This window comes from Diadema setosum, chromosome 9 (assembly GCF_964275005.1).
Source record: "Diadema setosum chromosome 9, eeDiaSeto1, whole genome shotgun sequence".
In the NCBI taxonomy this organism is placed as follows: Eukaryota; Metazoa; Echinodermata; class Echinoidea; order Diadematoida; family Diadematidae; genus Diadema; species Diadema setosum.
The window spans coordinates 17,778,310-17,850,398 of record NC_092693.1 but is presented as its reverse complement, the minus strand read 5'-3'; the positions used below and the strand labels follow the sequence as shown (position 1 = coordinate 17,850,398).

At 39.1% G+C, this 72,089-nt stretch overlaps 4 protein-coding genes across 4 annotated transcripts in view; 1 reads left to right on the top strand and 3 right to left on the bottom strand.

Moving 5' to 3' along the window:
* LOC140233008 (twisted gastrulation protein homolog 1-A-like) overlaps window positions 1-24,196 on the bottom strand; it is a 31,066-nt gene extending 6,870 nt beyond the window's left edge. The window contains exon 1 of the mRNA XM_072313114.1: window positions 23,685-24,196. The gene's annotated coding sequence lies outside the window, so the exon portion shown is untranslated. The remainder of the gene's footprint in view (window positions 1-23,684) is intronic.
* A 3,672-nt stretch (window positions 24,197-27,868) lies between these two features.
* Window positions 27,869-43,881, top strand: LOC140232992 (ankyrin and armadillo repeat-containing protein-like). The gene is made up of 8 exons (XM_072313097.1): window positions 27,869-27,943; window positions 31,724-33,357; window positions 33,949-34,193; window positions 35,418-35,574; window positions 37,077-37,224; window positions 37,706-37,825; window positions 38,710-38,780; window positions 43,153-43,881. The coding sequence occupies exons 2-8, from the start codon at window positions 31,776-31,778 to the stop codon at window positions 43,452-43,454; spliced, it is 2,625 nt and encodes an 874-aa protein (XP_072169198.1). The 5' UTR covers window positions 27,869-27,943; window positions 31,724-31,775; the 3' UTR covers window positions 43,455-43,881.
* A 5,441-nt stretch (window positions 43,882-49,322) lies between these two features.
* LOC140232497 (pyruvate dehydrogenase [acetyl-transferring]-phosphatase 1, mitochondrial-like) lies at window positions 49,323-54,355 on the bottom strand. The gene has a single exon (XM_072312591.1). It carries the CDS (start codon window positions 54,216-54,218, stop codon window positions 52,590-52,592), a length of 1,629 nt encoding a protein of 542 aa, XP_072168692.1. The 5' UTR covers window positions 54,219-54,355; the 3' UTR covers window positions 49,323-52,589.
* A 2,882-nt stretch (window positions 54,356-57,237) lies between these two features.
* On the bottom strand, window positions 57,238-68,410 carry LOC140233553 (GPI ethanolamine phosphate transferase 3-like). The gene is made up of 7 exons (XM_072313677.1): window positions 67,562-68,410; window positions 66,474-66,639; window positions 65,463-65,678; window positions 62,606-64,226; window positions 61,788-61,984; window positions 60,821-61,009; window positions 57,238-60,092 (listed from the first exon to the last, which is right to left on the bottom strand). Exons 1-7 carry the CDS (start codon window positions 68,344-68,346, stop codon window positions 59,901-59,903), a joined length of 3,366 nt encoding a protein of 1,121 aa, XP_072169778.1. The 5' UTR covers window positions 68,347-68,410; the 3' UTR covers window positions 57,238-59,900.
* Between the last annotated feature and the right edge of the window lie 3,679 nt (window positions 68,411-72,089).

The following is a 72,089-nucleotide window of genomic DNA, read 5'->3' as shown; positions in this document are numbered from 1 at the left end:
TGTGAGTGTATGCAGTACGTGCAGACAGGGGTGGGAGCACCTTGCAGAGGGCATCAGAGTAAACGTCAGAGTTCCTTTTGTGGAGTTTGAACAAAGTATTTCAAAAACCAGATAGCAAAACCAGAAAATACAACATTTTCCTCTAGATCAATTCAACAAACTCAGGATAATTTGACCCTTCATTTTTTTTCTTTCTGTTTTTTGGTTTTTACCGTAACTTTAGTAGTGCATCATAGCTAGATACAATTGTGTACTACCAACTGTAACTATCCCTTAGGCCTACTGATCAGTTGGTGTCCCTTGTAATTCTCACTGTGACGTGTGGAATAAAATCAGCTTGCTACATTTAGTCCTTGCCCTACAGATCCAAGAGAAGAGCAAAAACATGCGCCAAACCAATAACCAAGTAATGAGAATAATTTCTGCAAGTCAGCATCCAGAAAAATCTGTCAACAGATTTGACTGCAGGGTAGTAAATTCTCCATCTTTTAAAATTATTGGAAGAACAAAGTCACAGAACAGGATGAGTAAGTGATTGTCTCATTAACCCCCCCCCCCCCCCACACACACACACACACACTTTCTCAACAGAACAGCAGCAAATCTCCACGCCAAATTCTCTCTCTCATCACCCATTTTTCCCCGAAAGGAAACCCACAATTATAATCCGAAGAATGGACTGAAAACGAACGAAATGTCGGGGGGGGGGGGGTGGGGACGGAGGGGGACATGGAGGCAAGAAAGGTGAGTCAGAGAATTAGGAAGCTGTCGTAGCCAATAACATGCATGCGTTTCCGCAGTTATGATAGCGGGACAAATTAGATCAATGGTGGCACCCGTCCCTTTCCTAATACACAGGTGTGGTCCCATAGCCTCGTTTTATTTAATAATAGTTAGTCAAGATAGGAAAAAAAAGAAGTGGTACTTGGAGATATATTGGCAGAATTACTGACTCACTGCTATAGAGGTAGAGGTCCAGCCATGCCACAGAGTGGAACAGCCTTATACGCGTTATCGTATAGATTAGCTAGTAGCCGCCACAGCTGCCAAGGAAAAGTATATTTTTGAAAAGTATGGCTGGCAGAGACTGTATGATACATGTAGCATACTTTGCATTTTACAAAGGTGTGTCTCATCTGAAGTCCACGCACAATTTTTTTTTATAACACACTTTATTTCTTCATAGATCATAAAAGCACATTCTAATAACATATCATGATTCTAAAGATATATATCAAGAATCTATTCCGATCTGCAAAAAGGATTAACATCTGATGTCGAACCATGCAGAAGCAAGGAATATCCATTCAAAGGATTTATCATATCAAATGTACAGATGACTGGGCTCCACAGGAAACCTGCTCATTTTCTGTGTTAAGACTCGAGTGTGAAAAAGCAAGTATAATGGAACTGTTCACTACACACGTGTGTGTTTGTTTGACTTAGGCCGTGTTTATGCTTCCCCTTTTCGGGCCAGAATCAGCGTTTTGAAACGTGATAAGTGCAAAACGCTGTTGCGTTCATGCTCACTTCGATAGAAACGCTGATTCAAAACGCCGATCCAAAACGCACAAAAAGGTGCGTTTACAATCGGCGTTTCTGACTAATCACGTTTGACGGGGAAGCATAAATGCAACAGTGTTTCTAAACGCTGACGTCATCTAAACGCCTTTCCTGTTCACGTGAAAAAGCGCGGCCTGACCAGCCAGCTACCCTTGCCTGTGCAGTTTTCCCATGTACTGTGCATACGCATGTCTTTCCCAGCTGCTCTCCCAGGCCAGGCCACCGATCGCAGTGCGCGCCCCAATTTGACCTGCCTCTGCTGAGGTCAGCAAAGCAATCGCAAACGCTCATTCCAAGACTCGAAGAAAGTGAGCATAATCAGTGCTCCCGTGAACGGCGTTTTGAGTCAGCATTTTGCATCAGTGTTTCAAAACGCTGATTCTGCCTTCGCAAATTGAGCGTAAACACACCCTTACACTGATGACCTCACAGAAATTACCCTTCAAAACAAGAAAGCTATTGCATCAATATGAATTACATGTATTGGACCAATTGTAGAATTTGAAGGCAAAAACAGATATCTATGTCATTTTCAAAATTTCATAAGTATGGTCACCATCAAATAGAGAAAAATATATCTCTTCAATGATACTGCACTTGTTACATAACAAGACGTATTTTGAAGACATTAAAATTACCTCATACATTGTATATTTGATCTTTTCTTTTTTGAGCAGCTTTAATCTCACAATCTGTTTTTGCATTTAAACTCTTCAATTATACAAGGGATAAACTCTACTGCCCTCCACAGTGAAATAATTTCTGCTATGTAATAAATATGTAATAAGCAAATCAGCACTGAAAAACAACAACAACAACCACCCAACAACAGAACATGACAGGAGAAATTACATTTAATGTATGTTCCACTATGTTGTAAAAGAAATTGATGTGAATGACAAAAACAAATCTTTCTTAAGTTTAAATTTTCATGCAGTAATCCAATACCACTCCCCTCCCTCCAGCACACATACAGGTAGGCCTACATGTATACATTTGACTGTCATTCCTTTCAAAATGATTAAGAAAACCAATCAATTTAATTGAACACAATGTAAAGGACTTTTTTTTTTCCTGCAGATGCTTCAAAAATTTTTGCATGCATGCTTGAAAGATATCTGATATAAACTGCAATCCCTCTAACAATGGCCATTTGCCCCTACAGCTCTTTTGGCAATCTAACTTAACTTTTTTTTTTTATATTGGCAGCATGAAATATGGCTGTGGTTGACAATACTGGCAGGGTGACACCCATAGCTGTGATTTCAAACAATATTTTCGATCTCATATTTCGGCTGTTTTCCACCGCTCACACATTCCTCGCTGCAATCGGCACTACAGCTGCATTAAAGGTACACTTCAGCTTTCATACAGTCTGTTTCATTACAAAATGTACTCTACCACTATAAAAACTACACTGTCACTTTTGAGGGGACAAAATAAACTCTGAATTACCCATTTTATGCAACAAGAATACGGCTGTCAAGAGAAAAGATAACATCATTTGTCAAATGTATCATTTTCGTTTGCTTATTATATTCTAATTTTACCAAAACTGGTGTGAAACAATATATCTAAAAGATTTCATTCAAGGAAGGCATTTGCTGTGAGAACTACAAAAATGTGTACTTAACTAATCTTTCTGACTTTAACCAGAAGTACATGTCATAAACATTCCCTGAATGCTCTTTTCATTTCATTCCTATTTATGCTTGTGGGATCTCTCCGCCATCAGAGGAGGCACAGGTCTTCCTGTGCAGTCAAATCTTTGGCCCCCGACAGAAAGAGTATAATGGCTTGCTATTAATGTCTTCTTGCTTGACACTTGTCATCTGGAATCCACTCAGTACATGTATTTCTACATTGCAAATAAGGTTTTCTACATGTAAAGCACAAATGAGGGACACTGTAATTCTACAATGACCATGACGACTTCACAAATGCTTTAATATAATATTTCAGTTTGTATCCCTCATTTGAATTTTTATGCACTGATATATTACATCAATCAAGGAGAAAGGAGTTTTATCCTAGGCCCTGCAAGTGATGTACATATATTTCTGGTTCACTCCTAATGATATCCTGCCAATTGTAGGCAAATTAGTTAATTTATTTCCACAAATGACTATGCAGTATGAATATTGTTGGTTTAAAAAATTTAAATGAACAAAATGAGAGAAAAAAAAACATGACAGAACAAAACATGATCCAAATCATTACAAGGTTATCTTGTCCTCTTAGACCAGCATGACATCATGAGCATTAATCGATAAATTCCTGCAAACCACCTTTCTCACTGGACAACAATTGAGGATTACTTTAAATGGTTCTTGTAAAAATTCAAGCATATTTCATGCTGCACATTAATGCTGACAGTTTAATATTTTCCAATATCAAAAAAATAGGAAAATGCTATACTGTTATTTGGAGCACATCAGCAATGAAATCCCTGGAAACTATCAACGATACATGAAATGTGGGCTGTTTCTCTTGCCACAACCTCTATGAAACATTCAATTTTCATCCAGGAAATTGGATCGCATCCCAGTATTGCCGGATACCCTGATTCCTTCTAAATCGATGCTACAGTGCGTCAAAAAACATCCCAGAGCACATTATTCACAGTGCACGTGCATGTTGCGCACAGCCCAGCCCCCGTTTGCAAACACACTTGTGTCTGCTCTAACTACCGTTATAATCTACCCACAACTAATGACATGCCGGCACATTCCAAAAAGTACGCCCAGCCTCGAACGTCTCTCTCTCTCAAGGGAGACCAGGCCCAAAAAGTCAGAAAGAGACTGAACACAGGAGCGAGATGGAGAGATTGATACAAGCAATTACAGACTGGAAAAAAAAAATCTCTCCCCCGCGGAGAAAGAAGAAGGATTTCATAGCTGTAGCCAATGCTGAGTACGGATGGCGAGCCAGTCTCCTGCTGCGACCAAGTCCTACACTAGAGCCCCTTTGCTCGCTTTGAACAAGAATCTCTTTCCATTCTCTTTCATGTGAACTCATACGTCTCTATATTTCTCACTCTCACACACATACACACACCTTTTTTTAACCTCTCTATGTCTGGTCTTGGAGTTATTGGAAGAATGTCTTGACAAGTACAGCAATGCACCTTTATCAACGAAGCACTGAATTCTCGGGCGGGAGAGAATGTGTCACGCCATACTTCAGACATTTTGCGGAAAAAGTTTAAAGACTCGGTAGCATGGGGATATACTATGGATCTTTGAGAATCCCTGTAACAAATTTTGTCCAGCTTTATAACTAATCTCTATTTTGAAAATAGGCCTACTGTATCATACATGGCTGAAAAATCCCAACTGTAGGCGACTGTTATCCATGAGCATATCCACACTTTGTTGTACACACAACACGTGTACTTGCTGACTGGTGCTATTCATTAGGGTTTTTAATAATATGACTTCTAATCTATCATCACCAACAAAACTGAAACACTGCCTCTCTTAATGTCAATTCTTTAAAAGAGTAGGCCTAATTCCCAAACTTTTTTTTTTTTTTTGCAAACAGAATGCAAACATAATTTAGCTTTCTGTGACAAGACCAGTTCCATCTCCCTGCAAGACCATTGGTCACACAGCACTGAATTTACATCAGCTGCATCTATATGTACTGTAAAACATGATATTTTCGCGGCATGAATTTTTCGCGAATTGGAGCCGACGGCCTTTGTAGCGGCATGAAATTTTCGCGAACTGGAACTGGTATTCAATGCATATAGTGTAGAAAAGAACTTTCGCGTGCATTTTAATTTCGCGAATCTTCGCGCTCGCGAAATTCGCGAAATTAAAATGCACGCGAACATTTCTAGTTTTACAGTATACTGTACTCAGACAAATGACTGGCCGGTCCCCGGATTGTACCCTGCATCCCAACACAAACACACTGTGGTCATACACTTCAATCTGGGGACCAGTTATATTTCAGTATGCGAATAGAGTAGACACACAAACAGACCCCTCTTGCTCACTGATCCCATTTCAGCTTCGAGTGAATTATTGCAATCCTAACTGGCTACTTTACGGCAGTGTACAAATGGCCCTGTTTTGCCATAAAACCAGTCATAAACATAACCCTCGACAAGAAATCAATGGTCCTCAATCATACATGTGCATGAAGTGAGCTGCACGGAGGCTTTGAGACAGATCTAGTGGTGAAATGTTGTAAGGAGGCAGTTTGAAAGACAAAAACAAAAGAAAATACTCAGTGCCTCCTAACTTGGTTGTAATAACTTCCTCCAGTTGAAAAGGCAAATGACCCCAAAAAACCTTTGGCATCATGCTGTGAAGATGGAAACCAATATTAGCTCTTTGACATCCTGTGTAAAAACAAAAACAAAAACAAAAACAATTTAAAACAAAACAAAACTTTCAGATAAAGCGCATCCATTAATGGGTGGGATAGAAGCCATAAAAATTTGCTGTCAACCAGTATGAAGTGCCCTCAGAAGACACAGCTACACTGTCGGGGTGACCACTGATTTTAACAGAAGAATTACGAAGTTGCAGGAAATATATCCTTCCAAAAAGAATGTGCTGGGATTGATAGGGAATGGGGGAAGAGAGGGGTTAGTTTAACCCCCCCCCCCCAATCTCCGTGATTTAAAGGGGAAATCCAGTCCAAATATAAGTAAGTCTGAGAAGAAAGAGTAAAATATTGTTTAACGGTTTAAATTTGATCGAAATCGGACGAAAAATAAGGAAATATGACATTTTGAAGTTTCACTATTTTGAGGGGAAACAGTTCTTGAACGGTCAATATGAATATGCATATGACAAAGTAAGCATGTCATTTCCTCACAACTTACCATACAGTTTGTACATAATGCACTTGTCAATGTAATGACGCACCCCACTACCCCCGGACATGGGTGCGTCATGGTCATTTTTTGACTGACCACACGGGGTTTTTGACGGACACCACAGTCACTTTTTTGACGGACAAAACGCTGCAAGTGACGAACACCACAGTCACTTTTTTGACGGACAACACGTTGAAAGTGACGAACACCAAAGTCACTTTTTTGACGGACATCCTCGGTACATTTGACGCACCCCCGAAAATACTGAAACGATTTTTGCATACTTTTATTCAAGCAATTTCATTTTCTTTTGGTTCGTAAACATAATTTGTCAAAGTTTCGGCAAGTTTCCCTTACCCTGGCCCTGTAAGCACCGTACCGTCATTCACCGTACATCACGCTGCATGCTACGATACTAGTATTCCGTACATTTGTAGTGTGTATTCTGTGCATGCAATCCATACATGACAATCACATGTGTGCAGATGCGCTGTGTGTGCGCGGCCATTGCTAGTCCGGTGGATACATACTGCAGCGCAGTGTCGCGCGTCTCGTCGGGCTAATCCCGCGAGCAGAAAATGGCATGCGGCAGGCAGTTTCTTCTGCTGCCGCTTCTTTTACTGTCAAAAATTCGCCTTTGTCACCACAGAACATTATTTAGAAAATGTGAGGAGAAAGGGTGGCTTTTAAATTATTTGTTTGCCAGATTCTGGCAAGCATTTTCCCCTCTTATTCCAAAACGCTTCCCGACTTTCACTTGCCGCGGGAAAACGCTCACTGTAATTTCACTCGCGGTACTATACGGTACTGGTAGCGTGCAAAAATGCGTGCAGTTTTCCATAGCAAGTGACGCACCCCTCGGTTCAGAATAATGCGTGTTATTTTCCATAGCCAAGTGACGTACCATGACGCATCCCTCGGTCAAAAATTTGACCAACAATGATGGGATTTTGACGCACCCCTCGGTCAAAAATTTGACGGACAAAGCTGGTAAAATGACGAACATCTGGGTCACAAATTTGACGGACCAAACGAGGAAATGACGCACCCATGTCCGGGGGTAGTGGGGTGAGTCATTACATTGACAAGTGCATAAGACTTTGAAATTTCCAGTTTTTCATTTAAACGCAATTATGCCCGAGGCTCAAATCCTCGTATAACTGATCACTATTCTGAAGTAATTCAACCAGGAATAACGTCATGTTTCAGTCTTCAGGGACAGAAACATTGAATTTTCGTCATTTTTTGTACACAATCACTGGAGAATTGTGAGGGTATGAGGGTATGACATGGTTAGCTCACTTATTTGCATATTCATACTCACTGTACAAGAACTGTTTTGGAGAAATTATCAAAACTTCAAAATTTCATAACTTCCTTATTTTTCATCCAATTTCAATCAAATTCTTACCATTGAACTCGTAAAATTTTACTCTTTTTTATCAGACTAACTTATATTTGGACTGGATTTCCCCTTTAAATTACCTCCAAGGAAATGACATGAGAATCCTGTGACAGCAGGGTATTGTCTTCTGTTACAACGGAGGCAGGATGTCAAGGAAAAGAATTCAACTTCTGCTCTTTTCTCATGCTTCCATCATTTCTAGTCCATTCACTGAAGTCAGCAAGGTTCATCGGTAACAGATGATAACTCAAAATTAATTCAAAATTGCAAATTCCTCTGGGTATATTCACAGTCAAACCTGTCTATAGCAGCCACCCAAGGGAGACGAAAAAAACTGACTATTATAGACAGGTGGCTGCTATAGACAGGTTTATTTACATGCTTTTTCTCTCGGAGGGAATTGTTTATAGAGGTCATATACTGCAGGTGGCCACTATAGACAGGAGGTCACTAAGACAGGTTTGACTTCAATGTTGCTCCATGAAATGTACAGTGTTGTGTTCTCTGCGTTTCTCGGGGGGAGGGGGGGGGGGATTCTTAAGGCAGGTGTTTGTTTCCAATCACTAAATGACTCTATGCCTTTTGACATTTGTATGCATGTATTTGACATGAAATCATTGAATGTAATGAAGATATCTATCCCTTTGCTATTGACATTACCAAAAGGAAGAAAACAAAAAGATAGGCCTATTTCTTTGTTTTGAGGAGTAATGAGCTGAAAGTAACCTTATCAACTGTTACTGGCAAGCTTTCTCAACAATCATAAGATGCTGAATCTGATTTTATTGACATAGACAGATGATGAATCCTTGTCTTCAAGCTTGCTCTAGGCCTATACAAGGGAGAGAAAGATAAGAGTCACCAAATTGAACAAAAATAGATGTACTGGCTGGTATGAAATGGAATATTTGTTTTCTTAACAAAGGTTTTGCACTTGAACCACAAGGTGAAAACACTCCCACAGACCACAAAAATTCCACCAGGTCGCCATCTTGTTTTTGTTCCATCTCCTTTGTGTTGTGCAGTGTGATTTCGTTTTTCCTATATATTGATATTAAAGTATGATTTATCAAATTCAGAGGATAAATGACAGGACCAGCATTCATTTTCCTTGCCTCTGTGGGTTCATCCATGCCACCACAAACCACAGTAACATACCGGGGCCAAATGCTACCCGAACATTACTAATTTTGTAGTGTTCACTGCAAAAGTTTGCAAATGATCCGTCTTTCTTTGTAATTTTCCTAGAAACCAGCAGTGGCAGTCAGTCAGATCAAGGATGAAAGAGCCGGTTGGGTGAAGGCAGGGGCCAACTGTTCCCGTGGTTGGCGCCCTGCTCGGGGATGTTAGGATCTATTTCCACCTCCACTGGCACACCGAAAATATCCATGACTCGCACACAAAGAGACTTCTTTGTCGTGCCGAATCAGGATAAATGGAATTTCTCAGCAGAACCGGAGTAGGCCTATATCTAGACAAGTGTGATTAATCTACTGTATACCAACTGTGGGGGGGGGGGGGGGGGGGAAGGGGAGGGGTTAAACAGGTTTCTCAAATCCATCTATGTGATGCAGAAATCAAAGAACACTTTTGTTTTGTGTTTTTACTTGAATTAGGGGTGGTACAGTCACTGGCAGACTGGCTGAGTATTGGTAATACATGCTCCAGCTGTATATGTACATTGTTTACACTACAGTAATGCACTTCATAAAGGTCCAAAAGTTCTAAAAGGCAACATATTCTTTGGTAAGAGACCAGGAGAGACCAGTGGTTATGTTACCATAAATCTGCTATGGTGAGAGATGGATATCCACCCATAACAAACATACAAGTACTGCATTCTCTTGAAAATGCACAAACAAAAGCAATTAAAAAAATGTTCTGGGAAATTCTAATGGAATATGAAAAAATCAAGATATAGGCCTACTGCAAACTTTCTCATGTCAGAAAGAGAGGTAAAGTGCATAGTATCATCCATCCAACAGGCACGTCTTAATACATGTAGCTGGTGTCATGTGATTTGTAACATCTTTCATATCCATACCTTTTTTTTTTTTTTGTGGAAATTGATGAGTAACAAATGTTGATATATCTCAACAGAATGATTTTCTCTTCTAATCTTTATGAACCAAGAAACCAAATCAACTTTCATGAGGGTGCATAATTCATGCCAAAGATATAGTACTACACAGGTAAACTTCTCTCAATTACTCTTAGGGCGTCCTGAAGATCTTTTTTGAGCACTGAAAGAAAATTATCAATAATTCAAACTTGTAACCCCCTCCCCCCCCCAAAAAAAAAAAAATAAATAAATAAATAAATAAATAAATTAAAAAATAATAAATAAATAAATAAATAAACAAATAAATTGTCTTATGCCTATGCCTGTCTGTAGCTGAAGGGCTTATATTGGACAAATACCATGCTGTTGATTCTAAGTGCAACATTCAGACAAAATCCAAAGGAAAATCCCCCCCCCCCCCCAAAAAAAAAGGAAGAAAAAAATGCACAAATGGCAGCGATTCTACCTCAACAGTGAGAAAGCCACTACAAATGGTCAACATATTTTGAAAAAAAAAAAAAAGGGGGGTGGAAGGAGGATGGGGAGGATTTGAGAAAGGTGAGTAATACTCGCTGACAAGATGGATTGTGTTTCTTTGTACCCCTGACTCCAACACATATTTTGTACATGGGGGGGGGGGGGGGGCTTTGTCACCTGCTTTAATACTGTGGTATGTATAGACTGTGGTTTGGGGATAGGGTGTCGGGGACAGGCGTGATGGTAGCCCCGAAAGTACAAATTTAACCAATCCAGGGGGTGATAAGGAATACTGCAGGATTACAGGATGTGGCAGCAGTAACTCCCATCATAGTCTCCAGCGTCCAGTGATAAAAGTCAAACTTCGAAAATGGCACACTGGTGACTAAATCATATTGGCGGCAAAAAAAAAAGGGGGGGGGGTCTCAAGCTTCAAGAATCTTGTTAGAAGTTGCTGGGCAACCTGCCATATGTTCCATGAAAATCACAAAAACCCAAGGCTTTTCTGCCATGTGGAAATGACGGATCTAAACACCCAGTTTGTTTGTTTGTTTGTCTATTCAATAAGAGTGTTTTCATCAGTTTAACTGGCCTTGTGACGGTGAATAAGTGGGACACAACAAATGTTACAGTGCAATGCCACAGCAAATTCAAGTCTACAAAGCTCTCAGAGGAGAGTACCAGATTTTAAAGGCAGAGTAAAATCACATCATATTGGATTGGATGTTCAACATGAAAGACAAGGTATTTCAGATTTCACATGTTTTCACAAAATATTGATACCTGTGGCAACTACATACATGTATATGTGCAAAATAGATGAGGAAGTGACATCATTTCTACTATTTGCTTGTATCTATTTGATATCATTCCTTTTTTGACATGATTTTCTGATATTTTCATGTCAGCAGCAAACCAATAGGAAAGTTGTTAGGCAATGATATCATAACTATCTCATCTGATTTGCATATTTCTGTCACTGGAGCACTCACAAACTGCACATTTCTGACGATGGCACAAACATTGTGCGGGACATATGCCTTTTGAACTATGAAAAAGATATTTAAAAACATTCCATACAGACAGCAAAACCGAGAGTTTTTGATGGAATTATAATCCCACATTCTAGCCCTCTACGTTCACATAACTATTGGACAACAACTTGGGCAATAACATCATCTAACTGCCTCTAGACTGCACCCACTGCACTTTGTGATATGGGTCTGATTCTGCCCTTCCAGATGGATACCTCTTGAGTGACATTTGTTAAATAGAGGTGTCAGAAATCCAGTCACAGTTTGACCCCGGAGAGCCAGCGAGGTCGCGACCTAGCAACAGCTCCTTTCCTCCCCTGAAGCAATCATGGGAAGATATGTACATTATGTCCTTTTACCGTTTCTAAAGGTACAGTAGGACATCATACCAAGAAAGGAAACCTGGTACAGACACTAGTGGATGGTACATGTGTAGCTCAGGCATATTGAAAAGTATGCTCATCCTGGATGCAGCCAAGACGTGTGAATGTTCTTCATCAGGCCAAACAATGTGTATAAAGATATATAAATCCTAACACATCCGTCCGAATTGAGCCAATACTAAGTAGTCAATGCATGAACTTCTGTATCTACTCATAATTTCTGTTCTATGTACATCTAAGTCAGCCAATTTTACCACTTTTACTCAGCCAGAAAACTACAGCAATTACGAGGTAGTAAACAGAGATGGTATACAGATCTACATGTACAGTAGATAGGATATATACACTGTACATGCATATATACATATATATACATGCAATATGAAAGTATTATGGTGAATTGAATGAAGTATCCAGGCATAACAACTTGTCTGGTAAACACTGCCTACACTTAGTGTACACTACAGTGTAATTAGGATGTATGAATACCAGCATATGTTGTATCATACAAGTACCTTCCTTTTTTTTGCTGATGGGGATTTGAGTGAAGTCTGGTGCAAAAGACTGGGGTGCTGGTGTGATGGAGCACATACATTTGATATTGCACTGATTCTGCACGCATGCCCTGTGCGCCTCCAGCAAGCACCCGCCAAACATCCCAAGTTCATGGGCCAGACTTCATTTAAATCTGATCCAGGTGTGAGAACGAGCCAGAGGAGATCTGCTTTGGATTGTTTTCATTTCTCGCAGGCTATATATATTTTTTTCTCTTTTTTTTGGGGGGGGGGAGGGGGTAGAGGGGGAGGAGGATGAGAGGGAGAGAGGGGGTCTGCTAAATGCATTAAGACAGCATTCCGTTTGTCATGTTCATAATTTCTGAGATGGAAATGTGTAGTCTTGACTTCATAGATTCTCCACCCCCCCCCCCCCCCAAGCTAGGAAAAAGCAATCACGAAGTCAGGTAAATATTACAGAAAACAAATCATTTGTATTAAACAGCCCTCCTACTTGTAGTCTCCTACTAGGAGGCATGTTTGGTAATTCTTTTTCATACCTCCCCCAGTATAATATACATGTATACCCGTGACTTTTATCAAATGTGGGTTATTGCTCAAACACTGAATAATCAGTGGTTATTGTTCAAACACTGAATTATCAGTGTTTATAGATGAAGGGTGACTTGTCAGTCAGTTGTAAAAAGAACAACTCGAAGCAATAGGAACAACTCTACAAGAATAATCAATCTGACTACAAATGAAATTCTTTCTTGACAATTAACCTGTCAATACCCAGTCTAACACAATCAGCCAGTTGGTAGCACATTGTACACTGTCTAAAGCATCATCTTGTTCATGCCTGGATACTTTCACAAGCTGAAGTGAAAAAGAATATACTTGTACACTTGTAAATGTTATATATATATATATATATATATATATATATATATATATATATACCAGCATGTTGTGTACTCAAAATACAAGATCTGTCATTTTTGCATCAGCTGGGCCATTCACACTAAGGTTTCACACTTTCAGATATCTGTGCCTGGAGTTTTCAAATGTTTGACACAAGAAATGCACACACACACACACACACACACATACACACACACAAAATAATTTTGTTTTACAGAAAGGCACTTATAATCTTTTTTTTTAAATGTGAATTTAAAAGTGAGAAATCTCCCAAGTTGGTAGAATCAGTTGCATGTACAGTAGGGACTTTTCGATTTGCACGTTGAGCCAGGCGTCACCCTGTTATGACGTAGTTTTTACGTACTGCGCATGCGCGAGTGTCGACCCTCGGCTCATCGCACAAATTTCGAACGCGTTAACCCCGGTTATCACCGTCCACCCAAATCGGTTGCGCCGCGCTCAACCCACCTTGCTATGACGTCACACTCCTCTCGGGTATCGTGCGGAAGAGCACGGTGACTCTCGGGGAAATCTGTGCTCAGTTCACCCGTTTTCCTTTTTCTTTCGAGAGAATATTTATATTCTAATTACATGAAAGCTTATGATCTTGATACGTCACAGCAGCAGCGCTGACATACAAACTACAGCCTCTGGTACCTACTTTATTTGTCCGTTTTCACTGTTTCGCAGTTTGAAACTGCCTACCGTAGTCCCACACATGCATTTACACGTAATGCTTTACGCAAACAGATCTTGGTGCTTTTGGCCTAGCTAGTGCAGCAGTGCATTTGCCTAGTAGTCTTACCATGCATCATGTTTTAAAATCCACATAATTCCTCCCAGGATACGCATCTAGTCAAAGACAAAATAAATATTACAAGTACAGAAACGAGTCACAAATTCCGCATACTAGTAAATGCACGCAAGGCACAGGTTGCCTCCTGCACACGCCACGCACGAGACGTGACGCCGGCGCCCGAAATCGAAATGTGTTTTAGCAGCGGGTCAACGTACAGACGTGACGCCTTGACGTACGGTTGCGCTCGGCGGCACGTCCTTCTCGTTCACCCAATCGAAAACTCCCTAGTATACCGGCACAAACACAAGAAGTACAGTATCAAAGAAAAAATGTGAGATTTTACTTTGAGGGTGCATACACTTTATTTTGACTAGGAGTAAAAAGCAATGACTTTTTTGTGAGTTTATCATCTATAAATAACTGAGACAGGGCCTTATTTTCTACATTTTTCTGTAGTACAACCTCAGCTCTCACTGAGGCATCCCTACAATCAAGTCATTCAGCTTTTACGAGCCCCTCCCTCTCCTAGCTACAAACTATGACGAAATGTTTCCTGTTGTTCTAATTTGTCCTTCAATGTGTTTTGAATGACTTTATATTCCTGTATCCTTTGTTAGCCTACATTGCTCTGACGCCCGGCACATAGGGGAGATTGTCCCATAATAGGAATGCTGGAAGGGGGCCCATTTCTTGGCAACCTTGAGAGTGTGACATCATCGATAATTTCCAATTTCATCGGCATCAGTATCCGCTGAATGTGACGTATCTATCCGGCACAACACAAATGTATTCTCTTCAGCCCTCATGTTTTGAACAACAAAACCAGAACCTCATCGTCTTGCCATTCAGGACCAGTGACCACGGTCACACACCATTTGTTAAGTCATCCACTTTGGTATCCTATTTGGGTCACTAATGATTCGTAACACCTCTACTCCCCCCCCCCCCCCCTTTGCGTGTTCTACTTGTCAGGGGATGATTCCACAGTCGTTTTCGTGTTTGTCTGTTTGCACCTGGTAGATGGTCACACCAACTTCCCCTCCTCAAAAGGACCGGATGTGCCCCTGAATGAGAGAGAGGAATGTCCCCGGCTTGCCTTCCTTCATGGGATTCTCCGGTCCTCGGGGCTATACCACCACTCTTTCTTGCTGGTCCGTGGCGGATTACGAGTGTCTTCCGCTGCTCAGCCCATCCGCCAAGCATTCTTCCCTCCTGCTTCTAAGCCTATTTTATGGCCATGTAATCTGCCAGTCCACATTGTGCTCACCGTCCGACCGCCGCCTGCGACGGTGAATGCCATCCCAAGAAACGAAGTGTGGCATCACATTGCAGGGGAATTAATAATTGCAGCTATAATTTCTAACTGATTTGCCTCTAAATATCATATTCTATCATGTTTGCCATCAATATTGTATGTACACCATACTGTAAACAACTATCATCAATATTATCAAAGGATTCTTGTGTCCCCCAAATATATTTGGTGAGGTTTTGGAAAAGCAGATACAGGAAGAATACGATATAATAGGGAGAGGTCCACCAGATCAATTGTCTGCTCATCAGAGACACACTGTGCTGGGGGAAACCCTGCAAATTCCTGACAGCGTTTGCAGGTCTAATATTGTGTGGAATGTTGTTTTTATGAATGACCAGTGCTCTACTCAAAACAACTTGACCCAAAGACGCCAATTACTCTTCCCCTAAACTCCACGTACAATGTACAGTGTACTGTATAGGGCCTACGTATACAATACTGTACAACTCTTTTTCCCTTCTTTGTTTTGAAAGTTTCCCAATGTATGTAGCTGTGCACATTCAAGTTACTGTACATGATACATGTACACTTTGATGAGCACATAAACAGCATTAGTGTCACACTGCACTGACTGAAGGACCACAGAATATTCTATTAGCTTCATCTAAACATCCTTTATCAACAAAGTGTTGCCAACTGTCTGTGCTGTTCAAGCCCAATACAGATTGTCACATATATTTCAAAGTTCCAGATTGCTTTTTCCCCCTCAGCCCGACTGTTTTATACAATTTCATGTTTTGCAGTTCATGTGTTCTGGAGCAATAAATCAATTTATGAGTTACTAACATCGTACAGCAAGACCAGAAATTTTCGCATGCATGAAACTTTCCAGAATTTCGTGATAAGCAAAGATTTGGGAAAGTAAAATGCACTTGACGTTGAAAGCATTTGTCTGCACAATGCAGTGAATGCCAATGTCAATTTGCAAGTGTTAGGTTTAATGCCACTAATGTCTCCGGTTTTAAGAATCACTGAGATTCAGGTGCACCTTTACTGTAGGTCAAAAAGGAAGTCTACTATTGTGATTACTCTCATTCTCATCACAGTTATAGGCCTGTAATATGGTAAATTAAAGAAGAAAATGCACAACCCAGGATTGCAAGACGTGATAAAAGGAGATCTGCAATTATGAGCACTACAACTTCATTCATATTGAGTCTAGTCTGGTTTACATACTCCCCTCAAAAAAGCTATGCATACAGGGCACTTTGACATCTCTGGTCAAGTTCTCTACATTTGCAGTGGTTTCTTAGTGTAAGGACCAGTCCCTTCTCTGCTGGCATTTGTGAAGAGACCCCATAGCCACTTCTGTGAAGACTCTCAGCAATGTTCTGACTGATATTGGGAAAGAGGGAGAGCAGGTTATCTTCTACACCGTAGCTCAGGTCTCAGCAGTACAGTGACAAAAGGCACCTCCAATTTTCCCCTCATTTATGACTCTAATAGATTCTGAGCCTTTTCAAAGAAACCCTTGCCCAAAGCTCCCCGGCACAAAAGGGGCCCGGCCCATTGTGCCCCCACCACGGAATGTGTCCAGGAGAGAGGTGATGGGGCGAACAATGCGGAGGATATGACAAGCCATGAATGGGCTGTCAAGGAGTTTTTGGAGCACTGGTTTCCACCCATTGCCGGCTGAATAGAAAGCAATTATAGTATTTACACGGCAGCTTTCCCTGCTCCGACACTCTGGGATATCAATGGGGAGCCCCTGAAGAAATCATGGGGGTGCATGCTTGCTCCTCAGTGCTACAGGATTACAATGCACAACTAGGGAGGACGTGAGGAGAACTTGTCGCATTCAAAAACAGGTACATTTGTAGTTCAGTCTTCCCAATACAGACAAAATGATAGCTTATAAGTGTGGAAGGCACGTACACTGCTGACAGTTTAAAATATGTTTACAGATTTAACAACCCATTACAGGCAACTTTAATTGGTTTTCATGCTATAGCCTTTAAGATTCTACAAAAACCTCCTTTGCATCTACACTTGTCTACAGGACCTACATGTACACATTTTATGTCAGTCAAGAAATGATTCTGAGATTGAAGTTTTGCTCTCACTGCTATAATACTGGTACATGGTGTTTCTTTAAATCTATAACTAAATTAGAAAAATGACCCCACCAAACAAATCTGCACACGGATGGATTTATAAAAGGTTCCTTTATGAAAACAGCAAACTTCCAGTTATCACATGGATATTTCAAACATTCAAAATCCGTCTGTGTCAGTCAAATTAGCAAAATTCTCAGTTTAAAGATCAAAGAGCCTCATCGACAGAGCTCTTTGAATGCACCGCTTCAGTGTTGCAAGAAATCATCTGAATGCCCTCAAAGTTGAAACATGACACCTCTGTTCAAGGGATCATATACACTGTAGTTTTGGTTGAGACCTACGAGTAATTTCAGGTTTCTAACATTTTTTTTTTTTTTTTGTGAGATAATGAGAAAGCTTTTGTGAAATATGAAAGAGCATGCAATTCCATGAGGAATTCAACATTTATTTAATGAAAAATGGTTTTGAAATGGCAGAGATATCCAAAACAGAGCGATTCTAAGTGTGGGACCCACCTTTTATTACGATTGCTTTGTTTTACTTTTTTTTTGGGGGGGGGGGATGTTTCTGTCATTCCAAACCTGATTTTCATCAAGTGAACTTTGAATTCCTCTTAAAATGGTATGCTCTGTACTTTTTCGTAAGTGTCTTCTTGGTATCTCGCAAAAAGTTAACAGCCCAATTCTCATTTCCACCAATACTGTACCATCCCTTTCATGTAAGCAGTTCAGTAAAAAAAAACAAAAAACAAACAAACAAACAAACAAACAAAAATGATACAATCAAACTGTTCTTTGAGGCAATTTGACATTTAAACCTCAAAGAATTTGGTCTCCATAAAGATCCTGTGCGTGATACGGTACATGTATGGCAAGCTGTGTAAATATGTACTCATCTACAATGTAGTTCTAGTAGATGAGAACATATCTTATGGGGAGATTGATAATTACTTTGACTTTACCAGTAAAAGAAAAAGTCCACCTCATTTGATCTTTTTAAAGATTTAGGCAAATATTGGGCATTCCGTTGTCACTTTCATGTCAAGACATTAACGAAGCATGACACAACTGTACGGTACCGTACTTGTTATCTCCAAATACAATCATATTCGAATCAGCCAGATGCAGAAAATGATGGGAACCAAGTTGATGATATCGCAGAAACAAGAACATGAGGCAAATACGTGTATGTGACATTTTTACAAGATTCCGCAGTAGAGCTCTCAGGCAATAATACTGCACAGCCATGCATATTTTAGAGAGTCTGTCATAATTTTCAGTATTTGTCAGTGTCAGTGGGACTTTCAATCCGTAGCCTGCTGATTTTCTCAAGGGATCTTTCAGTTCCCAACAACAATCCCTTTCGGATATTTCTCTTTAAGGTGTTTGTTACCATGAAAGGGTTGAGACCCAACTTAGATTAGTCTTGTTTCTACATTGTAGCCTCAGGTCAGAATTAGTGACACTATCATAATTAATAGGGTATGAAAGACTTGCAAGGGTAAGTATCCTGGGGGACTGATACAGGAAGCACAAATCAAGCTTTGTCGATGGCTCAATCTGCTAAGCAAGACCATCCCCATCTTATTTTTCCAACCAAAGCCTTCACTACCCCCCCCCCCCCCGTTTACTTTTAAAAATTCCTCATATGCATCACGTGTGGCTTCCTTTCCGCTCAGCCAGAGAGACCCACCGTCTCACTGGCACCTCTGTAAGTTCTGGATGGCTGAAAGTCAAACCTACAAACGACATCCTGAACGACACGCAGTCAAATCCATCTTTGCTATTATGAGAGGCCGGGACCCTCATCGTTGTATCAACTCACATTCGAACAAAATGGTGGAAAATTCCCATCATGAAACATGCTCGCTGCAGCTTAAAGGTAGAGTTTACCTTTGGGAGCAGTGATTTTAAAAATGTTCGAGACATCACATTTGATGTTAATGTGGAGGTCAGTAGTATTCACAAAACATCCTACCATATAAAAATTTTGCGATAAAAGCCTAAGATATAAGGAGATATCACTATTTTCTCACTAATCCATAACTGTAGACAATTTAGTCTAGGAACAATTTTGTCATAACTACATGTATTGTTCACAATTTGTATTATATTTAACAACACTTAATTTTGTTGATCAAACTGATCGACTTTTTTACACTGGTTGTTTTTATCCCTACACTGTAGACCTAACTCACATTTTAAAACTATTTTGAAGCACTAAAGCTGAGGTTTTGTTTCATCTGCAAATGGTAAATTATGCCTTTAAAGTGGTGAGTCATGTAACGAAAAAGCAAAATACATCAGTGCAGTCATGGTCACCACATGTGTCAGATGCAACATGTTCTTATCTCTTGATGGCTTGAAAGTGCTTGGGGCATTCAAATTAGATTAGGAAATTAAAGGCATAAAGTAGTTTTAATCCATTACACTGCAAGGCCTATAGAAACAGAATGACTTTAAAATGCAGTTCCGTAACACAAAATCTAATATCCATTTGAAAGTCATTATATTTCTGCCAAAATAACAAGCCCTACATGTTAGATACAGCTGTATGTTTCCAGTGAAACCTTTTGACGCATAATATTTGTAAAGCATTTGCTGACTTCCAACAACATCAAAATGAGCATACAGTGCAGTTCATGACTCACTACTTAATTGAGAATTAATGGTCAAAGCTAGTGAGAGAGAAGTACATGTACATTTACATGTACAGTACAGCAGTATAAAGTATGGTACCAAAAACAAAAAACAAACACTGACCTGCCTTTAGGAAGCATCTCAAAAAGCTTCATACATTGTATTTACAGTGTTATAACCAAGGACAATTCCTTGTAAATTATTAAAACTAATATTAAAAGCAAAACGTAACAACAGAAAGGAAAGAAATGATTGATTTCTAGCTTTTGTGATGATGTCTTCGAAGCATATTCCATTTCAGCAAAGGAATAAAAGCGCATAGCTTTGTGCAACCATCCCAAGTACCCCAAGACAAATGGGACATCCAGCTTCAATTAGAGGGACCTTGACTCCCAGTTTATTTTCATTATCCAAACCAGGCTGGGATGCAACTGAGATGTGGAGAGGGGAGGAATCCTCTTTCCTCTGTTATCCACAGCCAGGCCATGAGACGTCTTCCTCATCGTTGTTGGCGACAGAGACTTGAGGTAATGTTGAACAAATGTGCCCGGGGGACAGTTTGTAAGTCCCCGCGACACCACGCTGGGAGTACGGGAGCAGGAAATGGGTGGCCAAGGGCTGTAAAGTCGGTTTCGTGTTTGGACAGCTACCAGCATCACGTCACGTAGCATGTTATATCTTACTGGATACCATAATATACAAATGTATACAAAATATCTGACCAGTATGGAAGTAATTCTTTTGAACCTGTACAGCATCTTCATCTTACACTTTACATCACAGAACAATCTCTTGTACAAATTACCTCATTGTAAAGGTTTTAATTGAATAGACTACCTCTCCCTGACGAGTTTAATATTCTTTATGTATTGTAATTCCCTCACAGAATCACAATCAGTAACCAAATAATTGTCATGCATCAATATTAAAGGGTGTGTACAGTTCTGGTCGAGGTGAAGATTTAGCTTTTAACGTTTTGTGAGATATTCAGAAACCACTCTATGAGATGTCAAAGAGCATGCAGTTCTAAGGGGTATCAAAAGTTTATTTGATGAAAATCGGTTTTGAAATGGCTGAGATATCCAAAAAACAAGGTGAAACAAAGAGATACTAATAAAGTTGGGGCATGTCGCCTTTTATTATTAGCACTTTTTTGGATATCTCAGCCATTTGAAAACTAATTTTCATCAAATAAACGTTGAATCCTTCTTAAAATTACATGCTCTTTCATATTTCATAAGAGGCTTTTCATTATCTCACTTAGGAATGTTCAAAACATGAATCCCTACCTCAACCAGTACTGTACAGTCCCTTTAATACATATACTTTCGAAGTACAGCTGTATGTAACATTTGAGTTGTAAATTACATGCTGTACCCCACTTTCTTCTATATCACTATGTAAATCACAATTTTTTTGCCATGTCCTTTACAAAGTGTTTGTTGAAATCTTAGTGATTTTTACAGCCTAATGTCATTCATCCATCATCACTACATGTACAGCTGTACATCCCCAAATGTACATCACTTGTTTTAATAATATCCTTTAAAACACCAATTTTAATTGTATCTCACATAGTGTGTAAAACCGTAAAGCTACAACACAAAGGAGGTGAATATCGTTCTCTCTCTCTCTATCTCTCTCTCTCTAAAAAAGAAAGAATTAATTGATGATGAGAGATCAGTTTCAAGCTGGTTAAAAAATCAAATGCTGGAAAAGTGTAAAAATTCGAATTTGTAACACCTGTCGAATGTACCGTTGTGTACAACAAACATCACCATTAAAGTTGTCAAGTTAAAAAAAAAAAAAACCTCCTTTCATTCATATACAGTACAGTAGGCACAGGACACAAGGCACAGGGCACAAGGCACAAGGCACACATACAGAAGTCTTATGTACCTTGACGAAGGATAACCTTAAATTGGTTGTAATTGCGTAAGATTGAGAGACCCAAGTAACCACAACAGATTATTCAATTTCCTTGCTGAAAAAGCAGACTTTCTGAATGCACTAAACATGAACCCCCTCTCCAAAGGTGAGCCTCTTTTTATGCCTGTATGACATAACATCCTTGGGCATTAAGAAGACAAATTTGATTAAGGATTGTAATTCACTACAAATGTCCCTCATTCCGTGGGTTGGAAGAAGCTTTGGAAGATTTAATCTTATCAAAGAATGCACATTCACAGAACGCAGGTACCGGTACAAAGGAAAAACAAAACAAAACAAAAACAAAGAAAAGATGTTGCTGTTACTGATTGATTTTGATTTAACGTGTAATAGGGGTCATGCACCCTGCATACATGTACATGCAGCCTGGTCAATCATACAGTACATACATGTGTATATTGCCCGTATATTCTTGTTTCTTGTTTGTTTGCTGTTGTTGTTTTTTAGTAAGCATGAGCAATTACAATGTAACACTATTTTTAGATCTGCTAGGGTGTACATCACTGAGCTGACACATCAGAAAGGGAACCTTTTTGAAGAAAAATGGACCTGACTGACTTTCCAAACTGTTACTGTATGTTTAAAAGGGTAAATTTGTTTTTAGTATTAAGCAAATTGTTACATTGCATAAGCACTTGTGCAATGTAACTATTCATTATCTACTGTACATTGTAAATTTAGGTGTGTGCATTGTATATTATCAATCCTCACACAGTAGGCCTACATTGTACATGGGGTAGATGCATGGGGAATGCAATAAAGGCGACATTGGATGATTTTCTCACAGTTTCATGCTGGTAAACATTTTCACACTCCTGTACTTATTTTGATATAAAGAGGCGTTTACAACCTCTCAAGTCTATCTGGGTAGCAAAGATGATCTTCATTTAAAATCACCAATTGAATGACTTAGACTACATGTAGACCACATTTCAACATTTTCTAAGTTAGTACAGTGTACAGTACTTTCTGTTTACATCTGTTTTGCTGTAAATCTAAAAGCAAAATAAAAACATTCACAATGTGATTTCTATCAATGTTTGACTGTCTTGACAAAAAAAGAAGTAAATTTACAATTGCTTTTTTACAAAACCAGTACTGTCTAGTAGGCCTATTATTCAATACAACTGTAATTCCTACATCTGAACAAAAAAAAAAAACAAAACAAAAAAACACTTCATTTAATCAAATCTAATGCATTAACATAGAAATCTTCTGACAGACTGCATGTATTCATAATTTGATCTATTGCAGAAATCAATGTGATATGGAGGCAATTGCAACATTTCTAACTATGCAATACACAGTACAAAATTAAACTGAGGGCATTTTAATTCTGTAAACAAAGAATTTAACAAAATGCATTTATATGGTATGAACAAAAACACTATTCTGCAGATGTAGCTAAGGAAATTTCAATACTTTCAAGTAAAGTCACAACTAGATGACAATGTTTATGAAAACTTTACTTCGCAAGTTGCCAGATTTTGAGAGATGAATGGTTGGAAAAATGCTGATTGCTATCTTTAACTATGCATGATCGATGATGTTACACATGATGTATATTCATAGGCCCTATTTACATGCAATATGATCACAGTCATATACACTTTCTTACTTCATTTTACAAGAACTGCATTCCTCCCTTGCATAATGGTTTCATTTCTTCTCATTGCAAATTGGTAATTCCTTTCTGTCCTGATTTCGTTCAACTGAAAACTTCAGTTCCTGTACTAATGTAGACTTACCAAAAACGAATACCCGGTACTGGAACAGCTTCTTCTCCTTCAAGAAAGTAGAGTAGTTTGAAATGACGGTACAATACAACGTATATCCGTGAATTTATGCACCTTTATCTGCTTCCTGCGAAAAGTAGTGGAACAGATTTTTTTTTTTAGTGTCAAAGTGCTTCGATAGCGTCACGCTCACTTCGGATACCACCACGCTCTGTGAGCTAACGCCAGCGGCCCGGCGCTGGGTTGACGTTGACGGGAGAAGAATCCAAGCGCCGCATCAGATCCGTGAACAAGTCTCCAGGCATGGGCAGCAGGAGCGTCAGAAATTTAAGTCAGAATTGCAGTCGATAGACGCGCGTCGTTTCGAAAATAATTCCACTTTGTGTCTTTTTACAATACAAACTCGGCGCAATGATATTTCCAGACAGGTATATCCTGTTAAAAATCCCTTCGCAGGCTCGGGTAAAAGAACATTTCATCTCCACCACTCTCGTGATCATTAGCCGAATCTCGCTTCACCAGGGAGGTGGGAAGAGACACTGGCACCGCTCACTGCATCAAAACTTTATGGAGGCAAATCAGCTGATTTTACACGCATGGGATGCACGCTGTACCTCTAGCTCGCCTCGGATCGGTCTCCCGTTCGGTCGTGCACTAACGCTGCGTTGAACGTTCGTGGTTTTAGTGAAAGTGCTCGGCAACGGTAGATGGCGCTATTTCAAACCTTGCCAAATACTACACGCACTATAGTACATGTACCAGCACTTTAGAACACCAATTCTTGCACCAATATTTTACGATCACATAAGGAATTTTACGCTTTTTTTTTTTTTATTGGAAAGCATTGACCAGTAGGCCCTACATAGAAAAGATGTAAAATGTATAAAGATAAGTTGTGTCCTTCTCGTAAAATGATTATGGTCGTAGCAACGAACAGATTAATATTAGGGGAAGGGGATGTGGACAAAATGTCTGTTAAAGTAATTATCGTATCCTCATTCATTCAGCAGAAAAAAAAAAAAAACCCGTAAAGTTGCAATTAATGACACTAATGCCTTTCCTAATTTGTTTACGGGTACAACCAACATTTGCGCTCTATGAAAACATAATCTTCTGAAACTTAACTATCCTCCATATTTCCTCATTCTATGTCTGACAATTATGAACTTCGATAATTCTGGTTGTAGATTTTAGCCATGCAGTTACCAAAGTTAACTTTGACACGATATTGAATAGCAAGGCCAACATAAACAAATTTAAAGGGACATGTACAGACTGCCAACTGTGAATTTGATTTAATTGAGAAAAAGAATTAAAACTGCGAGCAGCTGCTGCAGCTGGATGTTGCAAAGACTTTGAAGAGTAAACGTATACATGTTATGCTTGCGCGATTTTTTTTTTTAAATAATAGATCATAGTACTATTTCACATACCCTAACAAGCCAAAATAGAGCTTGCGTTGATATTACAACGGGAAAAAAAATCGCACCAACAGACAAAGCAAACAAGATAAAAATAGATTGATTTCGATAGTTATTGTTATGAATGTCAAAAAAAGTAAAGCAAACAAACGAACAACCAAACAAGCTAACGACAAATTCATGTTAATGGTTAAGTACCGTTTTACATTTTTAGTGCTAACTCAAGTCATGTAAACCTTCGCTCGTGTTGTTGGTCATATGACTGCAAAGTCATTATGTATACTTCATGGTTTTGATCTCAAATGGGCTAAGCACCATCATCAAACATTCAGTAAGTCCATAATAAGATAAAGCAAAATCTTTTCCAGTGGTATATATCACTTGCATCATAACAAGGAATGTTCTTGAAGTTATGATTAGAAATGTCTCATATTTTCGTATTTTATTCATTACAAATGTCTCAACATTACAAGAATGGAGTTAAAACTCGTTTTGCAATCAGAGTCTTCTCTGTAATTTCTTGTCTTCCGTTCTACATGTAAATTGCCAAAATGGCTTGGCTGACAGCATAAAATGTTTATAGCAATTGCAAATTTATGATACACTGAAGTGGGAACTTTATGGGATAGCATAAAACTGTACTTCCATTGTCATTCATTCATTTGGGGAAGAATGTATTATAATGAAGTGAAACATTGACAAAATGTTTCCCTAGCCATGCAATTAAAACTTGAAGTGACATTTTATCGATGTTAGTTGTATCTGGTGTAGGGTGACGGAGACAAAAGTATTGAGATAACACATTATGTATTGTGGGCATATAAACAACCATTATCTTTTATTTAAAGGGATGGTATAGTATTGGTTGAGGTGAGAATTCAGCTTTTAACTTTTTGAGAGATAGGCATACTTAGAAACCACTTAACGAAATGCATAAAAGCATACAATTATAAAAGGAATTCAAACTTTGTTTTGGATATCTCAGCCATTTCAAAACCAATTTTAATCAAATAAACTTTGAATTCCTCTTAGAATAATGCTTTTCAGCATTTCATGAAGTGGTTTCTAAGTATCTAAAAAAAAAATCATAAAAAAAAACAACGTTGGAAACCTTAAACCCCATCTTAACCGAAACTGTACCATCCCTTTAATCTCTTTTTAACGGAAAAAAAAACAACGCCTTTGAAGTAATTCTCCCCCCCCCCCCTTTGTGGTTGAATATAAGATATACTGACTTGTGAATCAACTGCATGAATAATTATTTTGAACATACATTTTTCAAAATACATTTTTTCTAACTGTATGTTTAATTCATCGAGTGGCCCACATCTCTACAAGCTTGCCTTTTACTCGGGCCTCTTTTTCCACAATGTTTCGAACAAATAGTTTTATAAATGTATGTTTATAATATCGTTTTAAATAGGCCTACACTGTTCGTTAGCTTTCCTACAAATGGTATTGAAAACAGATATGTGATACTGGAAATAGAATTTCACTGGAGACGTTACTGAAATTGGAACTATACGTTTACCTTCGCATCGTCTCGGGAAACGTATGAGGACGGATGGTCTAAGCTTAGGGTATACGCCCTGCACTCTTTGCTTTGGAGTCAGCCTTCCTCTTCACATTAGAAATCTTACCGCGACCCCAGCTTTGTACGAATAAACCCGTCGTTTTTGTTTATGATTGTGTATTATTATTATTATTATTATTATTATTATTATTATTATTATTATTATTATTATTATTATTATTATCATTATTATTATTATTATTATTATTATTATTATTATTATTATTATTATTATTCATTATTGTTATTAATATTATTGTTATTATTAACATTATTAACATTAATGTTATTATTATTATTATTATTATTATTATTATTATTATTATTATTATTATTATTTTTATTATCATTATCATCATCATCATCATCATTGATATTATTGTTGTTATGATCATCATCGCGGCAAATCGCCGTTATTTTTGTTCTAGCTAAATAAACACGATTTCTTGGAAATCTTGGATAAGTTGCAAGGAGTTGGAAAGAGCCACCTTCCGAGTACAATGTACATGTACATTGAAACCCTGATTGAAACCATGTTTCCCTTCAGTTTTAGATAGGTACCAGGACAGGATTATAAGTTTGAAGGAGTTTTAGTTGATGATCAAAATTCCTCCAAGAAAAACTACGGGTATGCCGATGAAACCACCACAACAAACGCAAGATTTTGTTGCTTTCACGGGCTTTCCTGAGAGCGCAAGGGGTAATCTTGTTACACCTGTCGCCGAACTTTCCCCCTATCTCACTACGGACGTTGCCTCAGCAACCACACGCACAGAGAGCGCACGACAATGTTGCCAATTTTATAAGTAATAACAATTATATATATTTTTACTAGTTAGAAATCATATAAGTATATTTTTATCATAAATAATATCTTTATTTTTTAGGTATTTTTTATTTTATTATTTTTACTAAGGATATTAATTGAAAATTAAATTACTTATTGATTATTTTTTTTTTTCAATCGTATATTGTAATTGATTGCAAGAGCTGCAAGGGAGCCCCCGCGGCACTGAATGGGCCAAAGTACCACATCACACAACATGCATGCATATTATGCTACTACGTACAGCAGTAGCGACAACTTCGGTAGGCCTACATAATATGCAGTCAGTACGTACGAAGCGAAGCTCTAGCGACGAGCGACGTGGGGGTAGGGTAGGCGCCGCTAAGACACCTAAGTTGTAGACGATCTCGGGGAAGATGTATTGATCTTTGGATCCAAGACCATGGGGAATCAAATATGCTTTCATTCATGAGGGCTAGAAATTGATCCGGTGAGCATTGATGCAAAAAGGCCTTAGAAATGCTTCTCTTTTGTTTGAATCCTGAATCATTGAATTTCGAGTCTAGGTTGGCTGCATTCTTTTTGAAAGTTGCATGTATGAGTGGCGAACGAGAATGGAGTGTGAAATAGGAGTGTTTACTGTCGACACGACAGTCTAGCATCTATCTGATCTGTCATTGTAACTCAGTGGCAGTGCATTATTTAGGTTAATTGTGAACGGTGCCATGGGCATGGTTTAGTTTTACTGGAACATGTTCGGAATAAAAAGGAGATTAAGTTCTGCTGCAGTTCAATTACATCGGAACTTATAATGTGGGCGTTAATGTACTTTCGTATCCATGTCCTACATCCTTGGACCTTTTCTAGAAGTCAAATTCTGGATTGACCCACGTCGTGTGCTTACCCAGTGGTGGCAGTAACCAACTGATTTTGACTGCTTGACAGGACCAAGTGTTGTTTATAATGCATGTGCTTTGGAACCAGCTACCCGGCAGACGAGTGACACCTGCTTAGCAAAATCAAATCACAAGTGTTTACCTTGAGCTGTTCTACGGTTAATCTAGCGATGATTTAGAGTCTACTTTGCCATGTCAAATTTCTGAAGCAGTCCATGATGGTGCACAACAACATTCATACAAGAGAGATCAACGAATTGTAACTGTTAATGCTAAATCCTCCACAGTTATATGTAGATCTATGGTCATCTTGTGGGTTGGATGGCTTTAGCCAGTTTTGCACTGTTGGATACCCTGGACTTGTACGCAAACCATGATGATTTTATAACAAAGTTTATCCACTCCTGTTCCAACTTGGATCAAGAGAATAGAGAAACTGATGCGTAACTGTAGAATTATTGCTGCAAAGACACTCATATGTTGTAATCAATTTGCTCTGTGTTTGAATTTAGAGTTGACTTGTATCTCTCTACAGAAAGTGCCAAGATGTATGCCTCGTAAGTATTTTGTTTCTCAAGAGGTTGTGTGTTTGATTGCAACTGATGTCATGAGCACAGCTAACTCTGATGTGATAAAATATGCTGCATCATTCATGATTAATAAGAATGTAGTTTGGCTGTCAGTGGCATCGTGGCCAAGTCTTTATGCTGTGCTATGCGATGCAACATAATATTGGTTTGTGTACATGTTCATGTGCTTGTGTGTGAAAAATGACTGGTTCTTTTATGCTTAAAATTAACTATACACAGCCCTGTCGCTGTACAGAAGTCGCGCTGTGCTTTGTGCGGCATCTGGTCTGCCTAACTTAGAATTAGCTAAGTGCTACAACTTTATGGATTAGAATACGAAACACATGAAAACATCGAAGTTCAACCACAAGCATTTAATGTATTACTATAAGTGATGTGTTACATTAACATCACTACAAACAAAACTATGCAGTGTTTGTTTGTTTGTTTGTTTGTTTTTTTTCATTCTGGACAGATGAATCTCGTGATATCTGAGATATTCAACCAAGTAATAAATCTTGCAGAAACGAAAAGTTTACTAAGCATTTTATTTTGCTATAGGGACATTTTCTTATTGTATTGCCAAAATTGCAGTGAAAAAAAAACAATCAATAAAATGAGATATATCTTTAAAGTACTTTTCAAGATTCAAAGTAAGTGATTTCCCACCTTTAAGATGATAGTGCATTTGTGCGTTCTGGGAGGAAGTATTTTGGCATATTGTTTTCTTTACAATGTGTTGACTCGCAGAATTTCTCATGATGCTAAAAGCACCGCAATATATATGGCATATATGCAGTCATATCCCACATCACTTTCACTCTTGTATTTTGTAGCCTGGGTTGCGAAGGCTTTTAACATTCCTTTTTACATGCACAAATGCTTCTTCTTCTTTTTTTTTTTTCCTGCTTGTTTTAGGGCATTTTTCCTTTCTTGGCAGTAATTTTTAGCATATGGCATTAACTTAATTTTTATATCAACTGATGATCATGCACATTGAAAAAAATCTGTGTGGTTTTATTGGGAAGACACGTTTTCTGCATCAAGCTACTTTGTATGAAAGGGAAGAAAGATTTTCATTCCTGCTGGTACAGTGTAAGTTCTGCACCATGCACCACCAGTGTTTTTTTTTATTCATTTTTTTATTTTTTATATAACTGATTGTCGGTTTAGAGTCCCCCAAAACACAGCACAACCTCCGGAGGCTGTGCCATGTTTATCTCAGACGCCTGGGAATCTAATGCACATGGCACAAAGCACGAGTCTGGAGTGAGTGTGGACGAGTCTGAGGTAAATGTCATGCTAGACAGCCTAGCTCAAGTCTGAAGTAACCTCGAGAGGTTGTGCTGTGTTTACCGCAGACTCTAAACGGTCATGGTGTAATCACGGCACATACTTTGGGTAACTGCCTGTCTCTCAAGGAGAAACGTATGGCAGCTGGTTTCCTAAAATCATATGAATGCTGACTTCATGCCAGATGACCAGGAACTCTAAATGGGGGTTTCTCTCGTCCCAGATGGTTTACCTCAGTTCTACCACTCGTTTATGTCTGCCATCTCCTTCCAAAGGTTCTCCGGGTTACAAAAGGGGAATCTAAATGGGATGTAAAAAACTTTTAGAAGGCCATGCATGCTAACCCTTTGGATGTAGTGAAGATGGTCCTGGCCTTTGAGAGTAACAAAGCCATGTATTAAAAGGTAGATACATGCAGTGATGCTTTCAGATCAGTGTGTTGTCCTGCCCATTTGGAATTAATTCAGCTTCATTGATATTACATTTCAACATAATTATTGGTATCATTAATCTTTCAGTGGTGATATTGCTGTAGCAGGAGTGTTGCAGAAGTCCAAATGGGAAAGATTACCCGTAGTATAGCAAACTGATTGTGGGGTAACATGGCAATCAGCTGTATCTGGGTCAAATTCATGGGGAACTTTGCACTGATGGTGAATTTGTTTTAGAAGTGTGAATTAATGTGCCTAAGGGTACCTTGTTTTCAGGATTTGAAATGTTGACATCAGTCATTGTGGTAAATTGCACATTTCATTACTCCTCCAATACACCCACAAATAAGTTTGTGATTGCGTTGTTAATTTGCTGATTTTCCAATTGGATTGTTGTGAATTGCTGGTGTGTGCCATTGAAAACTGGTACTGTACTATTTTGGTTTTGCTTTGATTTTGTGTAGTATGGCATAGAGAAGATGTGAATTATAAAGTGTCTTGAGAACATTTGATACAATAACCCCAATTTTGATTTTTTTTTTCAAGCAGTATTGTGCAGATGCATGTAATTACACTTTGTAGATAGTTATTCCCTGTAGTAAAATGATTTTCTTTTTGAGAAACTTTCAGTGTATTATTGGAGAAGTAGGATTTTCACACTGACAAATATCTCTGAATGCTTCAGTATGGTAGGCTATATTCATTGACATTTATTTCCTTAGTCTACAAAACTCTTATGATTCTGATTAAAATGCAGTGAACAAGAACTGGCCTAATTTCTTTCAAAGCCACTCACTTTGAAATATGTTTTGATTCTTTGAATTTAGCCATTAAGTTTTTAATATAGGAATACAGGATTAAACATGTTCTCCACCTACCTTTGAGGTGTCTTTCTGTTTGTTGTAGATATTGTGTGCAAGGAGCACTTTCAAGGACATTGAGGGTTTTTTTTTTTTTTAATCTGCTCTCTGAAAAGACTGATTTAAGATCAGAGCTTAATCATTTTAATCTGAGGATAGTGTGACCATCATTGTTTGAGGATAGTGTGGCCATCATTGTTTCTTGTGTGATATATTTGCAGATCAACCAGGCAAGACGCCGAGAAGGACGAGTTTGCGAAGGAGCGGGCCATTATGAATGACCTGGACGAGAATGGCTGGAGCCACATCCACCATGCCGCTCACCATGGCTACATCAAGTCCATTGAAAAGTTTGTCGGGGCCAGCGAGGACCAGCTGGAATTCCCAACTAATGATGAGCGCCTCATGACCCCGCTGTTGCTGGCAGTGGAAAGTGGGAAGCTGGACACGGTGGAATGTCTGGTGAGACTCGGTGCCGACCTCCGCTACCAGAATCACGAGAACCAGGGCCCCGTTGAGATTGCTGCCCTCAAGCAGTACATTGACATCCTGCACTTCTTTATCAAGCATGACCACAAGGACTTGCCCGTGTGGCCCAAGATGGTGAAGCTCCTGTCGTCGCACTCTGACGATGAAGCCGAGGCAGCAGGGAAGATGCTTGTGCTTCTGACCAAGCCAGTAGACCAGGGACTGAATCCCAACTGGGAGCCCCTTGTCCAAGTCAACGCCGTGCCCATCATGGTGAAGATATTCAACTCCATGATTTCTGACAAGGCCAAGTTGTACACGTTCACCATCCTCCTCAATATCATAGAAGCCATGATCGTGAAAGAGCAGATTGTGAAAGCTGATGGTATCCCAACCACGCTGAAGATGCTGTCTGGCAAAGATAGGGAAATAGTGTATGCGTCAGCCTGTGTTCTATGCCACTTAGCATCAGTTAAAGAGTTCATAGTGCAGATGTTCTCGCATGGGGCAATTCCTATACTTGTCAAGTTGTGGCAGACAAGTAACGATATAGATATTCTTGTTCAAGTAACTGAAACACTTGCTTTGATTGCAAACGCTAACCATGAATATCAGCAGACCATAGGAACATCATCAGGGGCAATAACATCGGTGGTCGGACTATTTGAGAATCGAACCTCAAAGGCTCTGCTCCTCGCTCTGACGAGAGCGGTGAGCAACATTGTCAGGCAAGACACGAACAACCAAGACCTATTTGTAGATGAAGGAGGAGCATCGGCATTGATTTCACTCGCCAATATGAGGCATAGTGATATCCAGCTGAGTGCGATCACTGCCATACACATGTTGGCCCAGGACAACCCTCACACACAGAAGACCATCTTGGAGGAAGGTGGGGTTATCCCCATCATGCAGCTCTTGAAGCGAAGTGGGGCCCCAAACGTCCACGTCTGTACCGCCAGCGCTCTGTGGGCGCTCGCCGGCGAGGACGTGGACGAGCGGCGTTCCATGGCAGGCATGATCGGCGTGAATCTCCTCATCGACTTCCTCAATGCTCAGGCTGAAAATGACATTCTCCACTACATTGGGGCAGAAGGCCTGGCCGTGTTGGCCCAAGGACCCCTCAACAAGCAGGACACCATTGCCAATGCTAATGGTGTGCAGCCGCTGGTGAGACTTCTGCGATCGCCCAAGGAGCACATAGTCCTCAGCACGATCAGGGCCTTGCGGCACCTGTGCATCGGTATCGGCTTCATCCCGCACACAAAGAACCAAAACACCATTCTTGGGGCAAGAGGCATACGCTACCTCGTCGCACTCATGGTGCACTCCAGAAATGAGCTGGTCAAAGTAGAGTCTGCCCTTACATTGGGATATTGCAGTGTTGGTGAGTGATATTTGCCTATGTCCAAATTAGACCATTGGTATGATGGTCTGTTTGAACTATAAAAGCCTTTTCCCACCCAAGTAATTTCTATCTGAAATTTTTGGAGGGTAGAGTACACAAATTGTGTTTTGTTTTTTAAACTGGAACTCTCTAGCCTTTGGTATCTTGACACCAAATTCCAATAAATTTTCATGGTAGAATTCAACTCGGATGTCCTATGCATGAAAGTTTATTACAGAGTCATATGCAGCAGGCTTTTTGTGTCCCAACAGAGGCACAGTTGAAAGTGATTGAATGTATTCAATTTACAGAAGTATTTCTGTGTCACTCCTTACTGTGCATATGTGTCGGTGTGTGTTTTTGTTATGAAGCTGCCAAAAAACACAGAAAATGATTAAAATATGTATGATAATTGTGATGGTATCTTCAAGATTATTTCTTGTATGTAATGATTGTAGTATCATTGAGAGAATTAATTTTTCTCTGTTTAATTATGACCTTTCATAAAAAACTTTGAAAATGGCATTTATCTGTTGTTGCATTCAAACTCATCATATTTTCTTGCCAAACAATCACTTTCTCCTTGAATAGGAAACCCTGAGGTGATGACTGACATCAGCGAGAATGGGGACTTTGACTACATCCACATCCTGAGGCGCCTCCACTCTGGCGACAAACTCGTTCGGCTCCTGGCTGGTAGCGCCCTGGCGGCCTTTGCCTACAACAACGTGGCTCAGCAGCGGGAGATTGCGGAGTCTGGGGGAATCCGCTACCACTCCTTCGTGCCGTTCCTGGAGTCCAGTGATGAGTTCTTCCGCTGCAACGCAGCATTTCAGGTACATGATGATCACTCTCTTTGACTCGAGATGTAATGTGTAGGGCAATTGCCAGATTCTGCATCCCACACTTGCGGGTAATTCTAACTTATTTTTAACATCTTAGAAATTTAAGATTGATAAGAATATCCATGCTATTAATAACCTGTACAGTGAAGCTTGTGTTTTATAGAAATGATAAAGTGTCACTGTGCACAGGTTATAATTTGATGTATACGTAAACCAACATAAAATTCTCATAACTGGAATGTTTAAGAAACTTAAAAAGGCTTTTCAATTGGAACAAATATTGACTGTAACCTTTCACTGAAAGGGAGTATTATTGTGATTTTAGTGTACAATTTTTCAGAGCATGTTAAAGTGCAGATTTTGTTGTTGTTTTTACTTTACAACTAAGGTGTATATGTTATGGGCATATCACTTTGGAGGCTGTAGTCTGAGCTAAATACTGTTACAGCTCTTAGATTGAATCATTTCTTGACTTGATATTCCACAGGGTCCGACTAACAGTACAGGATGTTTTGTTTCACAGTAATGTACAGCTACTCTGCAAACTTGTTTTATCAATGCTGAAGCCATATCCAAAGTCTTTTGCATGTACAAGTACATAGTGACCATCTCACAGCTGCACACTCCCTGGCCTTCCAAGAATGTGGATTTATTGTTACAATTATCTTTACTGTAGGCATGTCATCTAGATGGTGTACTCTCATTGGTATACAACTGACTTGCAGGTTGAGTGGGTCAGGAATTGTGTTCACTAAGTGCCTCTTCATTGCTTGAAGCCATGAGGTGTAACTGAGCAGGTTTGGATAGTAACACAGGTGTTGTGTGTACACAATTCCTACCAACTCTCGAAAAAGAAACCTATGAGTCATCTGTTTTATAGAATGGGTCAAATATGGTAAATGGCTTGACTAAAAGGAAAATATGCATGCAGTCAATGTGAAATCTTTACTGGGCAATTGACGAATTTGGGCCCCATTTCGTAAAACTCTTTATCAATAAAAAGTTATGATAGTTGTTATAAACTATTGTAATCCTTGCATCTGATTGGCTGAGAGCACATTTGTCATAGAAATTTGGCAGTTGTTACTGATAACAAGATTTTTGAAACAGGACCCAGATTGCAAGAATTCTCTAACCCATTTACCCATGATATTCTTTCTTTTCTTTGCATTTATTGAATGACCTCGTTTGACATTACCCCCCTCTGCATCCCAGGTGGTTATCTTGGCCCGCATCATCCCAGACGAGGACCAGGCCACGACGTCGGCCATTGGCATTAAGCTCCTTGTGGACCTATTGGAGCAGTCTCAGAACCCCATCATCCTGGCTCTTACGGCTGGCTGTCTGGCCAGACTTGCACACACTAGAGCAGGTAAAAGGGAAAAAAAGTAGTTCAAAATGTTAAGGCTTCAAGATCCCATTTCATTTGATAAGTTTGCCTTCATCCTAACTTACATTGATGCAGATGCCTTAGCAATGAATTACAGGATCCCAGGTGATTGGTTGTTGAACAACAGCTGGTGTAGTGATCATATTTATTGCAATTTGAGGTGCTTTACAAAATGGGGCTTAGAAACAGAGAGAGAAAAACAAAACAAAACACATAACCCCCACCACCACATATTTGACTTTTTTAGAACCAGACATCCAGGAATGCCAAGAACAAAGTTTGACAACATCTCCGGAGGGCAATGACTGCCACATTTGATTTTGATATCCCATTTCTTCATTTGTTTTAATGTCTTTACTTGAATGCCTTCATGCAAAATGAGGAGGCTTAGACAGTTAGCTCTGTGGTATTGTCATCTGGCATTTACTTATTGCCTCTCTAATGCTCTTAATAATTAATTGAATGATATGATAAATATATCTGACCTAGCCATCCTGTAGTTCATGAAAATGCATACTTCATTCTCTCTTAAAGGGTCTGTTAATTGCTTTACTTGGGAGTATTTTCCATATCTTTTATATTAAAAACTGAAATTCACCAACACTGCCCCATAGCTTTTTGAAAATAATAAAGAAGAAAGAAATATAGAGAGAAGAAAGAAAGAATGAAAATATAGATACAAGTTGACCACAGTTATGCCTAAACCAGCAAGATATAATTTCTCCTAGATGCAAAGAGACAGTAAAAACCTGAAATGGTCATACAGAGAGGGGAATGCATGTTTCAGTTGTGTTATTATAGAAATTTTTTACAGGTGAAACATGGCTGAGAGTAACAGAGTAGTCTTGTGTAACATTCAGAAGGTAGAAGTAGAATCCGCTCTAAGGAAGCACTCACAACGTTTACATGTAAGTAAAAATGTAGCATTACTGCATACATTAAAGATCAGTTTAAACTACAAATGTGTTCTGAATAGTCAGGGTATTGTCCAAATTTTCCTCAAATGGAAGGATCTAGTTTATCACTGCTCTATTGTACATCTAGCGCTACGTTTGTGTGGTTTATGTTCACATCATGTTACATAGAGAACCAAAATATGTACTATCATATCAAAGTGTAATAAGTGGATGGAGAAAAGTGCAGATTGCTCAAGACTACCATGTGTTGCTACCACACACTGGAAACATGTAAGTATAAGGATTGACCTTGTGGGTCACACTTACAAATCAATGCTGTGCATTGTGCATTATAGATTTATGTGTCTGCCATTGTTTAGCCTGTTTGTGTCAAGTAAATGATGCAAACATCACATGTTCTTGACAAGAAGAGTGTATGAGCAAAGTACACACACGATTGACAGTGTTGCTGGCAGTTGGTATAGACAACAAAGCTTTTGTTCCCCCCCCCCCCCCCCCCCACTCTCCTGTAGAATGCTCTCGAATTTCATTTTCTTGCAACAAACTTGCTCGTGTTGATGCTTCTAGGTGTTCCGGCAGCAGTGGTGTCCATTAGGTCTGTGGACATCCTGTGTCAAATGATGCTGGCAGAAAATGAACAAGTCCGGGGATCAGCAGCCATAGCTCTGGGCTACCTCAGCTACAACCACAAGGCAGAGAGGCAGCTTCTGAACAAGTAGGTCAAAGCAAGCATGGCTCTTGACAAATATCACAGCAAGCAATTCCAGAATTACAGATTTCGGTGCATTTTTTGAGAATTTCAAAGTGCTCTTTTCCCTGCACACTCATAGCCTTAATTTCAGTCAAGAGATGTTACAGGAATGTTTAACAGAATACCAGACAGTTTGTTTGTATGTAATCACTCTCATTTGAAATTGAAGATGAAATGTAGCCCAGAGGAGAGAATTCTGTGCAGTTATCAAAATGTATGAGAACATATTGAATCCAGAGACATCAAATTGGAGGATTTTTGTCCCATTTTTTTTTCTCCATGTGTATGTGATTTATGTCTTGTGTCCAGAATGATGTGAGAACAACTCTATGTAATGTAAGAAACAACTTTACCCTTGTGTCACCAGACACCAAAAATTTCTTGGAACATGACTGATGTCATCAGTGTGCACATCTCTTCTAATATCTACACTGTACGTTCACAGGTGCAGGCAAGACCCATATCTCTTCAAGGTGCTTCGATACTACACCCAGAACTACCGGCTGTCTCCAGCCTTCCTCGAAGCCTGGAAACACTACCAACACATTGGTCTCCCTCCCATAGAGTGAGTGTGGCATATGCCCATGGCATTTCAAATGTGGATATACTGTATAAGCTGTTATTTTCACATACAGATATTTTTGCGTATGAGGAGATCACAGACATTTTTGCGAATTTTTCACGAATTGATACGTGCTGTAAGGGCACTATTACCCTAGCGCAAGGTGACATTCTCGCATGTTGTTAAATTGGCAGTCCAACAGTGATTCCCAAAATTTGCGAAAATTAAACCCTCACGAAATTAATAGCTTACACAGTAGGTACTGGAAAGGTAGACAAACATGATCATATTTTTACAGCTATCATTTTTACCTGCAATATTCCTATCCATGATTGATCCGTGAAGACCGATTTGATTTTCCCATGCATAGTTTCAAAAAAACATATTAAGATAAGCAGAGTAGGGAAAAAATTGGTCTTCTTTTCTTTCAGAGAAGAAGACAGATCTATCTTTTGTTCTAAATTTCCTTTCAGTTTTAAAGATTTTGAATTATTTGATCTGGGTTCTTCTCTGAAAGAAAAGAAGACCGATCGTTTCCTCTACTGAGAGAAAATGAAGATAACTTTCACGTCTGAAACTAATTTATTGATAACTGGCTTACCTTCATTCCACATTTTTCTTCCAAATGAATTCACTCGATCTCCTTGTCAATTGGAAGGGAATTTTATTATGACGTGTCGAGACAAATCTTGACGAAGAATGATTTTTCATGTATTGTAAAGGCTACAATGCAGCTTTAGGTTTTCATTAGTGTTTCTCACATGATGAGCTCTTGACCACGATGTGTACAGCATCACAGCAATGGTCTTTATTCATGCTCCTGCAATGAAATGTACCCTATGATGAACTGTTTGCTTTGTTCAATTCTTGTTGTTTTACATGTGCAGCACCTCCCTGAAGCCGTGTCTGGTTGGCAAGAAGGCCATCCCTTTCCTGAACAATGTCAAAAATCCAAATGGTAAGCTCAGTGCTGCAACAACCTTTGGCATAAAAGTTCTCGTATGACATGCAAAGCAGTACATTTACCTGTGATAGTTAAGATGTTTAGATTTCATTCTAATCAGATGTGAATTTAAGAACTGTATATAGCTTGACACTGTCACAGGCAATACTTTGTTGTGGATGTGATATGAGAACTTTTAAACCTGTACCTAAACCATCCTTTGAATACCTTACCTTTAAACCAGTACCTAAACCATCCTTATCCTTTTAGAAGGAGCAAACATTATGGTACATTAAAGAAAAAAAAAATCAAGCATATCTACATATTTCACAAAGGTTTTCTCCAACACCTGTTTGCATGCTTTTGCATCTTTATTTTCTGAGGCTTTCTTAACTTTGCAACAACTAATACCGCAATATGACCTTTGACCATTGAGGCAGAACAGTCAGTTAACTGCTATTATCAAATATACTTCTTGGATCCTTGATACATGTTTGGAAAAGCAATTGAGGTTTCCCTGACTTGGCAGTAACTACTTCTTGCATGTTGAAATCTTTGAAAGTAGAAGAAAAAAAAAAATGAGTGAAGCAGGTGAAATAACTTGCTTCTTAGTATTTTCATCAGAAATATTCTGGAAATCAAAGGCATGTAATAAGATGTGCCTGTTTTGAAATATCCTTTTGCTCTTGCAGTTATTAACAGATTTCATGATCAGTTAAAAGTTTTAAACTTAACACTCTCCCACAAATACAGTGCATGCTTCAAACATAATCAGTGTGACTGCGTCCATACCTGTTAGGACAAGCGCTGACATTTGTACCAATATGTTTCATTTAGATATGCCACTAAAAATATGAGATATCTATCTGCTCTTTAACTCGTAGGAAATTATATTATTCCAAAATACTGCAATGTCTTTCATGAATAAGATGCTATTAATGTCTTTCGTTTAGTGAGTCGTACTGAATGTGTTGAATAGAAATGCATTTCAATGATAAACTGTCCCTCTAGGTAAAGGGCATTAGAATGTCAGAAGAATATATATTATTATTATTATTATTATTATTATTATTATTATTATTATTATTATTATTGTTATTGTTATTATTTTTATGATTATTATTATTATTACAAATCTGCACTAACTCTTCATTATGAATAATGTATTCCTGTACCCCTGTCTAACTCCTGTTGCATGCATAGCTCTTGATGGGTAAGTCTCCCTCTTTTTTCTGAATACCTCTTAAATCATACTCTTTGACATATCTATTTCCTCTTTATTGATTCCATTATTTTATATCACCTGTTTGTTTGTGTGCTTTGGGTTTTTCTTGTTTTTCTTGTTTCTTGTTTTTTTGTCTGTTTGTTTTTTTCTGGTCTCTTTTTTAGCAGATGAGTGTGATACTGACTTTTAACAATTTGAATATCCTGTCTGTCTTTGCCATGCATTTGATTTGTTTAAAAAAGAAAAAAAAAAGTGTGATGACCCCTTTCAGGGGCCCTTTTCATAAAACTTGTTATCAGTGACAACTGCCACATTTCTATGGCAAATTTGCTCTCAGCCAATCAGATACAAGGATTGCAGTAGCTTGTCACATCTATGACAACTTGTCACTGATGACAAGTTTTATGAAACGGGCCCCAGGTGTCAGGTGTGTTAGAAGGGAAAGGTATATTGATCCATGCACCCAATCATCATCAAGCGGGAAGTTTCTTATTTGTCTGCTCACTGTGCAATATTTCTTAATAAGTGCTCTTTTTGGTGATGTTGTGTTTGAAGAACATGCGACAGAGGAATAATGTGTTAACAAAAACAACATAAAAAAATGTCCTCCTCCCTCCAACACCCCCCATCAGCTTTTCTTTGAAAAAATACACTCACAGGTTGCTTAGCCAGTGTCTACACAAATGCTTGGAAATGATTTAAAAGACCTGAATAGGCATATATGCCTGTTTGTTTATTTGCTTGCTTGGTTTTTTTTTATATTTTTTTTTTCAATAACTCTGATTTTTACATTTTAGCAGAGAGCGATCCATGACCACAATGTTGTTTGTTTGTTTTTTCATTGTAGTTGGGTTGTGTTATTGCTGCTGCACACGGACTGACTCATTTCCACCATTCACTACTAAAGCACATTATGTTACGACAGTAACAATTTTAACATCACCAGTTGTAACATTTTACGGGTCACGAGAGGTGCACATAGACATTATCATTCAGAACAACAACAACAACGATAACAAATAGAAGGTACATTGTATCATCTGTTTTCTCTGGTTTACAAGCACATAAGAAGAATTACAGTCCATGCTTGATAATCACCCTTTGTTTTACAAGTGTTGTGCAAGATATTTTTGTGTGGATATTAACATGTATTTTTATGAAGTGATACATGCGCAAAATGGATCAGCTTAGTATTTGGTGGCATAGGACTCTTTTCTGCTCCTCCCTCTGTAGAAAAAAAAAATCGGGGGGGGGGGGGGGGGGACAAAAAAATCATATGCTATCTTGGTTGCCCCATTTTAATATCACAGTTTTGAAGGATTACTATGCACACAGAAGCCAAAAGGCAAACGGCTCTGTTATCTGTTTGACATCATGTCGGCTGATAAACAATCGTTTCAACAGTCATAACTTTTAACTAACTTGATATTGCCAATATCTGTCAGTGACATTCTGTCACTGAGTGTATTGTTAGATGCTCAGTTCCACGCAGATAATGAGTGTGATAAGTACATACGTAAAATGCAAACACGGGGCTAAACAAGGTGTGTGTGTGGGGGGGGGGTGGGAGTTTGGTGGGAATTCATACTTCACAAGTCCGTAGTATGTTACGTCTTTAGTTTTGAGTAGATTTAAAAAGAAGATGCTCTGTATTTTAGGAAGCCTCATATATTGTAGAAATCACTTGGTAGAAAGTGCAGCAAATTGTCAGATTAGTCAGTGATATAGCTAGGTGTGTTAATAGATCGCTATATAGTTCTCGTAATGGCTAATATCTCATCTTGAATATGTATAATTTCATACAAAGGTATTACATAGACTTGTAATCACATCTTTGAATTAGTGTTGCAGCTCTAGACACATCATTGTAGAGGCAGAGTTGTATCAACATCAATAATGCTGAACAGGAACCAGTGCCTTTGTGGTTCTTGGTAGAAGGTAATGCTGTTTTATGTTGAGGCATATGACCTATGTGGTATTCCAGATTTTTCACATTATCAAAAGTTTGTGGAAAATCAGATAATCCCTTCAAAAGTTATGAGTTTCTGCACAGTCATTACTGGATGAGAAGTATACTGCAGTTTGTGATGTCACATGCATAGAATGATATAAAGAAAATATAAAGAGAATTCCACAAAATGTCATTTTTTGAAAAAAGTACACATTCCCTCAACTTGTAACTGACATATGTTAAGGGTAATATCATTCCCCATCCATGCCTTCTAAAAGAACCAAGTGAAGTGCTCGTTTAAAGTGGAAGAAAAGTGAATATTCATATATTTTCTTTGTATTGTTCTTTGCGTTTGACATCACAAGCAGAAAAAGTCTTTGGCACTGAAACTTCAAAAATTCATAACTTTTGAACAGAGTGTCAGATGTTCCTCAAACTTTCACTGATGTGTCTCTACTAATATTGCTGCATTCTTTCTATCCACATGCATATTAAGGTGAACATGTCCTTTAAAGGGGATGGCTAGTAACTGATCAGTGGGAATCGGTGGGAATGCTGGGGGATGATTGTTCCAATCCTTGTAGGATCCATTAAAGAGTACAATATATATCTATTGTTGTGTTAAAATTATTTGCTTCAGAATGGTCTCATATTCAAGTAATGTGCAGTTTAATGTTTCCAGGTTAGCATGCCTGTACAGTGATGGGGCATTAAACTGCACATTACTTGAATATGAGACCATTCTGAAGCAAATAATTTTCACACAACAACAGATATATAATGTACTCTTAAATGAATTCCACAAGAATTGGAACAATCATCCCCCAGCATTCCCACTGATCAGTTACTAGCCATCCCTTTAAATGTTATAACCAGGAACAAGTGAAATGAATGACTCATTTTTAGGTGTGCAGGAAGAAACAATCAGAAACTTTGAATGCACTAAAAACAGTGGCGGATCCAGAGGGGGGTGCAGCCAGCGCAGGCCCCCCCCCCCCTTTATTTTTCATTAAAAAAAAGAAATAAAAAGAAAAAAAACAAGAAGATGAAACCCGGAAGTGGCACCAGAAATATTAGTAGCAGAATTTACAGAATTCCTGGATCCGCCCCTGCTAAAAAAGTGACCTACTGAGAGACTGAGTAGTGATCTCTAAATATGTTATGTATCTAACCTTTGTTTTGTGTGTGTGTGTGTGTGCTCAATCTTGCAGGGCGTCGGTTCACGATACTGAGCTCTGGGGAGCTGACTGGCCTGAGTCACCAACCAAGTTCACCCACGAACCCATTGAGTTCCAACTTTCTTGATGATGCCACCGTCATCACGGAGACGGCCACCAACAATCCCGGCAGCGTGGCCTTTGCGGGCACCGCACTCGGCGGCACCACGGGCGACTTCTCTGCAGAGAGTGGGCAGCGGGCGGCGTCAACGAACACCAGCGGGCAGCGCCGCCAGTGGAGCCAGCCCTCCACCGCCAGAAGTAGGATGTCATCCAGGGATGTTGCCATCACCTGATGCAGTATTAGTGTGGTGTGGTGTACCGCGTAAAAGGGATGCCGGAAGTGGCCCAGCTGTTTAGCAATGAGATGTGTTTTTGATTGCTTCATTTCGTTTGTTTCTCCCACTAGGTGAATGCTGTGCAGTCTTCTTAGGCTGTGTATACTTTATACAAGCTTATCAGCAGCATATCTGTACCTGTATTCACTGCAGGTACTGTCCAGTTTATGCATTGTGTTTATAGCTTTGCTGGAATTCATGCTCTAGGTATACAGAGAACAACAGCTGAAACAGTGTTGATTTTGAAAAACAATGTCACAAAATACATCTGTGTAGTGCCTATTATATCCCCCTGTGAACATACAATCTATTTATGTCTTGTGGACAAAGGAATTAAAGGGTATGTGTGATGAAGCAATAATAGGGGCATTTCTGTGCATGGGCATGTGTGCGTGTGTGTTTGTTTGTGTTTGTGTATGTGTGTGAGATACACATGAACAGATTTCAGTAATGAGTATAAAGAAAGAATATATTATGTCCATCAGGAAAGTTTACACCCTTCATGTGGAGTGGTATGAAGAACAAACCTTGAAACCAAGCACACAGTATTATCCCTCACTAAGGCTGAGTGACGTTGGGACATTTCTTATGTGGCCACTAGAGAAACTGTCAAACGTCTTCAAAACAAAAGCATCTGTGGGCCATGTGGCTTTGGTCCCCTCGGAATGACAAGACAATGAAGATGAAATACCTTGCCTAAAGGCTGTACTGCTACCATCAGTGGATTTGAACCAGGGACCTCTGTAATTCAGAGCACATGGTCTAGCTTATCCCCTGAGCTACAACATTCTCCCCCAAGCAAGGTTCACATTCTTTTGAGAATGCATATTTTGACATTGCTATGCAATGGATGCTCAGTATAAAGAGGCTCTTGGGCTCAGGCTATTTTGTTCATCATGTCGGGTGTTTTGTTAGACCAATAGCAACGAGCAGAAAAAAAAAACAAACAAACAACAACAACACAAAGGAATTGGCTTCATGGGAACCAATGACAGAGTGTGTTGTAGCGGGTATTCTGTTCAAATGCGTAAATGTCATGTCAGAATTGGGCTTCACTGTTAGGTGCCAGCATTGTTTCGTAAGGGAGGTTGTTTATTACAAGCAGAGATCATGCGTGCAAAGGTGCCTGACTGTGATGAATTTGAGATCCCCACTTAACGTATATCGTCCCACTTCCCGACCATCTGGTAGACCTTTCCCCCATAAATCATGTTAACATAGAAAAAAAAAAAGAGTATGTTAATGAGGAGAAACAGGTCAGGGACAGTTAAAGTAAAATCATTTAATGTCAAGTTGGCCAGTATCAGTTAATGTTGTGCATTCATAATTTTGCAGATAGAAAAGTGTCCATGCCCGAGATCTGATTTATGCAAAAACATCTGTGCGTTGTTATATATATATTCGTTATGCATCAGTTGAGGGTGAAATTTGCTAAAATCTCCACGATGTCATGGTGAAATATTCCAGGATTTAGAGTAAATCTATCTTTACACTTAACACTATCACTATAAATTTGACTTCAATTGCAATGTTACTTGCTTGAATCACAGTGGTGACATAAAAGTACTGAGAAGACCAACATTCCATGAAAATGTAGTGATATTGGCTGCTACAAATGTACTCTTGACAAGTTCCTCTGTTTTTAATGAAGCTGCTTATTCAAAAGCTGCTTATTCAGAAACCTATCATTTTAATGAAAGATGGATTTAATGCGTATCAGTGTGTTTGTAGTGAATGCTGAGGATGTATATTCTAACCTTTGCAGCTGTAGATAACAGTGCTTTACCTTCACCTGCTGTCGCACAAATAAATTTTATGTTTGCATTTGATAATCATGAGAAAGCATAAGATGTCCAATGTAGTATATGTAGAAGCAATAACACCAAAGCTTTTGATATATATACAAAATTAGCCAAAGAGAAGAAAAACATAAAGAAATAAATCAACAAGAGCAGAGAGAGAGAGAGAGAGAGAGAGAGATTGAGAGAGAATAGGAATCATTGTATTTTTGTGTCTTTTACACTGATTATGGATGGCCATAATTGACTGAAAGGTTCATGGATTAGAAGAAGAGTAAATCATGTTCACTCCTGTATATCATTTCTGGCGCATGTCACATACTCCAATACTCTTGGTGTACCCAGGAAGTTGTGAGATTGCAGTCATCCTGTTGCAGGTTTTCAGAGTGTTTTTTTTTTATGTTTTGCCTCGTCTTGATCAAAAGAGAAAGCCTTTTGTTGTGAAACCTCAAAAGATTCCCAACATAATTACAGTTGTATTGATCCACAGGTCATATATGGAATACACTTAATTTTGTATATTTAATACAAAAATAACATAAGTTCTAACAAACCAATAATAATAATAATGATAATAATGATGATGATGGTGATAATAATAATAATAATAATAATAATAATAATAATAATGATAATGATAATAATAATAATAATAATAATAATAATAATAATAATAATAATAATAATAATAATAATAATGATAATAATAATAATGATAATAATAATAATGATAATAATAATAATAATAATAATAATAATAATAATAATAATAATAATGATAATAATAATGATAGTAATAATAATAATAATAATAATAATAATAATAATAATAATGATAATAATAATAATAATAATAATAAAAAATAAATAAATAAAAAAAAAGATAATAATGATAAAGGACATGTATATTGTGCAGTTACTATAATGATATTCATGTACTCTGCTGCCCACTACAAAATAGTAGTCATGACTTGCATAGTTGAAACCTAAGTAGCATTTTTCAGAAGATGAGTTTTTGACCTGGTCTTAAACTCATTAAGCATGCATTGCTTATATTGTATTCTACAGCTTTTAATTCCAGATTAAATTCTGTACATGTTTGTGAAAGAGTCCTTCACCAGTCAACTGGCCAACATTCACCGCAGCATCCACTGCTTTTGTTGTTGTTTTTTTAACCAGGATTAGTGTTATGCAGAATTGCAGCACACATCATACCTATGTACCTTTACAAAAACAAACAGGTTCATGAAACGTAACATTAATGTGTCTCCCAATTTAATGTAAATATTATGGAGGGATTCTGATGTGCACACATGTACACCCAATGGAAGCAATATTCGTATGTGATTCATTGCAATAATATGCATAAGGAAGAAATTTTTGAAAAATTCCTAACTTTACATGAACATTTACTGTTTGAAGTGGAACAAACTATTAAAATTGAAATTTCTTCCTCTGTAAAGTGGTGCAAAATACTGTACTCATGTTTTGTTTTTTTCCATCAGACGTTGCATGCAGTGTGCTTACTCGTAGACAGCTCTTTTTACGTATTGTGCTGCTTAAAGATATTATCATGTTGAATAAGTGAGATTTAAGATTTTCAACCCTGTCAGCTTGAAACTGTACTGCCAAAATTAGATAATCATTACATGACTTGTATCATCGTTACTAGTACTATATTTAAATAGTATTATTATGATTATAATTCTGATTTTCGAGCAATTATTATATTGTTCATCAAAAGCATTATCATTACATGTATTCTTACTAAGTCTCTCGTCCTCTCACTAATTTACCATTTCAATATTGAAGTGTGTCTTGTGCGTGGAAAGGTTGAAATGCTGTTTGCCATAGAATTTCTGTGAGAGTAATGTTTAAGGCAGATTTATGCTTGATTTTTTAGTTTTTAGGTTTTTTTTTTTAGAAGATAAACTTGTGTCATTTTGAAATTTCTAGGAAAAGATAGGTTTGCATGTATTGAGATGTACATATCATGAGTGAAATTAACATGTATTTTCATATGTATCTCTAATAACAAAATAAATATTTCTGCAGAGTCATGATTCCCTTTGCCATTTGTTGGTGTTCCTATTCCAAATTTTGGGTGATGGGCCTCTGTTAAGGCCCAAGAATGAAAATCTGGAATGCAGACTTTCTCCTTGGGTTTTCATTGCATCCAATCTCTATCCTATTGTGAATTAGAATGATGCTACTTGTTTTTAATACATGTAATTACATAAATAAATGAGTAAATAAATATACATGAGCCATGCTGCAAGAAAAGGGGCCTCAGGATATAAAATACCAAAATTGAATTTTCACTGGTACATAGTAGAATGAACTCTGACGTATTCAGATATGCAAACCATTTTCTGAAATTCCACTTGTAAATGCGCAATTATGATATCCAATATTTAAAAAAGGCATGTTTTGCCCTTTTTTGTGGCACCATTTTATGACGTGTGTGCATCAGTGCTAAGGGCCCTTTTGTCACATCGCAGCCCATATATAATATACACACATACATATCTATCTATATATATATTGAGTAGGTTGTCCACGTGCTGGCACGATAAGATAAGCAAAACTGGAACAAAGTTCATGCTGTATTCACCAACAGTTTATTTCTGCACACAAATCTTTGTGTGATTCGCTCTTTCTCAAGTGTTGATACTGAGAGAACAATAATCTCTCAATAACAATTGTTATTCTTCTTCCAGTATCAAGACTTGAGAAAGAGCGAATCGCTCGAAAATTTGTGTGCAGAAATAAACTGTTGGTGAATACAGCATAAACTTTTGTTCCAGTTTTTTAATCTTATATATATATATCGCGACCCATATATACAGCCAGTGTTATGACATGACATCAATTGCTTCTGCTACAATTGCTATGCTCTTATTTTCTTAAGGGACTTGGGGTTAGTATTAGGATTAATGTTTGTGGGTAGACTTTGTGTGGCTTAGCGTGCAGATATTTCATAGCTGCAATTGTCACAGGAGCAAAATAAATGTCCTGGACCAGTATTATCATACTGTATGTAACTAAGGATCCAGCTTTAGAGAGATATTATATGCTCATACTGACCTAATATGGTCTCCTTAATGTTTTCATCTACATTTATACAATGTACAGTATGTCCAAAAAAAAAAAACAACAACAGATTTTCGCATTGATAACACCCAATACATGTATGATTAAACTGACTAAATGCTACTTTAGGGTCTTAAAATATAACATCATAGCTCTATATTGCAGAAAACCCCATTCAATTTGGTTAAGCGGTCATAGAGAAATGTGGATTGTTGTAAAGCATGTCAGAAGTCTGATTCTTCCGCGTTTAGCACTTCAATGCTCTTGCGAGTGAACACAATAGACAGAACTTGGAGGGAAGAGATTCCCCGACATGCTCTACAAAATTCCTCATTTCTCTTTGACCACTGAAGCAAATCGGATGGGGTTTTCTGTAAGATGTGGGCCATGAGATATACATGTAGCTTCATACCCTGAAATTGTATTTGGATTTACAATGTATTCACTATTTTTTAAGTTATCATTGCGGAGGGTCCTGTTGTAATTTTTTTGGGGACATACGGTATTATATCCCATTCAATTGCATGCTTTACAGCCGACATTGCTTATCTACACAATGTCTCCCTACAGCTGGATCCACAGTTATTATACAATATACACATACACACACACACACACACACACACACACACACACATTGTTTCAACACAGACACATGAGCACATAGGCCTACATTCTACTAACAGCATAAACCAAAGATGGGCACACTATGAAATATTGTATACATGTGTAATTTCTGTACTGATGTTTTACCACAACATGGGTGAGAATGAGAAGGGCATTCAGTTGCCACGAAACCCAGGAGTGTTCATAGCAACTTAACACCCTTCTCATTCTCAACAGATGACTGAGTATGCTGAAACTCCTTACAAAAGCACCCACACATTTCAGCTAGAAAAAAGAACAACAAAACTACAAACAATCAACCTAAGTATTCTCTTAGAAGATGTACTTTATTGCTGTACCACTGGCATTAAGATTCATGCCTTTGCATGTAGATATCATGTTACACAAGGGATTTTGTTTTTGTAAATTTCACAAGGCCTGTAAGAATACAATCCATAAATAACTTTTTTTCTATATTCAGTCAAGTGCAGCCATGAGTACCTAGTACAATGATGCCATTTTCTGAAAAACAAAAGTGTTTAATTAGATTTGAACAAATTTCCTGTCATATAACATATGACTGTAAACATGCTGGCACTTTGTTTTGTGAGAGGAAAAAGCAAAGCAAAGCAAAGCCAAAAAACTCCCCCAAAACAACAACAACCAAAGCATAAGGATTATGACAACATTCACCACAAACCACCAAGTCACAGCAACCTTTACAATGACATGCAGTATCATCCTAAAAATAAGTAGGGCTTACACATACGTATCCACTCTGCCAATAGACTTTAAATCTAGGCTTTCTCAAAATAAGCCAAATTTAAGTACAATATACCTTTGCAACAGAAGCATTCTCCAATGTGTGTAATTGTACTGTACTGAGCAACATAGAAAAGTACAGAGGAAAGGTTTACCTTGTAAAACTTGTGAAAATTACCTCATTATATCGGGTCTCTCACTATAGAAGGTACAGTAAATAAAAGAGCTTGGATCTGCAAAATCATCTTGCTATAAGAGGATTTTGCTATATCTGAACTATTAGAAACAAAGTTTGACTTGGTCACTATAATAAAAAAAAAAAATAAACAAAAAAATGGGGGAAAAAAAGCAACAAAAAATATCTGGAATTTCAGTCTAGGGTGGTTCCAAAGGGCCCCCTGAGGAAAGTAACCTCTTTCTTCAAGATGCCTGATCCGGATTTGGCAAGATTTGGTTGCAAAGGCAAACAATGCAAATTTATCTGACTTGAATACAAATGTACTTGTGTGTGTATCCCAAGAGATCCCTGGGGCAGGAATACTGGGGGGGGGGGGGGGGGGGAGCAAAACAAGAGAACCTTATCATAAAGCATTCTGAAATAATTACAGTGTTTATGGGGATCCCAACTCTTTATATTTCATTGATTTTGTACCTTAATAAAGAGAAAAACTTATACAAGGTAATTGTCATGGTTTTAGGTCCTCGTTATGATGAGAGTTTTTGCACTGTATTGCAGGTTCCTGTATTGTGTACAAATTACATTTATAAGGTACGAAAGAAATATGTTCTCAGGGTCCTTGAATAGGTAGTGCAATGTGTGACCTAATCAATAACATACCAGTACCATCAAGGGGCTCTTGTCAACAAAATGTACACCATTTGTTATTACCACAATTAACAAGTATACATATATCAGCAAGTTAGATGACTGCCGAATGAGGAAGATGGAGCATGGACACCAATTTGATAAAATACTGGAGAAAATTGAGAGGACTTGACTATTGAATAGTTAACTATCATCCTAATCTTGGAAAATTGCATCCCCCTCCCCCAAACTTACTGTAAAACATGATATATTCGCGGCATGAAATTTTCGCGAATTGGAGCTGACAGCCTTTTTCGCGGCATGAAATTTTCGCGAATTGCCACTGGCGTTCAATGCATGTAGTGTAGACAAAAACTTTCGTGTGCATTTTAATTTCGCGAATTTTGGCGCTCGCGAAATTTGCGAAATTAAAATGCACGCGAAAATTTCTTGTTTTACAGTAGTTGGGCATCAAAATGTATTTTTCGGATTGGAAAGCAATTCAAGCATCCAGTTGCCACAGCTTCATGATATGGGGCTTGGTTATAGAGTCCATGCACATTAACAGTCCACTTAAGAGAAAGAGGATCCAGCACAACCTACAGCTTACAAAATTGCACATAGTCACACCTTCAAAGAAAATTACGAAAAGAAAAGTAATTGTCAATTTACAATGCTGTATGCTAGATCACAGAGGGTGAGTGGAAGAGAGGTGAAAACTACTTTCAGCACAACAGTACCTTGACAAACTCTGTGATTATTGGAGAATAAAAGTGACTCGTCATTCACAATATACTTTCAGTCTTGACTAATCATGGTACAATTGTCTCTTGTATGCATGTCTACTGTACATACAATATAGTATCTGTCATGAATGAATTTCCCTGATATTGCTGACGCACGTCAGAAGATGAAAGGCAAAAACGTTGCATCCAATCATAACCTGCCTGCATTATTTTGTACAATCCCCTTTCATGATGACCCAACTGCATAACATTTGCCCATATGAGATGCCTACAACTATTGCAATACATGTGTGTAATTGTAAGCAGTTAGGAAGACCGTCTCCCTCGTCAACCCGGCTTGCTTACCGGCAAATATTTCAGCATAATGTAGCTGTGCATATACAATAATACATGTACAGTACCAAGTTTTTGAATAGCATCGGTACGAGACTTAAATGCAAAGAATTATGCACTTCCCCCTCCCCCCCCCAAAAAAAAAAGAATAAATAAAAAAATGAAATAATACAAAGCATGCAAAAGAAAATAAAAATCAAAATTAATATAGGAAAGATTAGTTTGAGTATACATGAAGAGTTCCTGTTGAGACATTTGTCATCAAAACTGCTAAAAATAACCGAGGAACATGAGAAGAAAACATGGGATTTTTTCATCATAACACAAACTTCAAGAATATTCTTTATGTTTAAGTGAGGTGTCACTAGAAAAGTTTCAATTTGCTCCAACTCTATCAGGTGGTGAAATTTCTTTGAAATGTTTGAAAATGGCACTAAGCCCATTTTGCAATCAAACTCTTCATGTGGAAAGTCATTTCTCCATTTTCATCTAGTATCTATGCCAATAGTATACTTTATGAAGGGTTGTATGACTGGCTAGATTTATGCTATTATAAACTCACTCTATAAGGTATGGGCAAATTTATCTTTACTAGGGCCTAAGATAAGTTCATGCTCTGTAAAGCTTTTTTTTTTTTTCTTCTTCTTCTTCTTCTTTTTAAACTGCCATCATTAGCATTTTACTGTGTTTGGGACTGTGATGAAATTTAGTGATTGATTGATTTGTCTTTGTTTATCCTTTAATTAAATCCTATTCACTCTGATTTTCCTCTTTCATGAATGCTCAAGGCAGCCTACAAGTGTATGCAGAAATATGTTGTTACTGGCAAATTTTATATCACTGTCCAGTTAAATACACACTCCAATAAGAATGCAATGAGAAGATCTAAAAGTCACACTACATGTGTCACATTCTAAGTCACAGCTGGGCTAAATAAATAAGGGGTAATTCAAGAGTTGAAGTAGATAACTATCACTGTCATGTCGTCTCTGTGCTGTCGGGCTGTGGCATCAGGAAGGCTGAGGACTTGCGCTAGTCGGTTCAGGTCGAAGCCATTTGCTACGCCACAGAGGGCATAGCGGATGAGGTGGGTAGCTGAATTAGTGTCCAGGGACTTTAGAATGTCCATCCTCTCCTTGAGATTGCACATGATGTTCCCCAAATTCTGCGAAGATGCAGGCTTGTAGGGGCCCGAAGCCTTCATGGACTTCATGTGAGCACCTACCAGCTGTACTGCCTTCTCGCAAGACAGCATGTCCCACAGGCCGTCCGAGGCGAGGATGAGAAACTTGTCGTCATCCGTGATGCGGTGATGTATCACCTCTGGCGTGGAAATCAGGTAAGGGGGCGTGTGAAAGTGCTTGGGAGGGATGAAGCCGATGGCTGAGCGGAGGAGTCTCTGCTGCATGGCTGTGGTCCACTTGAAGCGGATGTTGCCGAAGGCTCGAAGGGGGATCAGCTCTGCCAACAGCCGTCCATTCTTGATGATTGTAGCCGATTCATCTGGTGGGTGTACAGATTTGATGCGCTCCACTTCGCTTGTGTTCTGGGCATTATGGTCCACAGACAAGCGGACAGCATCCCACTGGCCATCTCCCATGCTGCGGCCAAGCACTGCTCGACAGTCGCCAATATTTCCAACATACAAGTCTCGATCCTGCAAGTAGGCCACACACGCACACGACCCTGCCACTGCATTCAAAACAGGCTCTATACCCAACTCTTCCGTCATTGCTCGTGTCGCTTCTGTTGACAGATCTTTGTCTAGACGATCAAAGGCTGTTTTCAGGACATCTGCAACACTATCATCATCTACAATATCTACAGAGAGATTTGCTTGCATGTAGCGTACAAGACTGTCATGATAAAGTTTGGCAGTCACTTGCAGTCGGTATTCATTTGGGTGCCTGTACCATCTCACCAGATCTTGAAGCTCTCCACTCTTTAGCTGCCTCACGATCTGGGGCAACAACTGAAAGGGAAGTATCTCTGCTGCTATGTAGTTGAAGAGGCGCTCACTGACCGCCTGGGCACAGGCAGTCCCGCCATGACCATCAAAGACACCAAACAGCATACCATCCGTGAAAAGACATTCTGCTACTGCTCTGCGGTCCTCGCCTGGCTTGTTGGAAAAGAGCTGATTGCTATCAAATCTCTGCAAAAGATTGCGTTTAGGTTCTTCTTCAAAATGCACACTCACAGCATTCTGCTGAAGGATCTCGCTGGTCTGCTCTGGGGTCATGACGGGGCTGGAGTGCCATGGGACAAATAGTGTGGATGTTGACGACAACTTCCGATGCTGCCGTAAACATTCATCTCTGTACACTTGCAGCAGCTTTCTTGTATGGATAGATGACCCTCGAATTCGATCTGCGCTAAAGATGTTTGCACTTCTTTGGCTAATTTGTCTCCATATCATCAGCTGTTTTGAAGTGGATCTGGAAGAGTTGAAAAAGTGTCGTCTGCTAAAGTTTCCAAAGCCACAACATTGAGATGAAAGCAGAATTAATTTGGTATGTTTGCCAGGACAAGCCAGTACATTATACATGATCTGGGCCATTGTATGGTTATTGTACATGTAATCTACTGGAGAAAGGTGTCTTTTGCAGCATTCACCACATGGTCAGCGCAGAAGACAAGCACAGGGTTTTCACTCTTCCATTTCAATGAGTCTCGGTCAATCAAATTACAGACAGTAGCACACTCAAATATAAATTTACTCATGCATGTCATGGGAAATTCCCACTGGCAACGAAGCAGTTCCCTCAGCTTGTGATACTTTCACCGATAGATATCTACTCCCCTATAGAGTCTAGTCCTTATTCTCTTAGGTTGATCTTCTCGTTTCAGCTGGTTGAAGCCACGGTCTGCATTTCACGTGCATCCGATCTGTGTCTATTCTGCCCGACTGCTGTACAGCTGCACCCAACAAGGCCTTGCTCGCGAGGCCCGCCCGCCGGGCTGTACCGGGCGCGTACCGGGGGTCACCGCGAGTACAGGGAATACTGTATCCAAGCCGAGCGAGGGCCACCGACAATCACGATATCTGTCGCGAAGGTCGCAGAGCAAAGGTTATTGGAGGCTGAATCCAGATGTCTCAAAACGTGCAGACGATGCTATCTTACCGATTAGAAAATGGGGAAAACATATCGGTCAACCTGATGCGAAAAGAAAGGCAATTCCCTTGTCATGCAGCAGTTACTCGCGAGGCATCTCACTCCGCAGCAAGACGCCAAAATACAATGTACGGTGTAGAGTGTAGATGCATGACTTCATACGATACAGCGTGCATCACACAGCTAGCATACATACAGATCTACACGCACGGACGGGACTACGAGTAAGCATTCCACCAATCGGGACGGCCGGACGGAACACAGGGGATATCTGCGCTAACGCACTGTAGGTGAATGATCGATGGAGCGTGATCCTCTCCTCCGCCACCGCTACCCCCACCCACAGATTGTGCCCCCACCCCGCCCACCACCACCACCACCACCACCACAACCACCACCACCAGCTCTACGACCGCGCTACCATCCACAAGCAGTTAATTTTTCTGTTTTTAGCGGTCATGAAAATTTCACCTCATGCAATGAAAAATGAATATTGTAGAACTGATCAAAGGAAACTATAAAGAGTAAGATGCGTGCCGATGACATGATCATTATCATAAAACTATAAAGTATAATTCCTCTGCCTTTTTCAAGTTTCGAAACGTGAGCAGACTAGCACAGTGTATCAAATTTGGAAGAAAAGACAAAAAAAAGTGCTCATAGGAAAAGATAATGAAGATGAAGGGGATTTGTTGTCTTGCTTTGTATTTGTTTTCTAAGCATGTTTTGGGGAGTTTGGAGTTACCGGTATTGAGACCGAAAATAATATCTTAGAAATTCATCTTCATTATTACAGATATATGAGAAATGTGGGAAATATATATATGTGGGGAAAAGAGAGATCCAACTAAATGTACTAATGGGGAATTACATTTACTAAAACATTAAAATTGTACTTTCAAAGTGAAATCATTTATCTCCGTCAGTAGAAGTTCCAAAAAAAAAAAAACACTCTAAGAGATACCAAAAAAAAAAAAAAATGTTCTGACTTCCATGGCAAATATCGTTTCAAAAGGTCAACTTGATGCGAGGGTTTAAAAAAGGGTGATCAATTCTGAACTTTTGTTCAAGCAGAGAGACTTATTTTGGTTTATGCTCTTTATGAAGAACATAATGCATTGGAAGGCTCAAGCTCTGATTGCTGTTTAGTAGATCTGTAGGAGGATTTTTATTTTCTGCACAACTACGAATTTAGTCAACTATTTTGTAAAGGATCTCAGTTATTTGGTGACTTTAAGGCTTGTCATGAAATACATGCATATTCCCGCAGATATTATGACAAAATTAATCTTATCATGCTTAATACATGTAGTAAGGATTCCCTAACTAAAAACGGGGAACATGATTGCTGATGCAGACATACAAATGCACTGGGAATTCATCATTCACACCAAACATTTGATAACGAAAATATCATTAAAATTGGACATTTCCAAAGTCTAATTTATTTATATATTCATTTATTTATTGCAATCAAAGCACAGAGGCATATGCAGATATTTTGTAATTGTTCCAAGGCTCAAGTTTTGTGTCAGGATATTTTTGAAAAATTTGATGGAACTCAAAAATGCAGATTGGTAAACCATTCAATTGGCTTTACAAGGGACCTTTTTTTTTATAATTATCTAGCAGTTCAATATTATAGTAAGAAGGAAGATTTGATACATATTAGGCATTGGGAGGCTGTGAAAGTGTATTTTATGCTTTCTTGTGTTTACATTTTATATTGTAACTGATGGGACCCCTGGGACACACAATCTACAAACTTTGCTTCTTAGTGGGTCCCCCCCCCCATCTCTACCCTCCAAACCACATTTTTGATACCTTATGATGATTATTTCTTCACTTTCATTCACATTATGCAAATATGTTATTGATTATGCTAAGAGAAAGAAAAAAAGATAAACTTGAAATTTATGAGAGTGCTTGTATGAAGTGACATGCATGAGAGTGTGTGTGTGTGTGGGGGGGGGGGGGGGGGGGGTAAGGGCCAAGATGCAAATCCCAAGTTTAGCACGTTTAAGGTTTTTTTCTTTCTCTCTCACTCTGGATACTCGTATGCTAATGTTCACCAGCTTTTGCATACAATCACCATCTCTGTTATCAATTTAATCGTAATGCTTGGTTTAATGATTGCTCTGTGATTGAATCATTTGAAGAAAATAAACAAAAGTGTGTGTGTGCGTGTGTACGTATGTGTGTGTGTGTGTTTTTGTGCGTTATCATGGGTGCGTGTGGTAAGGTACACTTGAAAACTTTCATCTTGCATGCGAAGTATGGTAGACTGTATAGGCAATTAGCCTACATTTTCCTATACTGAACAAAGTGATAACAATACAACTACATGTGTACAAATACACCTCAGACACAAAGTAAGACAATGCATACATACAACATCACATTTAGTTCTAGTCTGCACAATCTGTGTCACACCCCAGTTTATGAAGGGTACATGTAAGAGCTGAGACAATAATCGTAATAAGACAGTTTTGCCATTTATTTCAAAGTGACATGGTCTCGAGTTTCACCACTTTACTTCAAACTGACAAATAAGGCAATCATCTCCATCAATTGACTAGGTACACATAAGACTCGGGGTCAAGGTTGACCTACAACTGAGATCTTCTTCAAAGAAATCACACACCAAGTCTTGACCACATGACTCAGAATTACTCATCGTACTGGGAAAAATTTCCTTAAAAGGTGTCCAACATAAAATCTGCAGTCAAATAATTGCAAATTTCCCTGAGCCTTGATTACTGTATCACGACTCATACACAAGACACACAGGAATGTGAAGATTATGTAATGCCTGTTAAACTGCTTTGTTAGGTTCTAAATGATTGAAATGAAAACTGATTTGTGCTATGACCGACATCCTTTGGGTAGTCCTGTATGTCTTACTGTTGTGTATTTTCTTTATTACATTATTTGTGACACTTCTGTGAACAGTATGGTAGCTCTACTACACATTGACCACCCTTTTTGAAACCGACCGCATAGTTTTGGCGCACAGAATGCTTAGTATGCACTGCACTGCACGCTGAGCACATAAAAATGTATTTGAAATTATTGGCTTTGACCGTTGATGAGGATGTGTGGGAAAACGCGAAAATTCACAGTTCATTAATGGTTTTAATCAAGGACAAAATTTTGAATGAATATTTTAACCGAATCGTAATGTAATGTCAATGCATTTTCTAAAAAGCTTTGTACAACACGGTGTTCAATACAAGTCAGTTTGTGTGCATTGTCAATGCAAAAACAGCGGTTGATCTAAAAACGGAGCGGCACCACGAGGAGCTGAAAAGAGGCCACGCAAGTTCGACGGCGAAATTTTTACACTGAAACTTCGAATTGAAAAGGGAACAACAGCATTAGATAGTGCTGGATTTTCTCAATCACATAGGTCAAGTTTTTACGTAAATTTCAGAGTTAAATATTCTTATCAAGCAAATAAAAATTAGGCAGTCGATGAGTAGTAGGTCCAACCATACATCTCTTTGAAATCCATTAAATAAGCTTGTTTTTTTATCTAACAATATCTAACAGTTCTTTATAATGTTTTCCATTGTCATGGATATTTTTGTTTTGTTCTTGCACCAACTGATCTTTGTTGGATCTGAGCAGTGAAGAAGTCTGCTGTTTTCTTGCTCTCCTGCATTTCAGAACTTGTTCCCACACTGAAACACAATCAATTATAAGGCCCTTGGCTTTCCTTTGTTTGTACAAGTTTCAAAGTAAATCATGAAAGTAGCATTCCAGTTCCCATTAAACTCTTTGGTGATTAAAACAGAGGCACAATACAGCTTTTGCATCCCATTTCACAAACATGATGAGCTTATAGAGCATCACACACTCCTGAGCCATTCACCAAGTGCTACACTTATGCTAGCAGATCACAGCTACCTTGGAATCTGTGATATTTCTCTCTGACATTGAAATGTGCCCATATAACCAGGCTGCACATATGACCAAAAGGAGCTAAAATACACATAAATCTTCATACCGCTTTAACACGCATTGCACACAAAGTAGTTATCACGGACCTAATTCAAACGTAACTTACAAACACTGAAACAAACGAACATAGCAACAACCAATAGTGACATTCATCACAGACACATATGCAAAATTGGAAGTGTCAATGATGTCATAACCTCACAATTCTTCAGTTGGTGAAATACAGAAAATGTTATGGAAATCATCACTTTCATTGATTTGGAATCCACAAACATCTCCCCTCAACAGTCATTACTGCTAGACTATCACAATGCTATACAGTGCATTATGTAAGAATTTGATGCAAAGGATACAACTTAATTTTTTTTTTTTAAATTCATAAAAAATATATACAGTGCACTCTCATTATAACACACTCGGTTATAACAAAATTCCTGTTACAACTAAATAAGAATTCATGCGGCAACATTATCTGCTGTAGGTTATGTATTGTTTATTTGTTCGGTTATAACAAAATTTTGATATAATGAGAGGAAACTGCCGGTCCAGATGACTTTGTTATAATGGGAGTCCACTGTATAATGACTTGTATGAACTTTCATATACTTAATAAAAGATAATATCATGACCTGTAATTTGCAATTGATTACCACTGATTTCTGTGTCATGAAAACTTGTGGAACTTCAAGTTTCCAGAACTTTCCTTTTATCTTTCTTTTTTTTTTTTTTGGGGGGGGGGGGGGGGCTCTAGTTTTCAATCCTTGATGTGCCTTGTTTCTGTTTTCTCACATCTACCAGAGTGCTATGTTTATAGTGTTTTCAGTCAATCAGCAATCAGTTATTGTTCACCGGTAGGTCTCTTGACATAGCACATTATATTCCAGGTGTTACTGATTTCAATATTTCGGTAATCACCAGAATCCCAGCTGTACTTTCTTGTTTGCCTTTTACATGTACAGTTTTCTCGCTTCACTTTTAAATCAAGTTCTGATATCTATTCCAAGTATCTTAATAAATGCGGTACCTTGAATCTTGCTAAATCTCATTGATCATTTATGTGTTGATGAAAATTACATTGTCGAGTATCGTGTTTGTTTCATCATACTCTCTCTATGAAAGTCAAATTTGGATAGGTGTAAAGGTATGCCCACAATGCAATGGCAAGGATAAGGCAGTATCCATCAGTCAGATGCAATGCTCTCTACCCAGCGCGAAAGGCATCTCTTGATGTTGGTAAAGAAGAGGAAGGTGATGAGGACAGTTGGAGTGACAAGACAAAAGGACACACCCTGGAAGATGAATCTCGGTGCAAACACGCTCCAGGCCATTAGGTGGCGGCGCAAGATGGCCGCCGCAACCATGGTACCCATAAGCTGGATAGGTAAGATGGTTAAAAGAAAGTGGACAAGAAAATATGCAATGTGACATCTTTGACCATATCTAAGCTTTGTGTTTTTAAAATTTGTCACAATCATTAGAGAAAGACTCATGAAAAGTCACTTGCTAAACTTGGCACACACACATGAAGTGGGGAAGACACACGACCTTTGCGTGAACATATAATTGGATATACTTAGTAAATATTTTCATGGTTTTATTTTTTATTGCTTCCTTTGTATGAGGAGGAGGGGTGGGAAAGTGGGATTGTTCCAACTGGTTGGAACAGTTATTTTGTGACAGACACTGTTTGAAGCAGTTCCTGAAGGCTCCTTATCAAAGTTATCCCAATGCATCTGGAAATAAATCTATATTTCTCACAAAAGAACATATGAAGAGTTTGTTTGCAAAAACCGATAAGTCCATTTTTGAAGATTTTGAAGTATGGTCTCTGTCATAAAGTACAAAATAACACCTTTTAAATTATATATTGGTCACTACATATAAAGGTACATTTTTGAAGTTATGTTCAAAAGAAGCTCAAATTTTCTTATTATTCTCTTTACTTTTCTTGACCTTTAATCGCAAATATCTCCATTTGGCAAATATGGACTTATCGTTTTTTTGCGAACAAACTCTTCATATAGACAAACAGACAAAGAGAGATATATCTACACACAAAATGGATCTATAGAATACATGAATAAAAATCAGTGGCACTTACATCGCAGGCCTGGAATACAAGGAACATGAGGCAAGTTTGGAAGAGCGCCCTCATAGCTTCCGCTGAGTACGTGTGCAGGTTTAGCTCCCCCTGCTGCTCCTCCTCAGAGTTGACCTTTTGACCTGTTGCCCACAGACCCCGGGTGAACGGCCAAATGAGAATAAGGGGGAGGGTGGCTGCAAAGAATATCTGAAATATGTGAAAGAGGGGGGAAAAAGGCTAGGTTTTTATGTCATAGATTGCGTTAAAAAAGTTTATTTCATATGTGAATGGGAAGATTTATTGGTCATCTTGTGCCACCACACCTTACAATGTCATGATGTATGGCCATTTACAACGTCATGATGTACAGCTGCCATAACGATGACTCAAAGACATGTAGATTTGGTGATAAGCATGTACAATCAACCTGATCCAACCAGAACTCATTCAGATACCCTCATGCACAATTCTACTGCAGTGTGAGCTCAGTTCAGTCATCTTTCACTGAAGACATTTAGAGCTGCAAGTCATGATTGCAATTGAGTGAGATTGACAGCAGTAGAGTTAGCGGTATTTTAATAATTATCCTTTGTAAAACCTGGTGATAAACTTTGAATATGCATCTTCTCCGCAAATCACCTTTTCTATTTTTCATTTTTGTTTGAACAGACCTGATGAGGGGAAAATAATTCATTTAAATGAATTTACCTCAAAATCCTCACCCTCACCCCCCCCCCAAAAAAAAAAACCCAGCAGGACAGGCATGTTGCACAGAACATCACCCTATTCCCAAATACATGTACCATCACTATTGAACTCGTGAGTATGTGTCACACGGCAACATCACCCTCTGAATTATAGCACACAGTATGTCAAATGCATACTGAAATGAAATATAAAAGACAGTAAGGCTGACTTGATTTTGTTCATAAAAATCAACATGCACTCAGCACTAACAGTCTTCTTGAGATACGAGTAGACGTACCTGAGCACCAAAAGTATTTAAGCTGACAAGGGTGGCGGGAATGATGTACAGGTAGCGAGGGAAGTCTCCGTCGAAGCCTGTGTAAGCTGACTCGAACTTGATGGCCGTGAAGGTTGCCTGGTGGCCAGTGGCAAAGAAATACTGGGTTGCCATGACTGACCAACCTGCTGTCACATACCAGGGCACACGGAAAAACCCTGCAAAACAAATACAATTTATACGAAGTGTTACCAGGTTCATATTCAAGGGTTCACTGGAAGAAAACACACTGCATTTCTTGAAATACATTATTTCTGTGCTGAAATTAAAATGGTGCTTTTAAAACTAATTGTTAACTTCCATTCCATGTTCCATTTGATCTTTCAACCATGCATTTGTCAGTGTCATGCACGTACATATTGACTAGGCTTTGAAACTATGCTTAGTCCAGTACAGTCACAGTGATAGCACACAACAAATAAGACAGAATGGTAGATATTAAACTCTTGCAAGGCACACAGTAATCATCCCATTTCTTCCCAAACTCTGGTTGTAAGCGATCTTTCTACATTGTCATTTCTAATTCATTAAATATCAGGTTTGATAAATGCCACAACAGCACCTCATTTGATTTTTCGATCATGATATTCAAATGTGGGCAAGCAAATCCTAGAACCCTAGGAAATATTACAGTATGACATTGATAGGGCAGGTAGGGAAGGCATGGAATAGAAAATGTGCATGAAAGTAAACAGGATGAGAACCGGGACATTTACAATCCCTACATGAGGCTGGCTATTGTCAAGTTTTCCGTCACATACATCACATCCAACACTTACCTATTCTGTACAAGTTAGACATTGCTCTGAGGGGAGCGAGCTGTTTTCTTCTTGTGCCTGCATAGATTTCAAGATAAAGGAGGCCCTCTATTACCATAAGAAGGACAGATGGAGCCACTCCATCACAGTTCAAGATTGCTATCAGGAGAGCCAAGGCCACGGTGACGTGCAGGTACGAGGCGCTGAAGACATTTGCTAGTCCATATACTAGCGGGGGAGGCTCACCCTCTACGTCCCTATCATTACGGTGCAGTGAATCTGATTCTTCTGTGGCTGTGCTGCTGTCTCTGTGGCGTGAGTTGTTTGTCCTGTGGGTCACTTCCCCTTGGTTCCCTCTAGTAGGACGGACCGCACTGTTGGTGGAGGGGGTATTATTTGTACTGCGGGTCCTCCTTACGATGAGGAGGTTGAGTGGCCACACCCACTGCGTGATGGCTGCTGCTATGATCATGGCGTACATAACCTGAGGAAACACAACCTGTTGCCATGGGGGCGTCTGCTCCTGCATCTTTGGGGGTATTGCTTGCTGGCCCCAATACATGCAGATGCAGATGCTTGCCAGAGGGAGGGCATAGCGGATGGCGTGGACCTGTCCCGTACTACCACTCAGGTTGCCCTGGCGATTGAGGAAGTAGATGAGGAAAGATGGCAAGGCAGCAATGCATGCGATGGAGAGTAAGTAGCGATGGCCACGGAAGTCTGACAACTCTGATGGCAAAGCCGTCAGGGGCTGGAGGAAGTTTGAAGGGGTGCACCAGTACTGCTCCTCTCGACAGGACACAAACACGCTGCTCAATCTCACACACGTCATCGCTGCGAGTCCCAAGAGAATCACACGAAGGTTAGGACCATGTATCAACTTACCAAAGCTGAAAGCACTTCTGCCTTTAGGTTTGTCAGCGAAGAATGTGTCGTAGCGACGCAGAGAATAGGCCAGGAGTGGAAATAAGATGGCAGACTGCACGAGGAAGACGACAGCTTTGCCTTCGTTGATGACAAAGCTATCCGACGTGAGGAGAGCGCTGTGGAGCAGGAGAGGGGAGAGCACGAAGAGGACTTGCAGCAGAGACGACAAGGTGCAAGATCTCCACACTTTGGATGTATCAATGCTGGAGACTTCATCAACGAGATGCGACAGCAGTGCAACCACCGATGCCATAGCAGGGATGAATACCAGGGTTGTAGCACGTGGGAGGCTTGTCACGCCGAGGAAGATACCACCGATGAGTGCACACCCTGTCCATAAAAGTATCTTCTGCAGAAGGCTCTCCAGGAAAGCATCAGCCTGATCGGCATCAGCATACTGCTGCATGAAGACGATGACAATACTAGCCGCGATAGCCAAGACCACCAGGAGCACGCCTTCATAGACATATACCATCTCAAACTTCGCCCACACCCCATGGCACATTTCCCGGACACCAACGATATACTTTTTGTAGTCTTCCTCTATCTCATCAAGGGAACCAGAGGTAATCACTGCCGGAGATCCACTGTTGATTAGTTTTGTGAAGTGAAGGAATTTCTTCTCTGTTTCCTCAAACACTTCTCTCAAACCACTGTGAACATCTGAAGGGAATTCCCCTGCCACCTCTGCATACGACTTGATATACAGGTTAATCTGCAACAGGAAGTATGAAAGTTTGTATAGGAATAACATCAAAAACTGAGAAGCTTTTAATCATACAATGAAAAACTGATTGCTACATTCAACATTGTCCTCTAATCACTGATAGAGCATGTAATGTAAAACAGTGTACAGCAAACTAACACTCATCTTAGCTACAGTTTGCCCAGTAGTAAAACTAATTCACATTGAGTGAATAAGCATGTTGCCATCACAAGTCAGCTTTCATCACTACAGGGGACTGCAAATAAATTGACACATTTTGCCACAGGAGAAGGTCAAACCCTGCTTGACAATGACTTTTTGCATCAGAAAATGCCAGTACTATTGCATGTGATACAAATATTGATAATGAGGAAGCAAATTAGCAATTCTAGTTGATATCACATTCCTTTTTTGTCTCACACCAAATCTGCTTCTGTCATTGCCATGTCAGCATGGCTGGTCCTGCCTGTCACATTTTGACAATTTCCCAGATTCTAATTCTTTGTCTGGAGATGCTCATATACTTTAGCTGGTAACTGAGAGCAGGAAATTACACACATGATAAAATCATTCAAATATCACAAGTGATGAAAGCCATGTAGATTATCGAAAACTCAAAAATTCACAGATACAATTCGGTGCAACCATTTATGTATGCATATTTTTTTTTTTTTTTTTTTTGGGGGGGATGAAGAGTTTTAGTAAATAATAAAAATATTTGAATGCAATAATGGGCATTTACACTTCTGTATCATGTTACCCTCTCTTAACTTCTTAACATTTTGATACTTTATGTTGTATGTGTATGGAAAGTCAAAACTGAGTATTTTTATCTAAAGGGGAAGAAAAGTTAGGCTGTAGGCACAACTTTGCATCGTGTATGGTGTGGAAGTGAAACAGGAAGTGAAAAGTATTTTCACAGGATTGATAATTTTGGATTTCCATAGCATCTCTGTTTTTATGGGAAACTAAAATTTGAAGAACAAAAATAAGCTCTTGGTGGGTGTAGCTTGGAAACTGAAAGAAGAAGAAAGAAAAAAAGATGCGAATAAGCTCTTGGTGGGTGTAGCTTGGAAACTGAAAGAAGAAGAAAGAAAAAAAAAATGCGAAACAAAAAATGAGAACAAGCCAAACATGCTTATTGCTGCACTTGGTGATGCTAAAGGCATCAAATCATCAAGCATAAGAGTGGCAGGTGATGCAACTGTGTGCTGCATGCAGACTGATCTTATCCCCTGCCATTACCTGCCGAGCATTAGTCCGGAGTGCTTCCACGCGGTGGAACCCCTTCCGCAAAGGAGCTGGCAGACCTTTTGACTCACTCTCACTGTCTGCACGTGACGGGGTGAGGCTGAAGAGTGGGGTGATGATGGAGCCTAGACTGGAGAAGGGAATGGGAACCCCAAGCAGCAGGGAGAGCGTCGGCACAAAGTCAATCTGGGAGACTGTGTCAGGTATCTTCTGCAGCGATGAGAAGGAAAAAAGAAATACTCATGCATACATGATACCCTTCAATCAAGAGATTACAGCAACTGCAGTAAATGATGCAGACCTCCCAATCTTCCTGACTGAAAAATAGGGATGATTTGGCTCAAAAGTAGGAGAGTAAGAGCAGCACCCATAGGAGTGTACAGTAAAATTATCAGGAAAAATAGGAAACTCGTATTGAAACATAAGCTGGGAATGATAAAAATTCACATTCTCATGTTTTTGCCCAAATCTGTCTACACTGCGTGCACCAATGTTCACTTTTGCCTCCAAGGAGAATGCTCAAAATGGAACTAAAATCCAAAGACATTTATCCTCTGCTGAATCTTTGGGCTACAATTTCACTAGCTAGGATAGGAAATAACTGACATAGTCACTCCAAAATTCTGTTTAGAGTGTACACTAAAACCCACATCACTCTATTCATATAAGGCATGTCTTGCTTATCAATGCCTAAGATTTGAAATGACAGCTTCTGTATTAAGTGTCTAATCCATGACATCAAATTCAAGCTCATTTTCTCAAGGGATCTCTAACCACATTTACCCTAATTTCCTATCTCCTTCATAACTGCACATAATACATTAATTTATACAATAAGATACTAAGACTGCTTGTTACCTAAAATCAGTGGAATCTTGACATCTATAAAAAAAATAATTGAAAAATATCTAGAACTCCTCGAGTAGTGTTACTTTGGCAAAACAAAATACCAAATAGCACAACACCAAAGTAAATATCTTGAAGTGAATTGATACATTTTCATACTTTTCCAGTGATGTCTGTAGAGTCAATGAACTGTCGCGAACTGTACACAAAGAGGGCAGCAGACCGTTCCTCTGGACTGTCACCTCCATGGTCTCCAGTCTTCGTCATCCCGTGGTCACCCAGCACAAACAAGATGGTGTCCTCCTCTAATTTCTGCATGACAGACCTAGACATAATCATCAGATATCCACAGTTACATCAAAAAGATTCACATAAGCAAGCATGAAATACATTTCGCTCATTTGTACATTTTGTGAGATTCTGTGTATGAACATGATTGTTAAAATTGTGTGCATTGCATCTATGCTGAATATTTCTGGAAACGTGGATGATAACATGACAATGAAATTACAACATGAATATAACACTAGGATTACTAAAACAATAGGCCCTACGTCAAACTAGATACCATGAGGAGTCAATGTAACGTGTAAAATACAGAAATACATGGAAGACTTGTCATTATTTTGAATTATTGCTGAAACACATTTTTGGTACCTTTGCAGTGTATAGCCCTCAACTATCACCTTTTATGGCTACCTTGAATCACATGATATCACATCACAGGATACAGGAAAGTGACAGTTGGATAATTTTGTTAATGATATTGATATCATGGTGCAGTCAACTGATCTAATAATATTTAGTCATAGTCATACGAGCCAAAGAATTGGAACTGGCTGGTGAAAAGTTTGACAGAAAAATTGGTCTGTATCTTGTCGTTGGGGATATACTGTAAAACATGATATATTCGCAGCATGAATTTTTCGCGAATTGGAGCCAACGGCCTCTTTTGCGGCATGAAATTTTCGCGAACTGCCACTGGTATTCAACGCATATAGTGTATACAAGAACTTTCGCGTGCATTTTAATTTCGCGAATCTTCGCGCTCGCGAAATTCGCGAAATTAAAATGCACGCGAACATTCCTCGTTTTACAGTATGTTCCACGGAGACTGCATCTGGCTTCATGGCATCCCCCCCCCCCCCCTCCCATTCGGAGGAGGGTCATAAAAGTAAAGAAAAATGACAAGAAACTCCTCCGGATAGACAGATCTTTCCGTCTAGTGAGAAGTCCACTTTACTCACTCAATGACGGAGTTCATCTGGCTCAGTTTCTTGGCCATCGAGGGGTGATAGGGGCCCAGCCAGTGACCACAGTGATCAACGCCCAGAAAGTGGGCGATGATCACATCCCAGTCTTTCCGCCTGACTTCTGGCAAGAGGTGAGTGAGGATTCCTTCATCCACAGTATGCAGGTCCTTCACGTTAAACGACGGGAAAGGAAACGCCTTGTGAAACTTGTCTTTGAAGAGATTCATCCAGGTGTCATCGCCCATGAAGACGACCTTCCTACCTGCCCGTACCAGCTGGTCGACGATGTTGTCTTCTGAAATCTCGAAGCTGGCGAAGTTCTGCCCAGCGTCGACAAACGTGGGAAGACTTCCTGTGATGATGCCCTTCAGCCGCTGCAAAGTTGTGGTCGGCGGGTCTGCCAGTGAGCGGAACAATACTGCCTGCTCTGGGTGTTTGGAGACCATTTCATGTATCACTGGTAGTCTATTTTGAAAAGGAGCAGCGTCTGACAGCAAAATAGACTGATTGTAGAGTGCAAAATCGTATCTAAGCGCATCGATTAGCAATACTATCGCTCTTTTGAACCGGACTGGTTGTTTACAGCTTGCACCTTCCTGACCCCTACTGCTGGCAGACTCCGTGCCCGACGTTCCGGCGTGAGAGGAGCATTCATCCTCGCTCTTCTCTGCTATCTCGACACGAGTTAGCAGAAAACCTTTGGTGAACAGATACATCCCTCCAAAATACAGGAATGAGATCCAAATGAGTGTGGCAAATAGTGCCCGTGAAAGATTCATGGTTAGAAATCTATTACTACTCAACTACGCTCTTAAATTCGTAAGTATAAGGCATGAAATAGTATCCGATACTCCCCTTTCGTACTACAGCTTTCCATCACGCTGATGAGACTTTCCGCTGCTGATATTGCTTGGTAGGCACTTAAGAGGCGAGAATGCTCTGCGGGAAGTAGTTTCACCAAAGGTCACATACATTAATTATTCATGAGCTGGCGCGGAGACTGCCGAAGCCTTATTGAATATGTATGAGGTGGGAGATTCCCTTTCCCCTGCGTTGTAAACGTACACCACCGAGTGAACGTCATGTAAACACATCGCTTTCACAGTTGCAGCAGTGTGTGTGTGTGTGTGTGTGTGTGTGTGTGTGTGTGTGTGTGTGTGTGTCCGTCTGTCTGTCACTCACTCGAGGAATGTCCATCGACGACTCACCCTTGTTGACATCCCACAGACTCTGTACAAACATGGTTTGACGATGAGTTTGATCGTCATTGTGGTAAGGGGTGTCAAGATTTCTTCAAATAAATACTTTTAGTAACGTTAGGGCCTAACGTTAGTTGTTATTCTTTTTTTGGGGGGGGTGGGTAAAATGGGCTAGATCAGAAAACACAGAAAAGTACACTCAATGAAATCAGTCATTCTTGGAAGTTCTAATTGATTCGAAGTTCATCTCAATCAACCGTTAAAAATGACAAAAAGTGCACTTCTAATGCCTATGCGAATATTACGTAAAACGAGGCGACAGTAGAGTGTGGTGAGGCGACAGTAGAGTGCGGTTTGATCATATTGGTGAATTTACCGATGAACTTGAATTTTTAGCATTAATTATTTTTAGTAGAGTGACAAACAAAACCCTGGAGCCGAAACTCATGTCTTTTGATGTGATTCGACCGCTAAAAATGACAACATCTTAGTATTACGTGCTCTTCTAATGCCTATGCGTTATACACATAAAACAAGGCGACAGTAGAGTGTGGTGAGGCGACAGTAGAGTGCGGTCTGGTCATATTGGTCAATTTACCGATGAAATTTAATTTTTAACATTCATTATTTTTAGTAGAGAGACAAACAAGGCACCTGGAGCCGAAACTCATGTCTTTTGATGTGTTTCGACCGTTAAAAATGACAACATCTTAGTATTAAGTGCTCTCCTAATGCCTATGCGTTATACACATAAAACGAGGCGACAGTAGAGTGTGGTGAGGCGACAGTAGAGTGCGGTTCGGTCATATTGGTGAATTTACCGATGAACTTGAATTTTTAGCATTAATCATATTTAGTAGAGTGACAAACAAGGCACCTGGAGCCGAAAATCATGTCTTTTGATGTGTTTCGACCGTTAAAAATGACATCTTAGTATTAAGTGCTCTCCTAATACCTATGCGTTATACACATAAAACGAGGCGACAGTAGAGTGTGTTGAGGCGACAGTAGAGTGCGGTTCGGTCATATTGGTCAATTTACCGATGAACTTGAATTTTTAGCATTAATCATATTTAGTAGAGTGAAAAACAAGGCACCTGGAGCCGAAAATCATGTCTTTTGATGTGTTTCGACCGTTAAAAATGACAACATCTTAGTATTAAGTGCTCTCCTAATGCCTATGCGTTATACACATAAAACGAGGCGACAGTAGAGTGTGGTGAGGCGACAGTAGAGTGCGGTTCGGTCATATTGGTGAATTTACCGATGAAATTGAATTTTTAACATTCATTATTTTTAGTAGAGTGACAAACAAGGCACCTGGAGCCGAAAATCATGTCTTTTGATGTGTTTCCACCGTTAAAAATGACAACATCTTAGTATTAAGTGCTCTCCTAATGCCTATGCGTTATACACACAAAACGAGGCGACAGTAGAGTGTGGTGAGGCGACAGTAGAGTGCGGTCTGGTCATATTGGTCAATTTACCGATGAAATTCAATTTTTAACATTAATTATTTCTAGTATAGTGACAAACAAAGTCCCTGGAGCCGAAACTCATGTCTTTTGATGTGATTCGACCGTTAAAAATGACAACATCTTAGTATTAAGTGCTCTTCCAATGCCTATGCGTTATACACATAAAACGAGGCGACAGTAGAGTGTGGTGAGGCGACAGTAGAGTGCGGTTCGGTCATATTGGTGAATTTACCGATGAAATTGAATTTTTAACATTCATTATTTTTAGTAGAGTGACAAACAAGGCACCTGGAGCCGAAAATCATGTCTTTTGATGTGTTTCCACCGTTAAAAATGACAACATCTTAGTATTAAGTGCTCTCCTAATGCCTATGCGTTATACACACAAAACGAGGCGACAGTAGAGTGTGGTGAGGCGACAGTAGAGTGCGGTTTGGTCATATTGGTGAATTTACCAATGAAATTCAATTTTTAACATTAATTATTTCTAGTATAGTGACAAACAAAGCCCCTGGAGCCGAAACTCATGTCTTTTGATGTGATTCGATCGTTAAAAATGACAACATCTTCGTATTAAGTGCTCTTCTAATGCCTATGCGTTATACACATAAAACGAGGCGACAGTAGAGTGTGGTGAGGCGACAGTAGAGTGCGGTTCGGTCATATTGGTGAATTTACCGATGAAATTGAATTTTTAACATTCATTATTTTTAGTAGAGTGACAAACAAGGCACCTGGAGCCGAAAATCATGTCTTTTGATGTGTTTCCACCGTTAAAAATGACAACATCTTAGTATTAAGTGCTCTCCTAATGCCTATGCGTTATACACACAAAACGAGGCGACAGTAGAGTGTGGTGAGGCGACAGTAGAGTGCGGTTTGGTCATATTGGTGAATTTACCAATGAAATTCAATTTTTAACATTAATTATTTCTAGTATAGTGACAAACAAAGCCCCTGGAGCCGAAACTCATGTCTTTTGATGTGATTCGATCGTTAAAAATGACAACATCTTCGTATTAAGTGCTCTTCTAATGCCTATGCGTTATACACATAAAACGAGGCGACAGTAGAGTGTGGTGAGGCGACAGTAGAGTGCGGTTTGGTCATATTGGTGAATTTACCGATGAAATTGAATTTTTAACATTCATTATTTTTAGTAGAGTGACAAACAAGGCACCTGGAGCCGAAAATCATGTCTTTTGATGTGTTTCCACCGTTAAAAATGACAACATCTTAGTATTAAGTGCTCTCCTAATGCCTATGCGTTATACACACAAAACGAGGCGACAGTAGAGTGTGGTGAGGCGACAGTAGAGTGCGGTTTGGTCATATTGGTGAATTTACCAATGAAATTCAATTTTTAACATTAATTATTTCTAGTATAGTGACAAACAAAGCCCCAGGCCGAAACTCATGTCTTTTGATGTGATTCGACCGTTAAAAATGACAACATCTTAGTATTAAGTGCTCTTCCAATGCCTATGCGTTATACACATAAAACGAGGCGACAGTAGAGTGTGGTGAGGCGACAGTAGAGTGCGGTTCGGTCATATTGGTGAATTTACCGATGAACTTGAATTTTTAGCATTAATCATATTTAGTAGAGTGACAAACAAGGCACCTGGAGCCGAAAATCATGTCTTTTGATGTGTTTCGACCGTTAAAAATGACATCTTAGTATTAAGTGCTCTCCTAATACCTATGCGTTATACACATAAAACGAGGCGACAGTAGAGTGTGTTGAGGCGACAGTAGAGTGCGGTTCGGTCATATTGGTCAATTTACCGATGAACTTGAATTTTTAGCATTAATCATATTTAGTAGAGTGAAAAACAAGGCACC

What these genes read in the sequence shown, in the direction of transcription:
- LOC140233553 (XM_072313677.1), bottom strand. Translation starts at nt 68,346, where the DNA reads ATGAATCTTTCACGGGCACTATTTGCCACACTCATTTGGATCTCATTC. An exon ending in CAGATGAACTCCGTCATTGA is followed by an intron (nt 66,640 to 67,561) that starts GTGAGTAAAGTG and finishes GATTATGTCTAG; the next exon opens with GTCTGTCATGCAGAAATTAG. An exon ending in TAAATACTTTTGGTGCTCAG is followed by an intron (nt 61,010 to 61,787) that starts GTACGTCTACTC and finishes CACATATTTCAG; the next exon opens with ATATTCTTTGCAGCCACCCT.
- LOC140232992 (XM_072313097.1), top strand. Translation starts at nt 31,776, where the DNA reads ATGAATGACCTGGACGAGAATGGCTGGAGCCACATCCACCATGCCGCT. An exon ending in GCTGCAACGCAGCATTTCAG is followed by an intron (nt 34,194 to 35,417) that starts GTACATGATGAT and finishes TCTGCATCCCAG; the next exon opens with GTGGTTATCTTGGCCCGCAT. An exon ending in ACTTGCACACACTAGAGCAG is followed by an intron (nt 35,575 to 37,076) that starts GTAAAAGGGAAA and finishes TGATGCTTCTAG; the next exon opens with GTGTTCCGGCAGCAGTGGTG.
- LOC140232497 (XM_072312591.1), bottom strand. Translation starts at nt 54,218, where the DNA reads ATGTACAATAACCATACAATGGCCCAGATCATGTATAATGTACTGGCT.